Source organism: Marmota monax, unplaced genomic scaffold (assembly GCF_021218885.2).
Source record: "Marmota monax isolate L192 unplaced genomic scaffold, Marmota_monax_Labrador192_F-V1.1 WCK01_AAM20220418_F8-fsc00345, whole genome shotgun sequence".
Lineage (NCBI taxonomy): Eukaryota > Metazoa > Chordata > Mammalia > Rodentia > Sciuridae > Marmota > Marmota monax.
This window is the reverse complement of record NW_026694478.1, coordinates 35,826-107,914: the sequence shown is the minus strand read 5'-3', so window position 1 is coordinate 107,914 and position 72,089 is coordinate 35,826. Positions and strand designations below refer to the sequence as shown.

The 72,089-nt window shown below is 37.5% G+C and overlaps 2 protein-coding genes and 1 pseudogene across 3 annotated transcripts; 2 read left to right on the top strand and 1 right to left on the bottom strand.

Moving 5' to 3' along the window:
• The first annotated feature begins 12,933 nt into the window (after positions 1–12,933).
• Pdlim3 (PDZ and LIM domain 3) lies at positions 12,934–41,511 on the top strand. Of its 2 annotated transcripts, XM_046419024.2 has the most exons (8): positions 12,934–13,172; positions 22,415–22,566; positions 23,798–23,882; positions 31,207–31,274; positions 35,054–35,317; positions 36,867–36,991; positions 39,480–39,591; positions 40,788–41,511. In XM_046419024.2, exons 1-8 carry the CDS (start codon positions 13,080–13,082, stop codon positions 40,975–40,977), a joined length of 1,089 nt encoding a protein of 362 aa, XP_046274980.1. In that variant the 5' UTR covers positions 12,934–13,079; the 3' UTR covers positions 40,978–41,511. The 2 variants fall into 2 exon arrangements, with proteins under 2 accessions (XP_046274980.1, XP_046274979.1); XM_046419023.1 differs by lacking the exons at positions 31,207–31,274; positions 35,054–35,317 and adding an exon at positions 30,654–30,841 and having other exon boundaries at positions 12,936–13,172.
• A 1,871-nt stretch (positions 41,512–43,382) lies between these two features.
• Positions 43,383–44,774, bottom strand: LOC124075548 (aldo-keto reductase family 1 member B10-like; annotated as a pseudogene).
• Positions 44,775–57,998: 13,224 nt separating this feature from the next.
• Positions 57,999–71,390, top strand: Ccdc110 (coiled-coil domain containing 110). Its single transcript, XM_046419035.1, is given in 8 exon segments — positions 57,999–58,098; positions 58,447–58,698; positions 66,306–66,361; positions 66,649–66,714; positions 67,989–68,099; positions 68,892–70,322; positions 70,324–71,020; positions 71,341–71,390. Coding segments are annotated over 8 exon segments (2,763 nt in total).
• Positions 71,391–72,089: the final 699 nt, after the last annotated feature.

Genomic DNA, 72,089 nt, shown 5'->3' with positions numbered 1-72,089 from the left:
AATGCTCATTTCCTGCCCAATGTCACCAGAAAACTGGGGAAATCAGGGCAGAAGTACTGATTTCTTTCCACTCCATAATGTGCCTCCCTTTTAAGATCTCAGACCCTTATTCTAGAATAATATTTTTCCATATAATTTAAATGTGGACTATTTAAAGTAGTCAATAGTTATTGTTACCAATTTTTCATCTTTAAAGAACTAAAAAAAGAAAACTAAACTCCACAAATATGACTAGATATGGAACCCAGTTCTCTCTCAGTTTAACTGACATGTCTAGTACAGAACACACACATTTTATTTGTTAAGAGACCAGCCTTGGATCCCAGTGGTGAACAGGTGGAAATGCTCAAGGAGAAGGCCAAGGCGTCTGTAAGAGATTAAATGCTAGCATGAGCCCTTCACTTCAAACCTTCTGAGTAACTAAACCAAGGCCAGGCACTCAGCCATCCAAACCAAGAGCTCCCTATACAATTCCCCCGGGTTTCTGTCCACTCTGTTCTCGTTTGAAATGTTTTTATAGTGATGATAAACTGACTCCAAATAGGAAAGTCCCCAAACACATGGTCTCTGTTACGGAAGAGTAGGTTCAGATGTGTTTCTATTATAAATATGCACCCTGGCTCTTCTGATTACCCTCCAGTGTTGGCAAAAACAAGCAAAGGTGCTTCGAGAGAGGCCAGTGAACTGAGGCCAGTGAACCCGAGCAAGTAAAATACCACTCAGTGGGAGATCAAGGTATTTCTGATTTGGGGAGACACATTTAGGCAGGAATTTCCAGGATCCCCACAACAGCATTAACAAGCTGTTCTGAGCAGAATCAACTTCAGCTTTCACAGGAGTATTCTCCACTGGTTTTTTGTGACTCTATCATTGTCTCCGGGAGAAGGAAACCTCATTTTGAATAGAGCTGTTGCCTTTTCCCAAGTTCACTGCACTCACCAGTTGATAGGGGTTAACTGTTAGAAGCGCTCCAGGGCAAAGGTGCATTCTCACAAGGCAACAGGAAGAAGTCAAAGAATCAGGAAATGGGAGGAAGAAGTATTAGGTTGGAATCCAGCTCTGGAACTTGCCAAGAATCCTTCATCTTCTCACAGTCCCGGTATCGTAGGATAATTTCTATCTTGCAGAATTGTTTTAAGAATTAGAAGCAAGAGCCAGGCGTGGTGGCTGTCACCTGTAATCCCAGCAGCTGGGGAGGCTGAGACAGGAGGATGGAAAGTTCAAAGTCAGCCTTAGCAAAAGCTAGGTGCTAAGCAGTATAGTGAAACCCTGTCTCTAAATAAAATACAAATTAGGGCTGGAGATGTGGATCAGTGGTTGAGTGCCCCTGAGTTCAATCACTAGTACAAAAAAAAAAAAAAAAAACAGAAGCAAGAATGCTCGCTGCCTGGCACTTTATGGAAACTCTTCTAATCAAATCCACTTTCACAGAACCAGAAACATAATTATCCCATAAAGAAAGAAGCATCTTTCTCAACCTTCCAGTGACAGAAAGCCACACGTCCTCATTCAGCTTGAAATCCAACCAGAAGACAACCCAGCAAGGATGTAAATGGCCCAGTTAAGCTGCTTCAATGGGCAAAAATGTTAAAATCTTCTCTGTCCTGAGCCCCCCCACCCCACACACACACATAGATATGCATGCACCCTCTTTCTTCACAACTCTACTATTAGCAAAAACACTATAAAATGGCAGCCACTACAGTAACAGGATCTGGTGCCCCAGAGGGGCTCCTATTTGCTGCTCATACCACAATGCCTCTGTTCATGTTTCCCAGGATACTAATGAGTCCCTTGATTGTTATTAGTTAATTCAGAGCAAACAATGGGAAAACTCAGCGACATTTCAGAAGGGAATACCAAATGAACTTGAGCTGAACCATCGCATCGTCCCAAGGAGTGTGAAGACGTGGGAATGAAACAATATGAGCTCCTGCCAACAGTAAGGGCAGACACAAAGCATGGAATTCAGTGTGGCTAATTCCCCAGAAGAGATTTCACCAGGGCCCAAATCCTCCAAAGCATGAAAATCACATGGGCGCTTACCAAAGAGGAAGTCAGACACAATGCACGGAAAGGGCTTGGGAGCACTGGCTGGCTGCCCGGGCCCTTGGATAAGTTGGTTTGCCTGGCCAGACCAGCAAGTACAGGCAAATACAGCAAAGCAAGGTGAAGGTGAGGAAGATGAAACTGTAAACAGTGGGGATCAGGGTACTCATCACGGAAGGTGCTTCTTGGTAGGACTATTGTTGAAGGAAGAATGGAGAAGGAAGAATCAACTTCCCAGTCCAACAAATCTCAGAAACAAAACCTGTTTCTACCTAATAACAGACCATCAGCTCAGTGGCTATGTGGTATATTCAAGAGTAATATAGTCCCGCTCCTGAAATGCAGTCTAATGTCTGATTGGAAATGTAAAAAAGAGCCCTCATGAAAAAGTCATCTTTGTAAACATATGTCTCTCAAAATTTGGATCAATGTTTTGTGCCTTTGTTTTACCCCACAGCAGCTCTCACATTACCCACTATTTTGTTAGGTAAGAGGATAATTAAATTAAAATCATGTTACATTGCCCAGATTTAAGAATTGAGAGCTGGGGATATAGCTCAGGAGTAGAGTATTTGCCTAGCATGTGTGAGTTTCTGGGTTCACTGTCCAACACTGCAAAGAGAGAGAAAGCGGGGGGGGGGGGGGGGGGGGGGGGGGGGGCGGGGCGGGGGAGAGAAGCAGGAAGAAAGTTTGATATAGACACCGACTGTAAATAGAATCTTCTCAGAAAATAACGTTTTAGTGAACTTTTTTCACTATTGGGACTAAAAGACCTAACCAGAACAACTGCAGAGGAGAAAATGTTTATTTGAGGGCTCACAGTCTCAGAGGTCTCAGTCCATAGAAGGCCAGCTCCATTCCTCAGGGATCCAGATGAGATAAAACATCATGGCAGGACAGTGTGGCAGAGGGAAGCAGCTTACATGGCTCCTAGCATCAGACAGACTCCACTTGCCAGATACAAACATGTACCCCAAAGCCACGCCCTCAATGCCCCACCTCCTCCAGCCACACCCCAGCCTTCAGTTACCAGTCAATCCTATCAGATGATCAATTCATTGATTGGGTTAACGGTCTCATAACCCAATCGTTTCTTTTCTGAACCTTCTTGCATTGTCTCACACGTGAGCTTTTAAGGGACACCTCACATCCAAATCATAACAATGTGATAGAAAAAAGAAGAAGAAGAAGAGCCAGAAAGAAGGGTCAGGATAGGAGAAAGTACAAGGTATAAGAAATCACAATCCTATGTGTTGACTTTAATTATTGTTTCTTAATGTGTGGTCCACAGACCACCCACAATGGATTTTGGCCCCAGCAGTTTAATTCAAACTTTTTGTGAATGGGGCCTTCAAGTTTGCATTTCTAATAACTTCCTAAATTCTTTTAATGCACGTAAAATTTGAGCTGGCTAAGGGAAAGTCAAAGTTAAACAAATACATATTCTTCCCTTAAAAATATGAAGAAAGACAGTATTTATCCAAAAGAATTAAAGTTAGCATACTATAGAAATACATGCATACCCAAGTTGATAGCAGTGCAATTCAAAATAGCCAAACTAGGGAACCAGCCTAGATATCTATCAACAGATTAATGGACACGTGCCTGGATAAAGCAAATGTGATATATATACACAGTGGAGTTTTATTTAGCTATAAAAAAACAAAATTATAATATTTGCAGGGGAATGGATAGAACTGGAGAGCAGCATGACAAGTGAAATAAGCCAGACCGAGGAAGTCAAGGGTCATACGATTTCTTTTTTATATGGAATATAGAAAAAATGGGGTGTGGAAGATCTCATGAAACAGAAGGGAGATCAGTTAGGGCCCAGGAAGCAAGTCAGAGGGAGGAAGCAGGGGAGGACAAGGGGAGGTACTAGAAAATGAAATTGATCAATTATGCTCTGGGCATGTACAAATATGCCACAAAAATCCACTATTCTGTATAATTACTATGCACCAATAAATATTTTTAAAATAAAAATTGTAATCATTGTTCATTTTTAAAAGATAAGAGGAAAGAAAAGGAGGTAAGGAGAGAAAGAACAGAAAGGAGAGAAGGAAAAAAAAAGAAATTACTTGAGTACTGTATGAAAAACAGCTTTGGAAAAGGCATCAGTGACCAGCTACCAGTCTCTCATGACTGTCCCACAGTGCAGAGACCAACTCTGAATAGCACCCATGGCATGTGCCTTAGGATGAAAGAGCCTCTGGGACTTTCATCAACAGAGCTTTGCTGTGTCCTAAGGACAACGAAGTACTGGTGTAGGTTCCTGATCCAGAGAATGACCAGATTTCAACCTTGAAAGTATTCTGTGAGGTAGAAAGTATGGTGGAGTTTTTTAGCAGGGGAGCTGTGTCAGAGGGACACTTGGCCCTGTGAAGAGGTGAAGTCCCTAAGTCCCCCCAAAATAGGCAGGTTAGAATTTAAAATGACCTAGAAGTAGGTCATCTATCATTGTACTGCTAACACCTCTTCATTTATGGGAACTCCAACTGTACTCAAAAGAAAAGGGGTCAGTCTTCTTTGAAACCTATACATTCACCTGTCTTTTGGACCAGTTCTCAACCTTGCTTCATCCATTTCCCTCTTCTGTTTCCTTAGCATCTTCTTCATCCTGACTTCAGCAAACATCAATAAGTCCCTCCCATCTTAAAATATATATATATGTTTTCGTGAGAGGCATCTCCTCTTCAGTTGACCATCCTAGGTCTTCCCTTCCCTGTCATGAACAATGCCTTGAAAGGACTTTCTATCTTCACCTCTCCTCCTCCTATTCTTCAAACCATGGCAGTCTACCTCCATCCTTGCCATTCTGTTGACATGGCTCTAAAACCTCCAGTAACTTTGTAATTACAAAATCTAACAGGCATAACTTTAACCTCATCTCCCTGTAATATTGGCCTTCTCTCCTGCAATTTCTCTCTCCTTCCAGGTCTTCCATGTCACCACTTTCATGGTTTTCTTTAAACTGTTTTTTTTAACTTTTTATTCTAATTTGTCATATATGACAGCAGAATGCATTAAAATTCATATTACACATATAAAGCACAACTTTTCATATCTCTGATTGTACATAAAGTATATTCACACCATTCGTGTCTTCATACATGTTCTTAGGGTAATGATGTCCATCTCATACCATCCTCATTCCTACTCCTATGTCCCCTCCCTTTCCTTAAACTTTTTATAAGAGAAAGATCATCCTCTTTTTCTCCCCCTTCAATGCTATTGTTTCTGCTGTTCCTCGGGGTTTAATCACTGAGCATCTGTTCTTCTTGCCTTGTACACCCAATTTCCTTGAGAAATTTATTTCAGTATCTGTTACTATGACTGGGAGGTTACAAATTAGACTAATAATTAGCCTCATATTTAGAAGCTTAAAACAACCATTTCATTAAGCTCACAGATGCTATGGGCCAAGAATCTGGGAAAGATACAATGGAGATGACTCATCTGTACCCTACGATGTCAGGTGTCTGAACTGAAAGGACCCAGAGGATGGGGGTGACTTACAGGCTGGGTATTGTGTTATAGATTGAACGTTTGTGCCATCAGAAATTAATATGTTAAAACACTAACCCCAAAGTGATGGTATTCCAAAGTAGGACTTTTAGGAGGTAATTAAGTTTACATGAGGTCATGAGGGTAGAGCCCCCCTAGGAGATTAGTGTCCTTAGGAGAAGAAGATATTGGAGTTTTCTCCTAAAGATGCAGCAATAAGGAGGCCATATGTAAACCAGGAAGAGAACCCTCACCAAACACTGAAGCTACCTACAACTTGTTCTTGAATCCCTCAGGCTTCAATAGTGTAATACATGTCTTTTGTTAAAACTATCTCATTAGTGGTATTTTGTCACTGCAGCCCAAATGGACTAAGACAGACTGGAAAGAGGACTCTTTACTCATCTCCAGTGTCTATTCTGGAGTTATTAATTGTAGTTCCAGCCATAACCTCTCCAAGCACCCTGGGCTTCCCTACATCATGGCATCCAAGAGCTTTTACATGGCAACCTGGGTCTTCAGGCACAGAAGTTAACAATCAACAATGTACTATCTCCACCCTCTTTTCTGACCTCACCTCAGAAATCAGTGTCACTTTCACCTCACTTCATAGGTAACATAGGAGTCACAGGTCTATGCGAGTTCAAGGGAACAGGACATACACTCTACCTCTTGAAATGGAAAATATCAATGAATTTGTAAACATTTTTTAAATGCCTAACATCCATAACCACCAATATATATATAACATCAAAATATTTATCTCAAACCCAAATTTCTATCTATACATATCCAGTTGCTTATTATTCGACTACCACTAATAATAATACAGCAAATGATTCGAGGCACGAGGCATGCCAGACACAGTTCTAAGTATCTGATATTTATCAACTTGTGAAAACTTGATAATAACTCCAGAAGGTCAATATTATTCTCATCACCATTATATATATAGTTGGACATAATACCTTTATTTTATTTATTCATTTTTATGTGGTGTTGAGGATCAAACCCAGCACCTCGCATGTGCTAGGCGAGCACTCTACCATTGAGCCACAACCAACAGCCCCCTTATCACCATTTTTTAATATTTTAACTTATTTCAATTGATACATTATAATTGTACATATTTTGTGGGAGTAGAGTATTATATGTCAATATATGTATACAATGTGTAATGATCAATTTAGGGTAATTAATATATCTGTCCTCTCAAACACTGATCATTTTGGGGGGGAACATTCAAACTCCTTTCATCTAGCTATTTTCAAATATACAATAAATTATTAATTGTAGTCATCTTACTATGACATAGAACTCTAGGACTTATTCCCCATCAAACTGTATTTTTAAAAATATTTTTCCTAGTTGGAGATGGACACACAATACCTTCATTCATTTGTATGTGGTGCTGAGGATCGAACCCAGTGCCCTACATATGCCAGGCAAAGTGTGATACTGCTAAGCCACAACCCCAGCCCCAAACTGTATTTTTGTACACACTCATCAACATCTCTCTAGCCCCCAATGCCTCCCCAACCTCTGGTAACCACTGTTCAATTCTTTACTTCCATGAGATCAACCTATTTAGTTTCCACACATGAGTGAGAACTTGCAGTATTTTTCTTTCTTCGCCTGTCGTCACCATTTTAACAGAGATGTTGGACAAGTTACATTAAGTTCGTCCAGAAAGTACAATGGAGCTCTGTATATAGCCCAGACTGTCTGGCTCCAAATCTTGGTTTTTGAACAAGGGCAATATGTTGCACAGATATTCTACAGGCATTTCAAAACTAGTACAACCAAAACAGTGTTCTAATCCACCATCCCCTGATTAAAATGAAAATATCTTGCAGTACTTCCTTCTTATATATTCTCTTCTTTGTTAATAATTCTACCACTCAAATAAAGCCCAACACAGAAGGTGTAGAGTTATTCAGTTCTCAGTTATTCAGTTATTCAGTTCCCCCTGTGAGTTTTGTCCCCAGATTGCATCAATGAACCTTTTAAGGATTTCTGTACCTGCCCACTCTTCCCTTTTCCTATTGCCCCAATCAACATCTTCCCCTGGATTGTTGAGTTAACTGGATTCCCTGCTTCTTATCTCCTTCAATTGAGATCCAGCTTCCCACTTCCCAGGATGATGCTTGCAAATGCAAATTTGATTTTTACACCTCTCCCTTAAAACTCTTCAAGGCTCCTGAAAAAATAAACTCAAAATGTTATTGTAGCATACAAAATCCCCTCGGATATAGCCCGTAACTACCCTGACTCTGGTCTCCTGTCTCTACCCAATGTTAAGTTCTATCCATACCAAATGACTTGCTACTTCCTAATTTGCTGTCTGTTTCTTGCCTCCCCATACACACTCTACATACTACTTTCTACCTTGAATATTCTCCTTCCTAATCCTGTCCCAATCCAGCCAGGAAAACTCCTGCTTACCCTCAGAGATCCAGCTATAACATTCCTTCTTCCCAAAAATTTCCCTTGACACCTTTCCCAAGGAGAGTTACAGCATTCTTATTCAACACTGTACAAAACACTGTCCCATTGTTCCCTTTTAAAGGGGAAAAGAAGGAGGGGGGAGGTATGGCACATGCCTATAATCCTAGTGATTTTGGAGGCTAAGGCAGGAGGATAGCAAGTTCAAGGCCAGTTTCAGTAATTTAGTGAGATCCTAAGCAACTTAGTGAAACCTTAATCAAAATAAAAAGGGGGCTGGGGTTGTGGCTCAGCAGTAGAGTGCTTGCCTAGTGTCTAGCACGTGTGAGGCCCTGGGTTCATCCTCAGCACCACATAAAAATGAGTAAACAAAGATATTGTGTTCAACTACAACTAAAAAATACATATTTTTAAAAAATTAAAATAAAAATTATAAAGGTCTAGGGATGTGACCCATTAGTTCAGCGTCCTTTAAATCCCCAGTACAGAAATAAAGAAAGGAGGGAGGGAGGGAGAGAGAGGGAGAGAGGAAGGGAGGGAGGGAGAGAGGAAGAAAGGGTGAGGGGGGAGAGGGGAAGGGGGAGGGAGAGAGGGAGTGAGAGAGAGAGAAAGAAAGAACCAACCAGTGGGTATGGTTGTGCATGCCTATTATCCCAGTGACTAGAGAGGCTGAGGCAGGAGGATCCCAAGTTCAAGACCAGTCTCAGTAACTTAGTGAGGCCCTAAGCAACTTAGTGAGAGCCAGAATCAAAATAAAAAGATTTTTTAAAAAGGCTGAGACCAGGCATGGTGGTGTACACCTGTAACCCCAGTGGCTCAGGAGGCTGAAGCAGGAGGATCAGGAATTCTAAGCCAGCCTGAGCAAAAGCAAGGCACTAAGCAACTCAGTGAGACCCTGTCTCTAAATAAAATACAAAATAGGGCTGGGGATGTGGCTCAGTGGTCGAGTGCCCCTGAGTCCAATCCCGAGTATCGGAAAATAAAAAATAAAAGAAAAAGAAAATAAATTAAGGAGTCATGGAAAAAGAACTTCTTCTTATAACAACACCCAAACCAAAAGCAGGAATTTCTAGGAATAACAGGGAATTGGCCAGTGCTTCTTCCTTAGAACACTCTTGCACAGCTACTCTCATTTCTTCCTTGACCGTCACCTCTGAACATTTTCCTCCTGACCTCAGCAAATGTTGGATATAGAAAAACTGCCCATTTCAGGTCCTTGATTCCTTAAAACTCATTATGAAGTGATGTTGTGTAGGTGTTACCTATGTCTAAACAATGCCAAAACGGCTAGTTAAAAAAAGCAAAAATAATACTAAAAAAACAACTGGTTCTATAAACCCGTTTATGAGATAATGTATATGTTAGGAGACATCAGTGAGCTGTGTGTGGACTGTTGAGCATCGCAGCCTCCTGAGGGAATAGGTCTGGCATTGGGAACTCCCCACCTCTCACAGGGATTTACCACCTGATGCAGGTGAACTTCCCCCTCAAGCTCTGCTAAAGACCCCCTACAGCACCTGAGATGGGTGTGACCTGCCAAGATGCCAATCAACCTTCTGACTGCAAGACAACATGAAGCAAGACTCCGCCCTTGAAAACTTGTCCCTGCCTTTGATTGTACCCCCTTAAACAAACCACTGGAGCCATTTTTCCTTTGGTTCCAGCACCCATATGGACTAGGTCTATTAGGGGCTTCATTTTCTGTAAATATATTTTGAGTATTTTTGCTTTGTTATTTACTAATTATTTGCGATTGTAAGTTTTAGGGTGGCTTGGGTTATCCTGGGCAGGAAGAAGGACCCCTTAACGAGACGCTGGCCATCATCCCCACTTCGATAGGTATAAACAACTAATTGTGACAATTACACATCAAATAACTTGTCTAGTTTTTTTGGGTTTTGTTTCCTGAACTGACTGTGTGTGTGTGTGTGTGTGTGTTTGTGTGCATGCACACAGCCCGTAACAGACAAAGGAAATGTGTTCTGCAGTAATATAGCCAACCCAAATAGGCAGAATCAACAGATTATATTATGATTATTTCCCCCAAAGATACAACATAGGTGGGTCACTGGAAAATTTTTGGAACTAGAAAAACACAACTATGCCCTGTGGATTTTATGTTACCTACTACAGTGGGCAAAGTAGTACCCATCCTGGTTTTGTGATTTACCCTTTCCCACGCTGGCCCACTTTGCTTATAGCTTCCTGAATCTCCTTTCTCTTTTCTCCATCTGTCTTAAAACTGCATCCAAACAGATTGCTCTATTGAAAGTAACCCTCAGCTCTGCTCTCCTGAACTGATATGGTTCTATCTTTTCGGGCATTAAGTCCAAAACCCTCATTTTTGGGTTTCCAAAGCCTTTCATACTTCTCTTCCCTCATCCTTCCCCACTCCTTGAAAATCAGAACATATTGACATGTAACAGAAATACTTGATTCCATACTGAGACCCAACTCAGACCTCAGGAAGTCCTGGGTTTTCAATTTTGGTTTTACCATTTTTCAGCTTTTGCAAGTTACTCAGCTTCTAAGAATTATTTCACCTGGAAAAAAAAAATGAACCTAAAAATAGCAGTCTGGTAGACAGGCACAGATGAACTAAGATCACATGGTATATAAATCAATCACTATAGCACCTGGGCCACAGAGGTGCTCAATGAACAATCAGTCCCTTCCTTTTCCTCTAATTTCATCCAGTTTGGGGATCTTCCCAGTTTCTTATTCACACTCCCTAGGAACCCTCACTTTGGCTGCAGTGTCCACACAGGGCAGCCCCAACTCTTGGTTATTGTTCCATTCACCTCCTTGTGTCAAAAACACATGTCTGGAGACTGAATTTGAGGGAGGTGACAAGTGCTCTGCTCAAAATTATTTATATTCATATTTTAAGTATATTGATTAATCATCCATATATACTTCTAGATGGTTCATTAGATTGGGTATATGTTTGACCAACATTTTAGATTTAGATTCCTGCATTTTAAAAAAATAAATCTTGAATATATCTATAAATGTGTTAATGTATATTACAGACACTCATAAATACATATGAGTGCATACATATATTGTTTAATTGTAGAAGTTCTTTGTATTTATTGAGCACTTTTATTGTGTCAAGCACTGTGCAGAGGTAGCTCGTTTAATTCTCACAGTAATCCTACTATCTTGTACAATTATGACACCAATTTTTCAGATGAGAATTTTAATTAACTTGGGCAAAGTCAAATAACTAGGAAGTAAATATTAACGCACTCAAAACTACTAAATAACAGATTGTGTTGAGGTGCTTGTGGGGTTTTTTAAATTTTAAACTTATTTATTTATTCTAATTTGCACATGACAGCAGAATGCAATTCAATTCATAGTACACATATAGAACACAATTTTTCATGTCTCTCGTACACAAAGTAGAGTCACACCATTCATGTCTTCATACATGTACTTAGGATAATGATGTCCATCTCATTCTGCCATCTTTCCTACCCGTTGCCCCCTCCCTTCCCTTCCCTCCCCTTTGCCCTATCTAAAGTTCCTCCATTCCTCCCATCCCCACCCCCCACTATGAATCAACATCCATATATCAGAGAAAATATTCATCCTTTGTTTTTTTGAGATTGACTTACTTCACTTATATATTTTCCAACTCCATCCATTTACCTGCAAATGCCGTGATTTTATTCTCTTTTAATGCTGAGTAATATTCCATATACCAGTATTATATGGAATATTACACATATTCCATTGTGTAATATTCCACTGAGTAATATTTCATATACCACAGTTGCTTTATTCATTCATTTATTGGAGGGCATCTAGGTTGGTTCCACAGTTTAGCTATTGTGAATTGTGCTGCTATAAACACAGATGTGGCTGTGTCACTGTAAATATGCTGTTTTTAAGTCCTTTGGATATAAACCGAGGAGTGGGATAGCTGGATCAAATGGTGGCTCCATTCCAAGTTTTCCAAGGAATTTCCATACTGATTTCCATATTGGTTGCACCAATTTGCATTCCCACCAGCAATGTATGAGTGTGCCTTTTCCCCCACATCCTCACCAACACTTATTGTTTGTATTCTTAATAGCTACCATTCTGACTGGAGTGAGGGAAAATCTTGGTTTTGATTTGCATTTCTCTAATTGCTAGAGATGTTGAACATTTGTTCATACATTTGTTCATTGATTGTATATCACCTTCTGAGAAGTGTCTATTCAGTTCCTTGGCCCATTTATTGATTGGGTTATTTGGTTTTTTGGTGTTATGATTTTTGAGTTCTTTATATACCTTAGAGATTAATGCTCTATCTGATGTGTGTGGTAAAAATTTGCTCCCATTCTGTAGGCTCTCTCTTCACCTCACTGATTATTTCTTTTGCTGAGAAGAAGCTTTTCAGTTTGAATCCATCCCATTTATTGATTCTTGATTTTATTTCTTGCTCTATAGGAGTCTTGTTAAGGAAGTCCGGGCCTAACCCGACATGATGGAGATTTGGGCCTACTTTTTCATCTATTCGGGGCAGGGTCTCTGTTCTAATTCCTAGGTCCTTGATTAGAATCCATGACCAGTACAGAAGAAGAAATGACAGAGAAGGAGCTCAGGTGGTGCTTGTGTTTTGATTCAAAGTATAGGGGCTATAGTTGGACGGCTTTTCATCTCCAGTAAAGTGCACTGCTGAGCTCGGAGTAGACATAAACAGGAGGACAGGTGTTACTTTAAGAGGGTGATGGAAGCTGTAACCTGAAGCCTTCTCCAGCGCTTGCTTGCTCTCAGCCAGAGGAGTCTGGGAGGCTGCACCCAGCCAGCGCGCATCTGTAAACTCCTGCGGGTCAGGCGCGTCTTGCTTCCAAAGTTGGAGCTCTCCTTGATGGGAGGGGGCGGGGAGGAGGGGAGACCGATGACGTCACTCGGGAGCGGGGATAAAGCTCCCCGGTTGCACTCCGGGCTAGTAAACGGCCCCAGGGAGCAGAGTGGCTTGTGCCGCTGCGGAACTCCTGCGGTGTGCCCTGCCGCCCCTCTTTGCCCCCCATTCCCAGGCATCCAAAGCGCTTCTTCTGCGGAAGGTCGCGCCCAGAGGCACCATGCCCCAGAACGTGGTCCTCCCAGGCCCTGCGCCCTGGGGCTTCAGACTTTCGGGGGGCATAGACTTCAATCAGCCTTTGATCATCACCAGGGTAGGTGTTTTCCAGTGTTGCTTTTGTTACCATTCGGGGACTCGCGACCCTGGTTGCGCAGCGGGTGCCTCAAAGTGAAGAGTGGCCTGGGAACCTGGGGTGGGGCGGGCGGGACGGTGCACTGGTGGGTCTTGGGCTTCTGGCTCCAAGTTCGAAAGGCAACAGCAACTGGCAAGTTGAGGTTTGAAGGATGCAGAACCGTTTTGAGACTTAACAAAGTCAGCTTGAAAGTTCTCCGCATCCTCTGGGTCCCCAGCAACAGACAGAACGACAGGTATCAGAGAAGGTGAGGCTGCGGGGACTGGGGCACCTTCTCCTCTGTGCACCCACCTCCCTTCTGTAACAAATAGATGGGGTGCAGGGAATGCGAAAAGAAGCATTAAAAAACACCCGCGGTTTTTTCTTGGAAATAGATGCGCATCTGAGCGATTTTCTTATTTGAATGACAACTTCAGCAGGGCGCTGTTCGCAGGGCACAACCTCTGCTGGCCAAGCTGGAACCGCTCATATCAGCCCAGACAGGGAAAATATTACTAATGTGTGTTCCTGGGTTCCCAGGCATTTTGAAAAAATGTTTTTCCATGGCTTTGGAATCATCATCCTTTAACAAACTACAAAGAAAGTGTGTCACTTTTTAATTTACCTAGTGGAAAGTTACCAGACTGATAACTCTAAAAATAATACTTTAATATCCAAGTCAAACTTTTCCTTATTTAACGTTTTGTAAAGCACTATCTAATTAGGAAAAATGAGAAAGTAAAAATGAAACCACAGAGTTTCTCCCCATCAGTGAATTTCTAGAATTAATTCTAAAGCATTATTTGCTTTAGTTGATCTTTTTCTAACACAAGTATTTTTCTTAATAGAAAACAATTATTTCAGTTACAACCTATAAAGCATTTTAAACCTAACTTAAAGGAATAAGCTTTCTGAACATTAAACTTTCATTTTCCAACTGTTAAGTTTTTCTCTTTTTTAACTGCTTGTAGTTCATTTTACAAATATATATGTATAATCTGATCACTCATAGATTTTGAATAAGGCAATATCTTTTAAATTCTGTCCTATTTATATTTCTATGAGATTTGAGAACAAATATTCTTTTAAAAAATATCTCAAAATGTGTATCATAAAGGCCGTATAATGGATCATTTGCAAGCTTGGATTTACATTTTTCAAAAACATATAAACACATCTGACAAGTGGTTTTTATGAGACATGAAAATTTAACATAGCCCCAAAAATGTTCCTAAGTAAATTAAGCAGAAAATGCTCCTGTGATCTGAGCCAAGCAATTCCTTTTATAGACTTACCAAAGAAAACAGTTTCCATTATCTCTATTAAGAAACATTTTTAGTTTATGGAGTATAGCTTTCATTTGTTTATATTAAATTAAGCAAGCTTTTGAGTTCTAACAAAGAATAAATCATATTTAGGCTAAATCCTAAAGAAATAATTTTGTCACTTCGGGAAACTAATAAAAGAAATATTTTTGTTATTACTATACAAAATGTCAGTATAATTAATCATGTTTGAATTTTGAATTGTTGGCATTATACGCAAAGTTTATTTTAAAGTATTACACCTGCAGTTGGACTAACAAAGCTATTGGTAAATTATCTGATACAATGCTAATTATGGATTCTTTGAAATGCCAGTTCTATCTTGAATTTCTAACTCAATTAATTTGTGTCACTCATTTTGACACTTGATTCAATAATAGTGCATTCCCAGATATGAGTATTTCATTTGAGTTTACCTTTTCAATGATTTTAATTCCAGGAGAGCTGGTTAAACTGAACTGTTTTTTATCCCAAGTGTCCCTGAAGCCATGTACAGCATAGATTGTTGTTGAATGAATGAATTCATATTCACTTGGACTTTAATGCCTTAGTGAACAGACCTAGTTAATATTTCCACCAAGATGATAATAATACTGAAAATCATTTGGAACAAAACTAAAAGGTGTTACTCAGAAATAATTTGTGTTGGGGATGTAGCTGGGGATGTAGCTCAATGGTAGAGCACTTGCCTAGCATGAGTAAGGCCCTGAGTTTAATCCTTAGCTCCACAACAAGCAAACACATTAAAAACACCAATAATTTCTTTAAAAAATGTGTTGTTTTTAGGTGGAATTTTCTATTTTAAAATTTTCATTTAATTTTTTGAAGTAGCAAGTGTGTGTGTTATTGTACTCTTGCTTGCCATGCATTATTCTAAGCCCTTTGTATTCACTAACTTACTTAAATCTCACCATAATCGTCTGAGAGTAGTAGTAGTAGCAAAACCAACTTTTGCAGAATAAAAGAAGGAGGATTCACAAGGCTCATTAGCCTGCCAACAATCACAAATAGCAGGACGGGATTTGATGCCAGATCAACTTGCCTCCAAAGCCTGCCTTCTGAAGCCCATACTTGTGAAAAATTCCATTTATTTTTCAGATAGTTCTGTTCTGAGCTGTCCGATATGTCACAGGTTCTATCAATACTATGTCTTCAAGGTCTAATAATTTCCATTTTTCCGCCGTTGTTATTCAAGATTTCATAACTTTCATAACTGTCCCCATCAAGACATTGATCTCTCCAATCCACCCTGCATTTTCTTACCACCCATCTTTTTTAAAAATTTGTTCCAATTAGTTATACATGACAGCAGAATGCATTTCAATTCATTCTAGACAAATGGAGCACAACTTTTCATTTCTCTTGTTGTACACGATGTAGTGTAACACTGTTAATGCAATCATACATATACATAGGGTAATGATGTCCATCTCCTTCCACCATCTTTCCTACCCCATGCTCCCTTCCCTCCCCTCACTCCCCTCTGCGCAATCCAAAGTTCCTTATTCTTCCCCTGCTTGCCCCCAGTAATTAGAGAAATGCAAATCAAAACTACTCTAAGATTTCATCTCACTCCAGTCAGAATGGCAATTTTATCAGAATATAAGCAACAATTAGTGTTAACAAGGATTGCTGGTGGGACTACAAACTGATGCAACCTCTTTGGAAAGCAGCATGGAGATTCCTTAGAAAACTTGGAATGTTACCATCTTTGAAAAATGCAGGGTTGCTCCTCTCTCTCCCATTCTTAAAAATCCTTCAATGGCATCACCAACTCGTGGAGAATGAAGTTTGTAACTTTAGCATAGCATTCATAGCTTTTCACTGTTTATTCCAACTCAGCTTTCGAATTTCATTTCTCCCCTCTCCCCTGCTTTCCTCCTCTCACTCCATACCTAAGCAGTGGTACCACTACACTGGGGCTGCTTAAATTTCCCTAACATGCCTTTGCTTCAAATGTACCACACTCTTCCCTAGAATTGTTTTCCCCGCTGTCATTTGTGCCTGTGGAAACCCATTCAAACACTACTCCCCCCACCTCCTTCTTCTAGGAGTAGTGTGGCCGTCTGTTTGATTACATGGCTTTGGGCCTATTACATCTCCTTGCTGTGGAGCTTTGTATCATGGGTATTTGTGTATATCGTCCTACTAGATAAGGTACTTCCTGGGGGCAGGAACTTACTACTTCGGGGACCATACAGTGCCTAGCACAATGGTTTGTACGTCATGTATGTTACAGAATTAAATATAGACACAATATGAACAATTGACTAAAATGCTCACTTTTTACATAACTTTTTTGGCATGAAATAGGTGCAGATTGTGTTCTCAAAAATATTCCCCAGTAAAGATAAATGAGAATTATTTAAATTATTATTTAGATAACTTATTAAGTATACAAAGAGTTGAAACAGAAATATCTATAATGTCACAAAAAGTTCCATGAATGAGATGTATTTCATCAAGTCAGTTAAATGCTTTTTGTCCTCCTACAAGCCCCGCCCCTCCCTTCCTGCCTTACTCTATACAAATGCAGACTGCAGGTGTTCCCAGGCTAATGTTGGAGCTACTTTACAATGATATAAAAGTGGTACACATTCAGTACAAACCATACTTGGAAGTTTGAATTTTGACGTTTTTCCTGGGCTGGTGATATGAAGTATGCTACCCTCTTTCGATGGTGGGCTGCAGCAGTGAGCTGTCAGCCACAGGACCCTGAGAGCCAACAACCAACACTCTACAGTAGACCGTGTTATTATAAACTATGATGTTCGGTAGGTTAGATGTATTGAATGCATTTTGACTCAGGATTTTTTTCAGTTTTATAAAGTAGAGGAGCAACTGTGTAACCATGCTCCTAGACAATGGAACTGCAACCAGTTTGTGAGAGAGGGACAAATATCATTCTCTCCCTCATTTAAAATTGAAGTTCACAAAATTAAGAAAAAGGGTCTCTTCTTCAAAACTGTTTCCAAATTATTCCATGGGGTGAATCTTCCTATCATTGAACACACACATATGCGCGTACACAGACAAATAGTTTCTAGGCAATAAGTGTGCTATACTTTGTGCAAGATAAAATTTATGTTTTGAATATTCAGTTTAAGGGGGGAGAGATTATTTCAAATTCCATATATAATTATCCGAAGTATTTCATAGAATGATATAAAAGTGGTACAAAATGTTTAAGGTTCACATCTCTAAGTGAACTTCTTTTGATATTCTTGCAAGAAGGTTCTAAGGAGGCTCTCTTGGACATTTTTGAACCATCCAGAAAGTGGATCTGCTCTGATAGACAAGTTACAGGTTATTTGCTCTCACCAAATTCCAATACGGATTGCAGTACAAATTAGTGTTGTGTATGTGACATCAAATGATTACATACGTCTGATGCCAGTCTGTCTTTTCTCTTTAGATTCCTCTTTCCTACCCCTTCACTCTTCCCTTCTTCCTATTCATAGCACACGAAAGTTCCAAATCAAGACTGAGATCATTGTAACTAGGAACATTGTGTGGACTTGAGTAACAACAAAAGTGTCAGTGCATTCATTTGTGTAGGCTCTAACATATATCTTTAATCCAAATGTGAACTTTTAAAAAGGTAAGTGTTGGCTGAATGCAATCCTTTTTCAGGCTAAAGCAAATGTAGTAGAAAGGTTGATGTGAATAAAAAAAAAAAAACCTATGTAATTTTGTGCTAGCAAAGACTGCATCTACATGAAAGTGTTTTCATGTGCTTAAAACATTCACACATCCACAAATATCTACTGTGTGTAGAATGGCTTGTGTGTGAATGATATTGTGGGATGCAGTTATAATTTAGACAGATTTCTACCCCCACCCCCAGAAATAGATACATTAAGAAGAGAAGATACTACCAAGATATGACCTGCCCAGGATTCTACGGGAATTGTGGCGAAAGAGATAGGAGGAGGCAGAGGAAGTGATTCCTGCAGCAGAGGCACATTGAGGTAGTGTAAGAGTTTGAGCTATAAAGTGAGACAGACCCAGGGGCAAATTGAAATTTTCACTAGATGATCCTATGCCAGTTTCTTGTGCTTTCTAAACATCAGTTCTCTCCTCTTAAAATAGAGATGGCTACTTTGTAAGATTGTCTTAAGAATTACATGAGATCATAGAATTACATGACATAACATTACATGAGATCAATAATGTTATTATAACAATAAAATAACAGTTCCCAAGCCTGGCTGCATTGGAATCACCCATATAACATTTGAAAATATCCATGCCAAGGTGCATGCAGAGATTCTGCTATAACTGACACAAGGTACAGCTCTAGAGACATGAATTGTATATGGCTACCAGAGGGCTTTATGCCAAGAGAGGCATGGGAAGTGTATTTGATAAGCCAAATCTCATGATTTTGACCCATGCCCCTAGTGCAGTCTTTCTGTATATACTTGTCTTCCTCAATAATTTTAGTAATTTTTACTTATTTTTGTGTATGAAAAATGATGTTCAGCTGTGCTGTCCAGCCTGGCCCTGAATTCCTGGGCTCAAGCAATCCTCCTACCTCCCGCCTCGCCCTTCTGAAGAGTTGGGACTACAAGCAAGCACCACTGTACCTGACTGCATTTTTATTCTTAACATCAGAATCAAATCAGAGGCATGTCTTGAACTTCCCTTGTGTCTCCCACAGTAAATAAGACATTATACATGCTTTGTGTTTTAAATTATCTTTTTCCCAGATGGACCCAAGTAATAGGTTAATATGAATAGTAGAAATCATCTGAGGCATTTGCTAACGCAAATTCCCTGGCTCCTTTCCTAGAGATTCTGATTCCTGATTCCAGACATCTGGAGTAGGAGGGCGTCTTTATGTTCAACAAGGACCCTAGGTGATTTGTGCAATCAAACAAGTTTGAAAATAGTGCTGCGTGATTGATTTCAGTGCTATGTCCAATTATCTCTCTAATATTTTCAATATTTAAGACCATAATGAATCTGAATAATAATCCTTTAAAAAAAACTCTGCCTCATTTCAGCTGTCTTCCCCCAACTCAGGAAAACATAGTAATCATCAACTGTGAGCAATAATATAAAGTAATAATATAACAAAAATATTACAGTAAAGTAATAATATAAAGTAATTCTGGGAAGTAATAGATTCTTAATTTAAGCAAATGATTTAACTTACTAAAACCAGGCTGGGCATGGTGGCACATGCCTGTAATCCCAGCGGCTCGGAAGGCTGACGCAGGAGGATCACAAGTTCAAAGCCAGCCTCAGCAAAAGTGAGGTACTAAGCAATTCAGTGAGACCCTGTCTCTAAATAAAATACAAAATAGGGTTGGGGATATGGCTCAGTGGTCAAGTGCCCCTGAGTTCAATCCCCTGGTACCCCCCCACCCCAAAATTAAAAAATTAAATTAAATAAATAAATAAATAAATAAACTTACTAAAACCAGCATAATTTAGCAGTCATTTTCTGATTGCCAGTTCTGATGAACTTGAAGAATAACAAGGAGTAGATGCATCATATTAAGAATAACAAGAAGTAGAGGCATCATATTTCTTCTTATTCCCCATCCCTCTCTCTAAATCCATTCATCTTCCTATTTCTCTCTCCATTAAGGCGTAAGGACAGCAATTTCCAAGTTGAATACAAAGTCAGAAGTGGGTTCTGGCTATCAAACACCTTTCCTTTAGCTTCTAGAACACATGGTAAGATGACTGTGAAGCTGCTCTCACCAACCAGAAAGGCACAGGTTACTTAGACACCTCTCCTCAGAAAACAGTCTTCTTAATCCAGTCTTTCTTAGAGAGTTATTGGGATAGTCAAAGATATGAGGGGTGGGAAGCTTTGCAAATGTAATATCTTGCATAATTATGAAATAGTAGTCTTAATGTTAGTACTAACACTGTTAGTAAATGTCAGTAATCTTCAATCTCTAAGTTACTCAGATGTTCAATACCTATTCAATAGGTAAGTTCAGTATCTATTACTTAGATTTTCAATATCTACATTCCAATAAGCCTGTATAAAATGTGTGTAGACACGTATACACAAAACTCTGCTTCCTACTTATCCTAATCAAAACTGTATTGAATGTTATATAAATTAAATCCATTTACATGACTTAGTAAAATTAAGAGAGGCTTTAAAAGCAAACACAATAAGCTATGCTTTCTCATGTTTTAACTCAAAGAAATGCATCCTGGTTTTAGAAGTTTAAAAATAGAAAATACCGATTTTGACTTACCGTATCTAGAGAAAAATGAAAAGTTTAAGATTATTTTTTTCCCTACGAATCACATCAAGAATGGAAATTTTTGCTTGTCTAATAGTTCTAGGTCTGGGAGAATTTCTAAGTGGAAAACAGTGATAAAATACCTTCCAGAGCTAAGTGTAATAATCCCAATTGTCTTCACCCAGCTTCTACCATTCTACCAACTGTTGCTATTGAAAAAGTATCATGATCACCACAGTGAGACTATCACAGAGGTAAAGCAAGTACAATAAATATTTCAGTGATAAGACTGAAGATCTAGGACACATGAGAATTCATTATTTTTTCAATTTTATTTGTTTAGATGAATTGAAATCTCCCTTAGAGATACAAAGTTAAATAGAATATATAGCTAGAATAAGCAAATTGAGGGGAAATGAATTAGTGAGTGATCCTTAAAGAGAGCATTAGGGACTATCTAGTTTATTCCTGGAGCAGTTTGAAATATGAGTCAAGCCTTATGTATTATTCTGCTCTAAATACTAGGAACTTCCAAGCATGACAATGACAGGTTGACACTAGTAACCATAATATTTGAGTACGGAATATTAGCTCTTTTTGTTATGTGAGCTCTCACTTAAATAGCTTTTTTGTTCATTCTTCCATTTATCATTTATTAATACTAAACACTATGAAACATTAGAAATCAAGGTGCTTCTTGACTTAGAATGGAATTACAACACAATAAATCCATCATAAGTTAAAACTGCATTTAGTACACCCAACCTACTGAATGTCACAGCTTGCCAACACAGTGCATTGCAGAGCATTGGTTGTTTACCCACTTGGTGGCAAGGGTGACTGAGAGCTACGGCCTCCCTGCTACCACTCAGCCTAATGGTATCAAGGAAAGATCAGAATTCAAAATCTGAAGTGTGGTTCCTACTGAATGTGTATCAACTTTGTACCATGGTAAATTTGAAGAACCACAAGTTGAACCGTCGTAAGTCAGGGACCATCTGTACACATGATATACATGTAACCAAGAGTTTACAGTCCAGTTGAGAAGACAAATGATATAAAAGTAAATAAACGAACATAATTTTCAGGAAGGAAATGAACAGAGTGTAAAGGTAAAAGATAATGGGGAGAGGGACTAGAGAAGCTATTCCAAATGGATCAGGAGGTTGATGAAAATATAACATTTGAGCCTAGACCTGAAGGATAAGGAACATCCAGATGAACAGAGGGAGAAACATTTCAGGAAGAATAACTGTGCATATAAAACCCCAAAGAGAGGGGAAAGGAGAGGGAATGGGAATGGGAATGGGAAAGACAATAGAATGAATAGAACATAATGTTCTGATGTTCATCTATGAATACAACCACGAGTGTAACTCCACATCATGTTCTACCACAAGAATGAGATCCTAATTAGAATAAGTTATACTCCATGTATGTATAATAGGTCAAAATGTGTTCTACTGTCATGTATATCTAAAAAGAACAAATCAAAAAATAAATAAATGAACCCCAAGGAGGTACAGAGTTGGCCTGCTTGAGGAACTACAAGGAAATTAGAAGTTGTTTTAAATTAGATTTAAGATTTCCTGCCTAGTTAAACATTAAAAACGAGGTTAAAATACAAATGTCAGGCACAAAATTCAAGATGTTGGTTTTTAAATTGTGCCATGATTTCTTCCAGATTACTCCAGGAAGCAAGGCAGCAGCTGCCAACCTCTGTCCTGGAGATGTCATCCTGGCTATCGATGGCTTTGGTACGGAGTCCATGACTCATGCTGATGCGCAGGACAGGATCAAAGCAGCCGCACACCAGCTGTGTCTCAAAATTGACAGGTGCCCCTTAATTAATGGTGTTAAAATTCGATCTTTTTTGCAGGAGAACGTGAACCACAGCTACAAATGGTTTCATCGTCCTAGAGAGAAGGACTGTCATAGCACCTAGAATTTTGACTGTTTTGTTTGTGTGTGTGTGTGTGTGTGTGTGTGTGTGTATCAGCCACATTAGTCTATTCTTCATTGAAGTCCATCAATCCAGTAGTTGTTGATAAGTCATTTTTAAAAGTTAGAATCCTCTAGAGTGTCCAAATAATGAAGAGGCCAAATGAATTTTTTTCTTCCTTTACTAACCCAGTCAATTGACTATAATAATAGCCATAGACCTTGTAAACTCTGGACAGAATGACTAGTAGTCCTGCTGTCCTCAATATGGTAGACAATGGAATGGAAAGTACAGAGGCCCCTAAGAGAATCTCTTCACTTGCCAAAATGTGTTAAAAATCAGCAGTTAATATCCTATAAGTCATTGTCATTTTTTTGGACAAAATTCAGGCCAGAAGAATATTACAAGGTATGAGAATTCATGTGCATATAAGTGTGTTAGATGTGAGATCCTTCTGACCAAAAAAAGAAAGAAAGAAAAAGAAAATGAACCCAAACTCTTGTCATCAGACCCCTGATCTGAAACAGAACCATAAAAATAATGGCCAGTTATAGTGATTTTTTTGATATACATTTATCATATCATTACTGATTCACAATTATTTTTCTTGGTACAGAGGCTCAATGAATTGGCCAATCCACCAATTTCATGTGTGAAATAGATTCTTTTCCCATTTATGCATAATCTGTGCTGCTGCCAAGCACATATTCCCCTAGGAGTCATAAGGTCCCAGAGATGCCTGAGAAGGGCTAGTCAAAGCTCTGTTCCTGATGACAGTAGAAAATCTACCCAGTCCATCCTTCACTGCTTCCTGTGGTGGCCTGAGTAGGATAAGAGGGAAGAAGGGGTGACCTGGCCTTTGCCTCTTGGGATCTGCATTCTTCAAGGGCAGTGCCATTTCCCACAGGCACTGGGAGGCCAACTCTTTCCAGTGTACAATGCAATCTAGGCACTCTTGGTCTATTCTAGATTCCCCCAAAGGACACAGAAACATAAGACTAATTGGTATGGAAAAATACAGAATAATAAGTTTAAAAAAAATTTCTTTGGCTTAAATTAGTCCCTAGTACTCTCAAAAAAAATAATAGGAAATTAAAGTATACTAAAACTTTGTTCTATTTCCAGGGCAGAAACTCGCTTATGGTCTCCACAGGTATCTGAAGATGGGAAAGCTCATCCTTTCAAAATCAACTTAGAGTCAGAACCACAGGTATGGATGTTAGAGTAAATGGTATTTGCATTATATTTCCTTTCATTAATGGGATGCTTCCAAGAGGAAGAAATGAGAAATGTAAAAATTGGAACAAGACCTGATGAAATGGTTGTCTGTCTTTACTTTCTGAGATTAATTTATGTGATACATGTTTTCTTACAACAAGAAAAAAGAGAAATATGCCTAACAAACATCTTGCTAAAAGGCAAGTATGTTCTCATCAGGAAGCATTTGGCTAAATTTACCTAGAGTCCACTTGTTTTTTTCATTTCTTATCATGGACTCCTGCCAAAAGGCTATGAGGTAATCTAAGAAGTTTAAGTTGTTAAAACAAAGCAAAATAAAAATAGGCTCTGCCACTTGAAACAGGTGTCTCTAATCTAATCGTTGTTGGGAATTTGAGTTCTTCAAGGTCTTTGCCCAGATCTTATTTGACACCCTTCTTTAATTCCCAATTCTGATATTCTGTAATCAGATTTATCTTACAAAAGAAAAAAAGTTTTGTATTATGTTATCATGGAGATCTTCTGCTTATGCAGCTGAATTGCAAAAGATAGAGAACTTTCCCTTGAGGCAACTCTTATATCATGAGCTAAATGAATCAAATAATCTGATGCTTGTCTGTGTCTACTTTCCAAAAGTAAAAAAAAAAAAAAAAAAACTGAAATTAAGTCAAACCTTAATTGTGATATCTGAAAAAGAGGCTCCAAAAAGAAAAAAGGCTGCTGTTAAAATACAAATTCCCACCCCCACCAAAATAAATACCCTATGTAATCTTTAGAGTTATAAGATTCTTGTCCTGACTTTTGACAGGAAGGAAGGTAGAGTTTGAGCCTAAAACCACAGGAGCAAAAGGAAGAGTAAGGAGACCCCAAAGGGAAAGAGCAAGACACTGAATATTCTTGAAGACAGGAACCCTGTGTCTATTCTCTTCTCTTTGGCTCTTCCAGGCCGTAGACCACAACAGCCACTCAATAAGTGGCTAACAAAGGAAAGAAAAGAATACAGGACCTAATGATAAACTGCGCCTTTTCTAACACTGGCCAGGGCCAGTCCTGGGAACAAATTCCCAGAGCTGATCTGCCACCACCTCCAGCTGTTGCATTGTATAAGAGATCTTGAAAGTTCAGTGGGATATTGAGGTCAGGTAAGACTCACTCTTCAGGGTAGGTGAGCAAAGGATAAAATCAACCAGATAGGTAATACAGGTTTAATAATAACCCTTATTTGAAATCCTTGAGACCAGAAGATTTTTACATTTCAATTTTTTTTATTTTGGAATATTTGCTTATACATTTTGAGATATTTTGTGGCCCAAGTCTAAAAATGAAATTCATTTTGTTTTACATACATTTATACACATAACCTAAAGATCATTTTATGCAATATTTTTTAGTGTGCCTGTGTTTTGATGGCAACCCATCTCATAAGGACAGCTGTGGAATTTTCCACTTTCTCAAAAAGTCACCTATTTGGAGCATTTCAAAGTCAGGATTTTTGGATTAGGGATGCTCAACCTGTAAATATAGTGATAAAGGATCTGAAAGCTGATGGTGATTTACCCTGGCTAGGTAGGTTGGTGAGAAGAAACACTTCCAGGGGGAGAAAAAGTCAAAGAGGTAGAAAAAAGAGATTGGAAGAAGAAAAAATGAAGTTCTCCAAGCAAAGCTATCACCTATATATAGCCCTTTGGATTACTGCCCAAACCCACCTGTTCTTCCCACCTTCATCTATTCTTCACTTAGAAGCAACACAAGAGAAAAAAAGTGACTCTTTGGTGCTTTATTTAAAGAAGACCAATCCAAATTCTTGCTAGCTCCAGGACAAATTAGATGGAATTCTTCATTCCTTTGTCCATATACAGCATCATCCAAAACTGCACTTCACCATTTTGCAAATTATCTTTCCAGTCAAATTTTCTTCTAATTTTTTAAAACCCTTTTTCATCAATATGAGATATAAGGAATGGAACTGACTAGACAGATTTGATCCAAGTTCCAAATCCCCACGGTCACTGCTCCCACCCTGACACAAAGATAATTTACCAAGTAGTATTCGATTAAGCACAAAATGCACTTAGACAATCAGAGCCTGCTTTACTAGTATCTATCCAGATTTGAAGGTTAAAGGTAATTCCTGAGTTGTAGCTCTGGAAAGCCCCTCTTTTGCAAATCTGTGAGCATTAATTTATGACTATGATTAGTCTAAGAATTAGATTTTATGGCTTAATACTAATTTTTAAATAATCTGTCCTCTAGTCAGTCGTGTATTAGCCCATGTGGCCCATTTTGGAGTTAGAAAATATGAACATTTATGAAACTACAACTGGAAAAAAAGGAAATGAGATTAAAAAAAGAAAAGGTAAAGATAAGAGCTATAACCGCCAGTCAGATGGAGCCTTTAAAAATTCCATTAGTTTGAGTCATGACTAACTCTTACTGGCATCCTCTCCATGAGGCCAGTGTTTGAAGGGCTCAGAGATAAGAGCAATTTCAGGGTCTCCTAATGGACCAAATGGTTTCTACTCCTCATGAGACTCTAATGCCAGATTTCCATATGACCAGTTCACGTAACTTGTGCTTCAGGACAAACATTCTCTACACAAAATAGGTAAATTTCAGTGTATTGCCTACTATCTGAAAATCCTATGGCATAAACTAGTGGGGAAAATGTGGTTATGAAGATCAAACAGTGAATTTAACTTGCATACTGAGATCAGAGAAACACTAAGCTATGATTATTTTTTAAAATAATATGAAGCTATGTAAAAAGATCCTTTTTTAAAATCTTAATGAGAACTCTGCAAATAGAGCAGCCTTCTGGACAACAGAGGTGTGCCAGTTTGAGAAAAAAAATTCATCATGCTTTAAAATGTCATTGTAGATAGTGAAATTCCAATTAACAATACAATATTCAAGCTCTTGTTTCTCAACCCAAATCAAACTTTTATCATAGGTATTGTGACCTGTGCTTTACAATAAAATATTCTTTTTCATTTTAAAAGTGATATCTCTTCATTGCAGAAACATTATATTTATCAATCCATACCCAGTCACAAATAATTAAATGTTTATATATTTTTTTCTGTTGTTCTTTTCTATACACAGGTTTAAGCTTAGGAGACTTTTTCTTACAGAGTAATAATTGACATAAGAATTTTTAATCTTTCCTTTTTCATTTTCCATACTACCACTAAATAATCAAATTTTGTTTTCATAAACTTAAACTTGAATTTTAGGCTTATAAAGGACCTTAGAAATTGTTTAGATCAAATCCCAAGACTTGAATTAATTCTTTCCATAAGGTCCTGAACAGTCTAGGAGCAGATATACATGTTTTTCTATACAAAGCATTACTGTAGTCTAAGAGTATGTCAATAGTCCTTCAAAGGTGACATTCTCAAATAAATCATTACCCTTATTTTTTAATATTGGTTGATCAACTCAAAAACATCATGTGCCTATCATAGTAGAAAGATGTTTTTCAGGAAAAAAAAGATGGTTCTTCTCTAAATGAGAAGAAAGCTCTCTCCATTTTTATACAAAGGATTTCATCTATGCCATTGAAGATCTGATAATCAAGATGCACTTACATATACACAATGGAATATTATTCATCATTAAAAGAGAATAAAATCATGACATTTGCACATAAATGGATGGAGTTGGAGAATATAATGCTAATCAAAGTTAGCCAATCCCAAAAAACCAAATGCCAAATGTTGAATCTGATACAAGGAGGCTGACTCATAATGGGGTTGGCCGTGGGGGGCACGGAAGGATTAGACAAACTCTAGATAGGGCAAACATGTGGGAGGAGAACGGAGGGGCATGGATGTAGAAAAGAAGGTGGAATGAGATGGACATCATTACCCTAAGTACCTGTATGAATTCACAAATGGTGTAACTATACTTTGTATGCAACCAGAGATATGAAAATTGGGCTCTGTATGTGTAGTATGAATTGTAATGAATTCTGCTGTCATATATAACAAATTAGAATTTTTAAGAAGATGCAAATTACATGCACAGTCACTGTATATTTTCATAGAGTTCACTTTAATCTGCAATGTTTAGATAACTGCAATGAGAACAGGAAACATTTGAAAAAGTCACTAGAGAAAATAAGGGTGACTTTATTTTTCATTTGAGGAGTGAGGATGAGGGAGGGGTAATTGGGCATAGATTTCAAATATGATGAAATGCAATTATTTCCTCATTGTGGCTTGGTCAGATATACACTAGCTTCCTATAGTTTGTTTCTCTCATTTCCCTCCATTTTTAAATGTAAGTTACAGGGAAATGTATTGCTCTGATGGAGGTGAGCATATCCTGAGACTTTAATGGTGGGTCATTTCTCCAAGGTAGAAACTGAAGGTGAGTTGTCCTTGAGTGCTGACATTGCTGAGGTCATTTCAAGGACTCAGAAGACCCTTTATCAAGAGCTGCAGTCTCCCAGTGTCAGCAAAGCTCTGTCACATTTCTTAGCCTTATCTGGTGGCTCTAGCATTTCACTAATTGAAAATATCATCCCTTAATATAAGCTGCTATGGTTTAAAAATAAGAGTTTTTTAATTGTCAATTAATTTTGGATGATTACTTTTTGAATTCCTAGGAGATAAGAATTACTTGATGGTTTTGTCTGGATAGAATAAACACAAGAGCTGGACTATATTAACTGCTATATAAATTTTGTACAGCTATTTGTCTGTTACTCATTATTTTCCAAGAAAAGCAAAAAGGAATTAAAATGGGACAGCAAACTTCTAATTGGATTTGTCTTTTGATTCTGTTTGATGGTCAACAATGATGTAAGACTTGGATAGAAAGTTTCCTTTTAGTGCCATACTTAAATTTCTGTTTACCTTTGGTATATACACTTCATTGTGCTTTTGGGAATGACTCTGAAAACCAATAAACTAATGCTTTGCAAAGCCTAAATAAAAGTGTTTGAAGTCTGTGTTAGAAATATTTCCCCTTATGAACTGAATGGAAAATAGAGTAATTTTTTAACAAAACTTGCATTTGTGACCTTTGCAATGTATATAACCAAAATGGAAAATGGTGAAGAAAAGGCTTGGTGATATTTAACTTATGTGTTGCTATTGATAAGACTACAGATTATTAAGATGCAAATAATTTCAGGAAGATTACATTATTTACAGTATAATTACCATCCATGTTTATTCCTTTTAAGGCTAAGAAAAATCAAGGGCAAAGATTTTTCCCATAAAGCCATTTTATTATGTTAATTAATTATAAATTTAATTCTATTCACCAAGATTTTTAAGGCATCTCATGCTTTGTTTAAAAAAAAAAAAACTAAGTTCTTCAAAGCTTGAGCCATTTAGTCCTGCCTAATTTACACTGTAATTAGCCTGAAAGATTTATAATTCACTAAAACTAAATTTCCCTCTATCTTTTTTCACATCAGAAAGAGTTACAAAGACCTGGATCATGACTATTACCATTACTTACAATTATTTCCAGTTCACTATTTTCATGCCATAATAATGGTTAATCATAAAACACAGCCAATCTGACTTCATTATTAATTTAGCTAAAACAATCAGATTGTACCTCTGTGTAAATTTTTAGCTACACACATTTTCACACATTCTGCAATTCAAAGCTGGAACATTTCTAAAGTTAAACTTGGTTGTTTCAGTCCTTCTGCTACAACAGCAACAATAATGTTGCCTTGGCCAATTCCTCTGCAGTGAGCCACTGTTGTGGAGGAAAAATTTAAATGAAATTTATCAGTAAATTCAATGTCACTATTGAAGAATTGGCTAAATTGCATTCAATTCAACCCTTCTTTTCAATTTCAGAAGATAAAATAAGAGGTTTTTACTGGCTTTACAAATTTATACAACCATTCAAAACTAGAAAACATTATTCCTACATTAACAAATACTAATACAGGATTTCAGATCTCTGAGGCGTGCTTCAAACTCAGAGTTTAGGATTCTGATGTGTGGTCCTTTTCCCTAAGTAAAGAAGTAAAAATCCTTTTATGACTCATATACACTGCTTATCTCTAACTTACTGACTTTCCAGAACTAGAATAAATAGGAAGAGTTCTTTAAATACACAACATGAAATCACTATAATAAAAGGGGGGATCTATAAATGTTGTTCCTACTTTCACAATTATTTTAATCATTATCATTTCTTCAAAATTTAAGATTATAGCCTAATCCAAATTAAGAATTTTTTGTTGTTGTAGATACCTTTTAAAAATAGCATTTTTACCTAGATTAGTTAAAAACAATTCAGTGTATTTACTCATAAACCATCATTCTATAGATTATGTCTTAAGACATTGGGGAAGATTTCCCAAGACACTATCAGAAGAGAAAGCATATGTAAGTTCTTCTTGAGAAAATGTTAAGCGTAATAATTTTTTCCGATCCAAAAATCTCATTTCTGACACAAATTTTCAATATTCAAATGAGTCATTACAATTTCTTAAAAGCATAGATGAAGTCAGTAGGGAGCAGACAAGAGATACAATATTTGAATTATCTCGTGATATTTTAAACAAGGTCAATTCCTTTGCAGGGTAACATTTGGTAGGTGAATATAGCACAAGCAAATTTCAGGGAAAATGACAGAAAGATGCACCCCTAACTCCTCCTTTAACCTTTCTGTCAATTTCATGGCAGGTAAGGATGCCTTTATTAACAATAGCGATGCTGTTAGTTTTGCTTACTAACGGCTTGTTGTGCACTCTGTGGCCTTGTGTATTTTGTCTGCCATTGTACAGGAATTCAAACCCATTGGTACCGCACACAACAGAAGGGCCCAGCCTTTTGTTGCAGCAGCAAACATTGATGACAAAAGACAGGTAGTGAGCGCTTCCTATAACTCACCAATTGGGCTCTATTCAACTAGCAATATCCAAGATGCGCTTCATGGACAGCTGCGGGGTCTCATTCCTAGTTCACCTCAACAGTAAGTACTGGTCTCTCAGTTCTGGCCACAATGTTCTTGACCTTGATAATATGGTTTCTTTTCTTTTCAAAAGTCCAGCTCTTGCTGTTTTTCTTTTACTTTCCTGAAGGCACTGTTGGATTTTTATTTTAAAGACAAGCATCTAGAACACGGTTCTAATTGTTTTGGAACCCAACCAGGCAGTTCCTGAACATTTAGTGAATAGATGGTTAAAAGAAGAAATCGTCCGGTTATATCACCACCCTTCTTAGTCATGTCAATATTTGGTGGTAAATAATCCTGTCTGTACAGTTGTTGTTCAATTGCTTTTATTTTTAAAAAGTCATCTTCCACTGAGGGATTTTTGTAACCCTTTGTTTTTACAGGATGTGAACTACTTTGAACACAAGCACAATATTCGGCCCAAACCTTTCATAATCCCAGGCCGAAGCAGGTCATAAATTCTGAGATTGTGAAGTTTGAACTGCATGCTCCTTTAATTCATTCTTACTAATTACCAAGAAAGTAACTTGTAAGATGTTTGCAGTGGCTCTTCTCATCGCATAGCTCATTTCAAAAGCAAAAAGAAAGGAACTCACTTAGCAGAGAGCAGAGGCCAAATAACCTCCATTTCTGTGAGTAAATATTGACAAGATTATAGAGCTGTGAAATTTCATGTGATCCCCATGTGTATTTATAACTAGTCCCCTGCTGCTCTGGGGATCCCATCCAGGACACGGTGACCTTTGAGTCACTCAGACATAGTCTATCCCAGGTCAGGAAAGCCCAGCCAGCAGGGACAAAAATGGAATCGTGCCCTGGGTCAGGAGTAAGGAAGCCGACAGGGAACACAGGGAAAGCTGAGGTCCCTCCACAGGCTTGACAGGTGCTGGTCATCCCACCTGAGTATCTGCTTCTCACTCCACCTTCAAATCACTAAGTCCAGCCCTTACATAAAGATAAACTGGCATTCTTGTGGATCCTTGCAAAGAATCTTCTCATCCTTGCAAAGGAAGAGGAGCCCTCTGACAAGGAACTTTTCCACTTGCATGAAAAAAAGTATAAAGTAAAAGTTGAGAGGGAGGGAGATGCATTAGATACCCTCATGGAGAGCACTGTACAAATTAGAACAATAATAAGCCAGGTCAAAATTCTTATCCAAACAATCAGAAAAAGCTATCATCTCTAGATGATCCTTTTCAAATACCTTCTCTGGAAATTGAACTTCAACCTAAGGGGAAAGAACTAATAATGCCCTGTTTCACCACATGGTAATAAGGACAAGCCAGTGTGAGTCTGTCATTTGAAGGTCTCCTTTAATATAGCTAAATTTAGAAGATGGGAGGAGAGGTACAGGAATAAGGATTTGCTTAAAAACAGATGCCAGTGAACAAATTATAAAAATGCCTCCTCGATCCAGCACGCCTGTAATCCCAGCAGCTCTGGAGGCTGAGGCAGGAGGATGGTGAGTTCAAAGCCAGCCTCAGCAAAAGTGAAGCACTAAGCAATTCAGTGACACCCTTGTCTCTAAATATTTATAAAATAGGGCTGGAGATGGGGCTCAGTGGTTAAGGGCCCCTGTGTTCAATCCTTGATAGCTTTTTCTGATTGTTTGGATAAGAATTTTGACCTGGCTTATTATTGTTCTGATTTGTACAGTGCTCTCCCCCTCCAAAAAAATAAGAGGCCTCCTCATCTTTCTTTTCTTCTTGTGCCATATCACTATTTTCTCTAGCTTCTGAACTTTCTGCTTCCTTTGAAAGAAGAATCTTTAGAGAGGAAATTTTAGGAGGCTACAAACCAAGCCATTACTGCACTATTAATGAACAGTTTATTTAATCTGAAGTAAATTGGACATGCTAAATTTGTAATAGCTCTGATTCTTTTAATTATTCCATCATAATTGAAGTATTTTAAAACACCCGTGTTTTATGTGCAAATATGTAAAATTTAAAGCCAAAGATGTAACTAAAAATATATGCAATGTATTTTATAGATCCAAATGTTAAAATACAATCCCTGCAAGTGGTTTTTGGACAAATTGCATCCAGAAGCATGCCCCCCAAAGTCTGTACACACCCCAGAGAAATTCACGCTCTGTCACAATGACCTGAGTGTAAAGCTATTGAATGTGTCATCAACCTTGAAGGTGGTTTTTCCTCCTCAGGAAAACTCACTGATACAAACCTACTCCTTTAGCAAGGTCATGATGACCATGATAATAGCCACAGTGACTGGAGTCCATGAAAACTATTTTATTTTAAGCATCATTTTAAGAGATCTTTAAAAATTGTCCCAGAAATTTACAAAGGTTATTTTGGTTGGCTTAGGGTCTATATTTTCCATCCCTCTAATAGACATGAACCACTAATAGAATGATTAAAAAAAATAGGAAATAGAAGACACAATCCTTGCTTAACTAAAATTATATAAACAACCATGCCAATATCTCAAAACCCCAATAAATAAAAGAGTGCTAATTACAAAGTAAGGCATACCTATAATTTCCATTTGATAATATTTTATCCAGTATCCAGCACAATGTCTGACTTACAGCCAGGCCAGAATAGTTCTAAATGCTTGCTGAACACCTTCAGTATTTTGAACCCCATATCTCTCAAGATTTCACTCAGTATTTTAAATCCTAAAGTACCATTTCATAAGCTTAGGTCAAATCAATGTAATCTTAACTAAACTCACTACAACTGAAATTTTACTTCTTTTACCAGCTGAAGTTAATTTTAGGATCCAGGGTAGTGTTGAGCCTACAAAATGGGTGAACAATGCCACTGGATATGATCTCACCAAGGTGCAAATTGAGTTTTAAACAGGTTCTCAACAGCCAGAAACTGAAAGAGAAAGACCCATTTACCTGCCTGGTTTGGGCTATGTAGTTCAATTAAAATTGTATAACACAATCTGAAAAGAAATTTAATCCATTTGGTGATATAAGTTGTTAAGACTAATCAGGCTGCAACAAAATCACTATCCAGTATCTTTCTGGGTTTTGCTATCTACATGAGATTGAAGCCCTAGAGAGTATATTCAGAAATGGGATTACACTTAAAACCTAAGAGAATATTGAATTTGCAGTAAATTAATCATATAAATCCATCATCCATCTTAAGTTTATAGTTAGCTACACTAACTGACAGGCATGAGAGAAGTTTACATGAATACTAACATTTCTTTTTTGCTTTGTCTTAAATGATTGAGCTTTTCTAAATCTCTTAATATATTTTATTTTCTCCTAAAATGCATCTAATGCTGCACTTAAAATTGCATGTAGAAAAATGTTGTGACCAACCTCCTATTCAGTTTCGTAAGGAATATGAAATATCCCTAGTTCTTAAATTTGCATGACTGGCCTTTCTGATATATTAGTAATAAGCCCCTATAACTTGTCTTCAAAAGTTAATGAGAAATATGCCTGGAAATATATGCATGCTTCCAAAATTTTACATGAAATAGCTGTGTATCAAAGAAATATATCTTAGTCCAAGGGGAGCACCTAAATAATCTGTGACTATCTTATTTGTCCTCTAATAATTAATGGCAAGGTGAAAAGCATTTATTGGCTATTTCTAGATCCTGTATTAAGCTATGGGACAGTGTTTTAAAATAAAGGAATAAAACAGAAAATATCAAAAGAGTAATAAAATATTTACAAAATATTTTTAACACAACTTTATCTTATAACCTACAAGGTGCCAATTGCTATTCAACTGAAGGGCCTCTGTATTACTGAAAGATATTTCTTATTCTGAATATTTATTCTACATCTTTGGATCTTCCTGCTACATATTCAGCTACTATATGTGGAGGATCGTTCATTAATGTTTTAATTTTAATTAGTGTACTTCAGAAATGCAAAACAATGTCTAGCCAATGTCTAGTCTATAATGTTGTGAGGTGTAAAGTTATTTGGCTTATTTTTTTTAAAGGGAGGATAGCTTCATCTATTCTATTTACTTTATATACAACTCTTTCTGCACGTAGCTTAACTCACAAATTGCCTGGTAGAGCCAACAAATGCGGTATCACCTGCGTCTTTGAATTTCATTAAACTTTTCCAATCATGAATCGTCCTTTTTAAAAACAAATTCTAGCTAGCGTCTTAGTTGGATGTAATTCACCTCTCACTTTTTGCCTTCCGTTCCTCACAACCTATCTGTCCTGTTCTCTGTGTCTGGTGCCTTGTGTTGTCTCTGTGTTGCGTGGTCCTTAACACAGTGGATGCAGCACTCCCTCCGGTATTGACGGTGGCAGTGGACGTAGCACCCCGTCTTCTGTCAGTACTCTTAGTACCATTTGCCCAGGTGACTTGAAAGTTGCTGCTAAGATGGCCCCTAACATTCCTTTGGAAATGGAACTTCCTGGGGTGAAGATTGTACATGCTCAGTTTAATACACCTATGCAGTTGTACTCAGATGACAATATTATGGAAACACTTCAGGGTCAGGTTTCAACAGCTCTAGGGGAAACACCCTCGATGAGGTAATGCCAGTCTTTTTGAACCATGAGCATATTAACTAAACACACGGGCAATGTCAACTTTAGTGGTATCTTTTAATAGTATCTTAATGGAAAGAAAACTATGTGGAAAGCTTTAAAGAAAAAATAATGAGGATTTATTGCAAATATCTAGTCCTGGTGGTCAAGAAGATTGGAGGAATTATCAAAGGCGATAATGTGACAGCAATAAAATAATATTATATAAGAACCAAAGTTTATGTCTTCTGAAAGCTCTAATGATCTTCACAAACGTCTGATTTAGTACTTCTCAAACTGATTTATAATTTACACTATGTCTGTCTTTTGAGGGGTCAAAAATTAGGAAGGGGAGGGAGGGTCATAGAACTTTCATGAGATGATATCTCTTTTAATGGCAGTGTGTGAAGAGGTAACTATTTTTCATTTAAAATATTTGACTCGCATAGAGTTTTATAAGTGAATACCTCAGGTTATGAAAGTAAATATTTAATTCCCATTGAGCTTTACTTTGACTTTTTTCTTATGTATTATAAATATGTTTCAAGTACTTTTGCCATCACACTTTTTCAATTAAAATAATTTATTATGGGATAAAATCTTATTACATCCTTCAATATTGCAGAATCACTTTTTATAAATCATTGTGATGCTTAAGAATGCTATGTAACAATATCTTAAAGATATTTCATGATAAATTCATTGAGTTAATAATATATCTCAGTCATTTTGCAAAAAAATTAATATGTATGATTATTTTCAAATATAATACAGGCAATTAAAATATGTGCATATTACTATCTTTTCTAGATAATGCAGTTAAATGACATAAAGAGATAAAGTTTTTAGCATCTGATAAATAGTAGTATGGTGATATTTTTAATTGTTCATTATATATATTTGTAGAAAACAAATTAAAATGAAGCTGCTATAATTCTGAATGGATTTTAATGTAGCTATTTTAAAAAGGTAGGATAACCAATTTAACAGATGTATAGATGAAGATTTCTACATTATGTGTTTTAAACAATGACAAATTGAATTGCATTGACTTACAGGTTAAATGACACTTTTGTCATTTCCACAAAACAAATTAACCTTAAAAACAAAATTAAGCAATTTACCCTTAGTGAAATATAAAAGTGAATCTGAGCATCATTACAAATTTTATGACTGAGAATAATCGAACTGGGTTCACTCCTGCACTATCATGTGTATTTCTTTTTTCTGAAAAATTAATTTTATTCACTTCTATAATTGTATATATCTATCAGACACAAGTCTTGTTTCTTAAAATATCATTTCCTAACAATCACCTTTTGATTTCCCTCCAAAGTGTTTTGCCAAATGGGGAAGTACTGATGTGATTCCCAGGTCTGTTGCTCAATGACGTTTTTAAGGCAACATTTTAAATGTATTTACATTATATTTTTAATTAGAATATTTACTTGAAAGTCAATCTCGGTTCAGTAGTTGTTGTACACATAGTGATGACTGCATATTGAAGTCTGTTGCTGCTCCTGATGATGCTTCACCAGCCATACTTGTGTTTCAGTGAACCCACAGCCTCGGTACCCCCCCAGTCAGATGTGTACCGGATGCTCCATGACAATCGGGAGGAACCTACACAGCCTCGCCAGTCAGGCTCCTTCAAGGTGCTCCAGGAATTAGTGAATGATGGTGAGCAGCCACTAACATCTGCTAAAACATTATTGATAGAGGCCATTGGAAGGGTGGGACAGGAGGAGTACAACAAACATAACTGGATAAAAGTCTAAAAGATGTTTGGGGGGTTTGTTGTTGTTTTTGGTACCAGGGATTGAACTCAGGGGCCCTCAACCACTGAGCCACATCCCCAGCCCTATTTTGCATTTTATTTAGAGACAGGGTCTCACTGAATTGCTTAGCACCTCACTTTTGCTGAGGCTGGCTTTGAACTCTCAATCCTCCTGCCTCAGCCTCCCAAGCTGCTGGGATTACAGGCAGGTGCCACCTTGCCAGGCCTAAAAGGTGGTTTTAGTCAGTAATCAAATTAATCATTGCTCAGAAGGATTTGGGTGGTCCCTTGTTTAGGAAAGGAGTCTTCAGGTAATATCCAAGTAGCCACAAAATGAAACCAGTCATATAAAGTCACCAAAGAAAAATTCTATCCATGGTAGTCAAGGGTAACCCAGATCATGAATCATAAAATCCAGTTTTAAGTAGACATCATAAAATTCCTCAGCCGCCCAAATTTAGGACATCATCAACATCAAAGTTAAAAAAAAAAAATGAAACATTGTAATGAATCTTTAAAATGTTCTGAATTCTGTGCAGAGTACTTTACACACATTACCATGTAATCTTCACTATAACTTATGGAGGTAGGAGCTATTATTTGCCCTATTTAATCAATAAGAAACTGAGATATAAGGAATGCAGGCTTATCCAAGGTGACACTGCCAGTAAATAGCAGAGCTGGGCCTCTAGCCCATTGCTGCTGTCTACCGATCTTACAGTCTTACCCATGCTTTTCCACCCCCAAAGATATATACTTGTCCTTTAAAAAGTTACACAAAAATGCAAGAGTCCCATTAAGATGGGTACTGTCAAAAAAAAAAAAATGGAGGGCTGGGGATAGAGCTCAGTTGGTAAAGTACTTGCCTCACATGCACAAGGCCCTGGGTTCAATCCCCAGTACCACAAAAAAAAAAAAAAAAAGAAAGAAAGAAACAAGGGTTAGTAAGGAAGCTGGCACATACCTGTAATCTCAGTAAATTAGGAAGCTGATGTAGGAAGATTTTAAGTTTGAGGCCAGCTTCAGCAACTTAGAGAGACCCTGTCTCAAAAAAAAAAAAAAAAATGCCTGGGGATATAGATGAGTAGTTAAATGCCCCTGGGTTCAATCCCCAGTACAAAAAAAAAAAAAAGTTGGCAGGTATATGGAGATTATGAGAACTTTTGTGCTTGTGCATTGTAGAGAGAAATGTTAAATGGTGCAGCCACTGTGGAAAACAGAATGGTAGCTCTTCAAATCCTTAAATGTAGAATTAACAGTCGTGCATGCCTGTAATCCCAGTGACTTGGACTGAGGCAGGATGATCTTAAGTTCAAAGCCAGCCTCAGCAACTTAGTAAGGACCTAAGGGATTCAGTGAGACCCTATCATAAAAATAAAAAATAAAAAAGGGCTGGGGATGTGGCTCCGTGGTTAAGTTCCCTGGGTTTAATCCTTGGTATGAGAGAGAGAGAGAGAGAGAGAGAGAGAGAGAGAGAGAGAGAAGGAGGGAGGGAGAGAGAAAGAGAGAAAGAAAAAGAGGGAGGAGGAGGAGAGAGGAAGGAAGGAAGGAAGGAAGGAAGGAAGGAAGGAAGGAAGATGGTAGGGGGGAGGGAGGAAGGAAAAGAAAAAACATGGAATTAACCAGTGAAGCAGCTGGAGATATATATCCCAAAGCAGAAACTCAAGCAGATACATGTACACCAGTGTTCACATTATTTGCAAGAGCCTTGGATAAACAAAATGTGGCATATACATAATATATTATTCAGCTTTAAAAAGAAATGAAATTCTGATACATGCTGGAACATGGATGAACCTTTAAAACATTATGCTAAGTGAAAGAAACCAGACATGAAAGGATAAATATTGTATGATTCTACTCATATGAGACAGCCAGAATAGACAAATTCATAGTGACATAAGGTAGAATAGAGGTTACCAGGGACAAGGAATGGAGAATTATTGTTTAATGAATACAGAGTAGATGATTAAAAAAAAGTTTTAGAAATGGATATTTAGGATGGTCACACAACACTGTGAATGTACTTAGTGCCACTGAATTGCACACTTAACAGTGATTAAAATGCTAAAGTTCATGTTATGTATGTGTTCCACAATAAAAATAAATAAATAAATAAATGAAAGCTGCCCTCTGCTCATTTGAGCATTTTGTAAGAGCTTCCTCCAAAAACAAAAACAAAACAAAAAAAAATTTAACTAGTTCTCTTTTTTGAAAGTTCCTATTTCAGAACCAAGTCTCTTCTTTGTCAACTGGTCCTGCTCTTTGGAAATGATAGCACAGATAGAACTTAAGAATTCCTTAGGTTAAAGTGCACACTTTAAAATAGAAGCAAAGTACAAACTGGAGCCAACTGTTCCTTGCCATAAATGGAAACACTTTGTTTTTCAGATGACCGTCCTGCTGGAACTCGAAGTGTGAGAGCTCCTGTTACCAAAGTCCACGGTGGTGCTGGCAGTGCTCAGAGGATGCCACTCTGTGACAAATGTGGGAGTGGCATTGTGTACGTATTATTTTTAACCCAAAATTTCACTATAAATCTTGGTGGCCGTTTTCCATTTCTTATACTTTGAGACTTTATGTAGAAGAGGCAACTATGAAAAACTTAAATCTCTACCCATCAACTTGAAATATAATGCCCACAAACTTTAGCACATTTTGACCAGCATTCCTTAGCTATTCCCCCAAACTGGCATATAATGTGAATCAGCAATAGCAATTTTACTTTCATAAATAACTCTTGTGAAAAAAATGCCCAAATGTGTTTTTAAATATAATTTCCAAGAATTGTAATTTAAAAGCCCTCCCTTCTTTAATATATAACCTTTTAATACTTCCTTTTCTCTGTAAACAGAGAGAAACAAATATAGGGATCATCAGGTTGTTAATTAAAACACATTATCTTTACCCATTTGCTTAAGTTACACAAATGTTAACATATGATTTTTCTAAATAGTCAGGCTCCATTTCAACAGACTTCATGTTTAAATAGCCATGCTTGCTAACTGGCATTTTCAAGTGAACCAGATTATTAGAATCTCTGTGCTACATGTGTCTCATGTAGCCACTTGTCTCACCTCTTTTTGCTATTCCCCTATCATAAGCTCAGGCACCCAAGCAGTAACATCTGTCAAGTGATTTAGGCTACATAGGAAGAGGGCAGTGGGGAATGAGCCTGATTGGAACCAGGGGAGGAATGTGAAACAGGAAAGAGTAGAGCAGGTCGCTTGGGAGCAGAGAGAATCTTAAAGAAAAAAAAAAAAAGTCATGATGTCACCAAAAGCAATTATTGCACTAAGTTGGAGTAAACTGTTTCCACCACAGTAAAGGCAAATCCATCCACTCCCTGAGAATCTTTGCAGAGTTTGTCTTATCTATATCAGGTCTCTTTTCAAAGAGGAAAGAACTCGGTATAGGATCCTATGGGTTGTTGGGTTGGTTGGTTTTTTGTCTGCAAACTACTTGTTTGATGATATGAAAAAATATTCGTACATCAACCCCAGAGAGGAGCACGGGATGATTCAGTCTGGTTGTCTCCCACCTTCCTGTCACATAACTGTCACCGCCCTGGGCGGATCTACAACTGGAGACAACTGTTGTTTCCAGAATGTGAAGCAGATAACACCTGCCTTCTGTGTTGTGTTCTCCCCCTTTGTGTCACGTACTCTGTTTTTCACTTGAACTTGTTCCTCCCAACAGTGGTGCGGTTGTGAAGGCCCGGGATAAGTACCGGCATCCTGAGTGCTTCGTGTGCGCAGACTGTAACCTCAACCTCAAACAGAAGGGCTACTTCTTCGTGGAGGGGGAGCTCTACTGTGAAACTCACGCAAGAGCCCGCACGAGGCCTCCGGAGGGATACGACATGGTTACTCTGTATCCCAAAGCTTAAGTCCCCTGCAGCCGGAGCAGGCTCACATGCACGCACCCACGCACATTCGCACGCAAGGAATGGCTTTGGGTAGGACCATGGCAACTGTCAACTCCGAACCTAAAGCCAAAGCTTTTAGATGTTTATTGGAGGGGGAAAAAAAGGGAAGACAGATGCCTGCTCTATGACAAAAACATACGTTTAGCTATGTTTTGCAACTCTTTTTATCTTTGGGGGATAGCAATAATAACATTTAGAGCAATATTTTTTTTGTATGTCGTGCTTCAGAATTTGCATTTATAACATGATCATTCAAAGCATAAACATCAAGATATTTGGGGGAGTCGAGTTGTCTTTCCTAGACAAGTTGATTTTGGAAATTGTGCTAAATACCAAACAATAGTCTTGTATTCTAACATAATTTGCAGCTGTCTGTATCTGTTTTAATTATTAGCATGCATGTCCAAATTCCCAGGATTTCTCTGGTTTCATATTCAAACATCTATATCACTGAATGCAACAAACATAATAAATATGTAAAATGTTTTTAAAATACCTAATGATGTGGCACTCCATGAATTTAGTTAAAATCAATATTTCAATGAAAGGGCCAAATCATATCTTGACATGTACAAAAACACCCAAATATTTTAATATTTGTTGGTTTATATAACTCACTCTTTCTTAAGAGCCCAACTTTTCTGCTGATGGGAGGAGCATTTAAATTTTCTAGTTAAAGTTAATTCTGATTAAGTTTACTTGGCTTTGATACAGTCTCTTTCAATTGAAATGTCCCTTTCAGATAAACACTCAGGCAAATGGAATTTTCAAAGTCCATCAAGGCTGTTTGTATGCACTCAATGATTTACCACTGCCTCCTCCTCCTTCCTAAGATAGCATCTCTAGGAGTAGACAATTTAAGAGACATCTTAAAAAAGGTAGAGACAACCAATTTCCTGTGTCCTGCTTATATCCATTGCTGAAATCCATGGTTTCACTTGGGGTCTGTTTCTCAACATGGGACCAAGCAATAACCCCATCTCCACCACCATCTCCAGAACTCTTAGCTCAGCCTCCCAAGGAGTCAAGCATCCTTTGCATATCAAACATGAACTCCATCTGGCCTCTGGCCCAGGCAGTCTGCCATGTAGGCTCTTGGAGTTACCTTGCCTCTCAGCCTCGTGGCCCTCGTGGCAATGCCCTTGACTTGCATCTCTCACCTCCTTCCCATGTTCCTCATCAGGGACACATGGGAACTTCTGAAACTGTCTCCTCAAAGTTCAAACCATGGGGAAGCAGCAGGTGGAGAGATGGGAATTCTCTCGGGCCCTCTCTCTCCCCACCTCAGCACACAGGCTTCTCTACCCTACTGCAGCTGCCTGTTAACCTAGAGCAAGTGTTCTCCTCCTGGGGTGTCCCAGATAGGACACCAGTTTTATTGCTATGGGATTCTCCCAAACTTATTAACTAATTACTTCTGACTCTGACCTCCCAGGCATCCAAGACTTATTTTATCAGAGATCTGACTCAGTGAGAAGAGCCGGAATACCTGCCTGGCCCCTGTACACATTTGAGATGCAACTCCTATGCCCAAATATTTATTTACAGAACTATTTAAAAAATAAGAAATGATTGAGATAAAAATATGAATGTATCCAAAATACATTTTTAAAGGAGTAAAAGTTTATCTTGGAGCTTATGGTTTCAGAGGTCCCAGTCCACAAACAGCCAGATCCATTGCTGTGGGTCAGAGGTAAAGAAGAACATCATGGCAGAGAGGAATGGCTGAGGAAAGCAGCTCAGAACTTCACGCAAGGAAGCAGAGAGCCAAAATACATTTTTATGCAAAGGTTATTTTTAAATATTTTGTCCTGGGAAACTTAAATATTTGGAAACTAGAGAGTGAATGAATTATCATTGGCTTAGAAAACCTGAGAAAGTTTAAAGCTAATGTAGCAATGAGAAACTGAAAACCAACCCCTTTACTCTCTAGAATCTTCAGAATTAACAGGACAAGGCACTTTGGGACTAGACAATAAAGGTGTAACTACCATAAGAAGGACTGAGTGGAAGCTGTTTAAAAATCTCTTAATCCCGGAAGTAAGTTCCTTTGTCCCCCTACATGCTCAAACATACTCCCCAGCATTTCCCAGTAAGTCTGTATTGTCCAGAAAAAGTGAGGCAGAACATCTTTGAACTGGAATATGGACACACAGCCAATGGTAGGTGTTGCATACTGAAAAAAAGAACAAATTAAGTAAGAATAAATGACTCAGGAAAAAAAGCGTACATTAGGCATTATGTTGTATATGAATGTACACTGTATACTAGACATTAGTTGGTATTTTCCTTAAAATTATATTTTACATATATGTAGTAGATTACACGATGAACTGCTTAAGTTATTGTTTAATAAGTAGCTTTTTATTATTTTTAATTTTTTAAATTTTACATCCTCAGTGTTAGCAGAGATCCTGTTGTTTAACAAACATTTGTTCAGACAAATAGGTGGAAGAAACAGTCACTTGCTCATCTGAGTCATACACTTGCCTGTGATAAGTCTTCTCCTAGTTCAATATATGGATCTAAACAAAACCTTGCCTTTGGGAGAGGGAGAAGGGGAAGGAAAGGAAGGTTCTGGGAAGGAGACTGAGCAACTAATGTTGCGTGCATGTACAATTAGGGCATAACGAATCCCATTATGTACAATTATAATGTACCAATAAAAAAATTTTGTTAAACCTTGCCTAGATTCTGACAAGGTCAGGCACAGTATGACTTCATATAAACTTGGCTAAGATAGGCCTCAGGGAGAGGGAGTTCCACTTCAGTGAAGAGAAAGAATCCACCAGGTGTTTCATCAGGAGATTCAGCTTCAGTACTCGGCATTGAAGGGGTATTCTGCCAAACGGGCCTGGTCAGCCAGAAAACAGGCCCTCCGGTTTTTGCTGAAGCTGAGTATGGTTGCCAACTCCTTATGGCTCCATTTGAAGTCAAAGACCTGAAAGTTCTCGACAATGTGTTCTGGTGTCATAGACCTGGGGATCATTTCTCGGAATCTGGAACCAGATCAAAACCTTAGCAGAGGATTTTTTTTGTGTTTTGCGACAATCTCCTTAATCTTGGGGTCCTCCCGTAGTGAAAGGTCTTCTGATTTGGCCCAAGGTCTACCTGGAGAGCCCAAGGGGCTGTAGGCTATGACAGTGATTCCCTTAGGGTGGCAGTACTGGATCATTTTCTCCTGGGTGAGGTATGGGTGAAACTCAACCTCTTTAGTCACTGGTTTCCATTTGAGTCCGGGTTTCTTCAAGATCCTTTCCATTTGGAAGTGATTGAAGCTGGAGACACCAAGTGCTTTCACTAACTCCTCATCCTCCACTCCTTCATGACCTCCCAGACATCCAAGACTGTTATTTTACCAATGAGGTTGTTGGTTTTATCATCTTTGTGGAAAAAAGTCCTTCCTAGACAGAAATCCCTGGGGCCGATAAATAAGATAGACATCCAGATAGTTTAGTTTCTGATCCTTGAGGGTCTTCCAACAGGCTTCCTTCACAAGATTTCTCTCAAAGAAGATGCACTACAACTTGCTCACAATAAAAAGGTCCTCCTGCTTCACCGTCTTCTCCTGGATATCTTCTCCTACCTCATTCTCATTCTGATTGGAGTAGGCACGGTCTATGTGGTGATATCCTGCACCAATGGCCACCTTCACAACTTCTTTGCCTTTGCCTAGGGGAGACTTCCAGGTGCCCAGACCCAAAATGGGCATCTTGGCTTTGGTGCTGAGCTCCACAAAGGTAGCCATGGTTGGAAATGGTTCTGAAAGAGCAGATAGATATCTAGTGTCTTCAAGAGGTTTTTATAATAAAAATAAAATAGTATAGTTCTAATCTGAAATTTAGAAGAGATATGTTTTGGGGTTTTTTTGTTTATTTTTTATTTTATTTGTTTGGTTTTTGCACCAGGGATTGAAGCCAGGGGCACTTAACCACTAAGCCACATCCCCAGACCTTTTTAAAATTTATTTGTTTTTTGTTTTGTTTGTTTGTTTGTTATTGAGATAGGGTCCTGCTAAGTTGCTTAGAGCCTCACTTAGTTGCTGAAGCTGGAATTGAACTCGAAATCTTTCTGCCTTACCCTCCCAAATCTCTGAAATTACAGGTATGCACCACCACACCCCAGAGAAGAGATATGTTTTAAATGGGATAATTTAAACTATGTGACTAAGGCCAATTAAGCATGCCCTTACATTTCACATTCAGTATTTTGAATAAAAAAATGTTCTTTTAAGAATTCAAGCTAGAAATTTAAACATGGAAAAAATTAACTACAGAGTAAAGAAATAGAAATACATGTTATATAAAAATTGTTCTAAAATATACAAGACACAGAACAAGAATGAAAATAACAACATTGAAATGATAAGAGATTCAAACTTTTGGCCAAGCATGGTGATGCACATCTGTAATCCCAGTGGCTAAGGAGGCTGAGGCAGGAGGACCATGATATCTCCAGAAGATATCCAGGAGAAGATGGTGAAGCAGGAGGACCTTTTTATTGTGAGCAATAAAAGCCAGCCTCAATAAAAGTGAGGTGCTAAGCAACTCAGTAAGACCCTGTCTCTAAAAAAATAAAAACACAAAATAGGGCTGGGGATGTGGCTCAGTGGTTGAGTGCCCTTGAGTTCAATCCCCAGGGTGGGTGGGGAGAGAGATTCAAACTTTGTAAAAAATCAAACAAATATAAAAGCAAGATTTCTTCCTTACACCATTTGTCCTTTAATAATGAATTCATAATAGGAATTATACATAGAAATTCATGCCATGAGCAAAGAATGACAACCAGTTTATACTTTAGCTCACATAATAGCATATTTTCTTAGAAAACAGATTTAGTCACTATTCACAAATTTATAAGCTTTTGAAAGCTAACTATAATCAATTAAGCTATCCATAATTAAGAATAGGGCTTCTATGAACTTTGGACTGGTGATTAACTAAATTACTGTTTTTCAGAGTGAACTTAGGAGAGAGTTGCCACACTCTACTGAAAAGGTGATTGATTGAATGAAAACAATTCTAGTTATCATATTTTTGCAACCTGGTAGGCAGGATAGAATAAAGCTTAATGGTTAATGTGACCCACTAAGATAAAGTTTCCTAATTGCCCAATAAGTGTACACTCCAAGATTAGCAGAATGGAGCTTTGGGTTTCTTAACTACTTTATTCACAAACATCTGTCAAATTGTCCTTGGAACAGATCTGATTTCAGTCCTAAGAAAAACTGCTACTTTTAATGATTACTCTTTATTATCATGTCACCATGGCCTAAAGTTCTTTTCTTTTTTTACACTATGACATCTGTATTTAAACATAAAAAAGAAGATTGAAGAAAGAATGAGGCATAACAAGTCAATAAGCCATTTGCTTTAAGTATATGACATGTAATGATTATGCTCTCAGGTCTCCGGCCATCGTGGGGAGCACTCAATAAATATTTATTGAGTACCCACTGAGAAAGAAAGGTTAAGATGACATAACAAAATAGTCTTTTAATACTTTTGCCCATATTTATAAATTAACTTTTTAAAGCTGATTAGAATGTTGCATGTGATTAATTTTAGAACTAAATACCTATAATATGTGGTTGCTTTATCATAATGACTTCCATATTTTGAAGAAACATTATCAACTCTCTATTTGATTGTTTGATTATCAAACCTAAAATCAGATATTAACATTAGCTTTTCAAATACCTGAGAACTTTGTCTAAGTAGGTGGATAATTAAAAAAAAAAAGTTTTCTTCTCTCTAGAAATAAGGGATATAGCACATCTTGATTTATGAATTATCAGCATAATTACATATCCATAATTCAAAAAATAAATGTCTAAGACCTAACTACCATTCCCATCATAAGTATCCTGTAAAAACTGACTTTAAGTCTATATAAAATACAAAATGTTTTGTTAGGGATGAAAATTACTCTATTCATTCATTTCTTTCATTATTCATCTGGTTAAAACGTATACATGGGCTGGGCGCCATGGCACATGACTATAATCCCAGCGGCTTGGAAAACTGAGGCAGGAAGATTGCAAGTTCAAAGCCATCCTCCGCCAAAGTGAGGCGCTAAGCAATTCAGACCCTGTCTCTAAATAAAATACAAAATAGGGGCTGGGGATGTGGATCAGGGGTCAAGTGGCCCTGAGTTCAATCCCTGGTATCCAAAAAAAAAAAAAATAGTATGCATATTATCTATTTCAGCACCAAGAGCAAAAATTTGTTATAAGTTTGAGATCTACTTCTCACAAAGCCAAATTCCCATTCCACCTCCTTTCACAAAGGACACAAGTCAAAAAGCCCAAGTGTTTATGCATTACCCATCATAAGTATAGGAAAAACAGTAGAATGAATCAGATGAAACTTTCCTATGTTCTTATGTGAATACATGGCCAGTGTAACTCCACATCACGTACAACCACAAAAATGGAAAGTTATACTCCATATATGTGTGATATGTCAAAATACATTCTACTGTCGTGTATAACTAAAAAGAACAGATTAAAAAATAATAAATAAATAATATATAATAAATAAATAATTTGGTATGCACATAGCTGGCTCATTAAAGCACTTAGGCTATGGTCCCAATGTCACACATGAGCACCTGCATATTACCAATTGGTGCCATTTCCTGCGATGCTGCTTGGCCTACCGTTTCTTGCATCTAGGATTCCAGTTGCTGCATCTGAGTTTCCAAAGTTCCCAAACACCATCCTTCTAGACGATGACTTCATTCTGCAAACCTTTCATTCCTCCTCAAGGATACATTTGTCCTTGACCCCAGTTTCTCTGATTAGCGCTTAATCTGCCAGCTACTCTAACAGATTAATTCACGCTAACAAGTACTCATAATTTTCTGCTAACCTTATTTATGTCAGATATTCATATTTTGTTCTCAACTATTCTTTAATCTAAAGGATGGTCTCAAGTGGCAGAAACCTTAGCATATTGTTTAGAGAAAAATACTATGGTGGCAAACACTTAAATGCCTCTCAAATGACTTCTTTTATTAGGAACAGGGAAAAAAATGATCACTGGTTCAATACTCAATTCATCCTTTTGACTTTAACTTTCAGAATTGAGATACTCTTCAGGTCAATTCAATTTTTAACATGTTTTATTAAAGGATAAAACACATACTGAAAGGTATCCACACCACCAGTGTACACACAACACAATGAGTTTATTCACAATGAGTGAAGAAATAGGTGACCTGTGATCATCCATGGGTGAAGAAATGAGATATGGCTAGCTTTCTAAGCCTACTCCAGCCCTCTGTCATTTACTAATATACCCTAGTCTCTAAAGTTTTCTGCTATGCCAGCTCCTAATACCATATATTGATTTTTAGAACACCAAAGTTTGACCTTCATATAAATAAAATCATATAGCAAATACTCTTTTGTAACTTTGTTCCATGTGTTGACCTTTTCATTACTCTTCATTTCTTTCTGCATTTCCATGTTTGAATCTTTAAGAACTCCCTTTATTTATTCTTTTATTAAATATGTTATATATGACAGCAGAATGTATTACAATTCATACTACACATATAGAACACAATTTTTCATATCTCTGGTTGTACACAAAGTAGAGTCACACCATAAGTGTCTTCATATATGTACTTAGGGTAATGATGTCCATCTCATTCCATCTTTCCTACCCCATACGTTCTCCCTTCCCCTCCCTCCCCTTTGCCCTACCTAGAGTTTATCTAATCTTCCCATGCCCACCCCCAACCACATTATGAATCAGAGAAAACATCCGGTGTTTGTTTTTTTGGGATAGGCTAACTTCACGTAGCATTATATTCTACAACTCTATTCATTACCTTCAAATGCTATGATTTTATTCTCTTTTAATGCTGAATACTATTCCATTGTGTATGTATACCACATTTTCTTTATCCATTCATCTACTGAAGGGCATCTAGGTTGGTTCCACAGTTCCTTTATTTATTCTTTAGGGAAGATATGTAAGAGGCAAATTTGCTCCATATTAGTTTTTCTGAAACTTTTTTATTTCAGTGTCATTTGTAAAGGCTCTTTCAATCCATGAAGAATTCTAGGTAACAGTTATTTTCTTATTTTGGTATCCTTTTATTATGGTTTTATACACACACATACACACACACATATATATAACATAACATTCACTATTTTTAGGTATATAATTCAGTGATATTAAGAGCATTTGTGGTGTTGTACAACAATTATAAATATCCATTTCAGAACTTTTTCATCATCCCCACACAGAAACTCTGGACCCATTAAATAATAACTCCCCTTTCCATCTCAATCCTTGGTAACCTCTCATTGCATTTTCTTACTCTGAATATGCCTATTCCAGATAGTATCATATAATATTTGTCCTTTGGTTTTATCCACTTAGTAAGATGCTTTCAAGATTCATCCATGTTGTAGCATGTAAAGAATTATATTCCTTTTTAAAACTGAATATTCCATTGTATCAATATACCACATTTGCTTATCCAATCATCTATCAATGGATGTATAGCTTGTTTCCACCTTTTAGTTATTGTTAAAAATGCTGCTATAAACATTGGTATGTATATGAAAGTTATTTTATTTCAGTACCTTTACTTTTAAAGATTGTAATTCATGGTTTCTAAATTATCACTAAATATTATAAATCCAAATACAAAGGCAAAATATGGCAGCATCAACTCCCATAAGTTATGACCCTGTACCTACAAAGAGAACTAATCTCCCTCTGATGACTACATATAATTAATTGAGTATATATGTATATTTTTAATTGAATGCTTTATAAAACTTGACATAATTTATTGCTCACATTCATACCTTATTTCTAAGCCTTACAACAACTTTGCAAATAAATATTTTACAGATGAGGAAAAGTTTCAGAGAATTTAATTTTTATGCAGAACCAAACAAGTAGAATAAAAAACAGCATTTAAATTCACCAACCTACCTAGTAACAAGTAATAAATACAGTTTGGGAATCCTTAAATCTATGAATTCTAAACATCATTAAAATTCCCCCTCTATATTGGGTCATTTATATCACTTTACTTTAAAGTCTATGTTCGTTCTTTTATAATTAAAAATAAATTCTTCCCGGAGAACTAGAAAAAGTAGTGTGGAATAATAAAAAATGACAAACAGTGATGTTACTATGTAAAGATGTCATGTTTGTCTGGAAAGAGCTCTGGGTAAGGATGTGGATTCCTGCTGCAGCCCTGCCATCATTCAGAAAGATGGAATGGATGACCTCTAAGACCTCTGCCAGCTCATACATTCAGCAATCTGTACTTGAAATGTCTTCTTCAGTGTCAACTGGGTTGGGCATTCCATTTAGCAAGGGTGTGCTGTCAATGGGGCCAGATTCTTGGTTCAATTTAGAAGTTTCCTTCTGTTCCATGGTCACAAATGACACCTCTGACTCATGCCATGGCTCACAATAGAAGTGAAGCAAAAAACAGATGTGTTATTTAAAATGCATTAGCTCCGTTGGAAGTACACAGTAGTGGTATCCTTACAGGGCTAGGGAAATGTGCTATTACTATTGATATGTGGCAAACTGACCTGAGGCAGGGCAGCTGGCCAATGTCTAAAAACCAGAAAGGAGTTTAGCTCCAAGGAAAAGAGAACTCAGTTCTGTGAGCTGAATTAAAGACTCCTCAATTTAGAAGACTACTGCTTCTAAATGTGCTGAGACTGATAAACCCCTACACCCACTCTGGAAACTTCACAGAGCAAACACTGATGACCTGAGTATCTGGTTACAGAGAAATGAGCTCACTATTGCTTCTGCCTCTATCATCTCTAGCAAATGGCCAAAACGTCACACATTTTAAAAGACTGTTGTTAATTCTCCTCTTCTTAGTCCAAACCATACCTATTACTCTATTCCTCAAGATCTGTCCTATTCATTTTTTCTACTCAATCTCTCTATCAGTGAATCTTATTCTTACCCTACAAATCAAGTACTCTACTACACTGAGATTTCATTCACTCCAGTCAGAATGGCAACTCTTAAGAAAACAAGTAACAACAAGTGTTGGCGAGGATGTGGGGAAAAGGTACACTCATACATTGCTGGTGGGACTGCAAATTGGTGCAACCACTCAGAAGCACTATGAAGATTTCTCAGATAACTTGGAATGGAACCACCATTTGACCCAGTTATCCCACTCCTTGGCATATACACAAAGGACTTAAAATCAGCATACAGCCACATCAATGTCTACAGCAGCTCAATGCACAATAGCTGAGCTATGGAAGCAACACAGGTGCCCTTCAACAGATAAATGGATAAAGAAAATATGATGTATATAATGGAGTATTACTCAGCCATAAAGATGGATGACTTTATGACATTTGCCGGTAAATGGATGGAACTGGAGACTAACATGCTAAGTGAAATAAGCCAATCCCAAAAAAGCCAAAGGCCAAATGTTCTCTCTGATATGCAGATGCTAACTCACAATAAGCAGAGTGGAGGCAAGGGAAGAATAGAAGTTCTTTGGATTAGACAAAGGAGAATATAGGGAAGGGAGGGTGGATGGGAATAGGAAAGACAATAGAATGAATTGGACATAAATTTCCTATTCTCATAGATGAGTATATGACCAGAGTAACACCACATCATGTACAACCACAAGAATGGGAAGTTATACTCCATGTTTGTACAACATGTCAAAATACATTCTACTGTTATGTATAACTATAAAGAACAAATTAAAACAACAAAAAAAAACCTCTCTCTTTTCCTAACACCTATTTATTCTTAAGATACCTTGATATTTCTCTGTCTCTATCCCTTTAGTATATGAAACTTCCTAGAGTCAGACTAACTTCACTCTCTCAATAACCCCATTGTACTTCTAAATAAGTCCTCTTAGGATCACAAGTTCAAGGTCAGCCTCAACAAGTTATCAAGATCTTATTTCAAAATTTAAAATAAAAAAGGGCTGAGGGCATAGCTCAGTGGATGTTTTACCATCCAAACATCCCTGGATTCAATCACCGGTACTGCAAAAACAAATATAATAAATTTTTAAGAATATTAAGTAATTCCTCTTAAAAGCAGCAAGCAGCTTCCTAAGAGCCGAAGCTGGTGATTATCCTTGGTTATGGAGTTTATTCTCTTATATAGATAGAATCAAGTTAAAATTCACACATGGGGCTGGGGCTGTAGCTCAGTGGCAGAGCGCTTGCCTCACATGCGTGAGGCACTGGGTTCGATCCTCAGCACCAATAAAAATAAACAAAATAAAGGTATTCTATCCATTTACAACTACAAAAACATTTCTTAAAAAAAATTCACACTAAAGGCAAGTTAATGAAGACTGAGTATAGAGGTGTTTTCATTTGAATCAAGCCTTTGAGCTGTGGAAGAAAGGCCCATAAGTCACCCAAGACTAGCGTATTGGTCTTCTCTGGGCTCAAAAAACAACTGCCCAAATTTGTTATATCTTAAGGGTGGCTTAGTCACTTGTTATATTACTAAAGATGTCATCTATGATTAATGATAGCCTTGTGATCTCAGGTTTAAAAAAAAAAGATCTTATGAAGCTAGAAACCCCAGAAAAGTATTTTAGCCTGGTAATAAGTTTCTAAGAATAGATTTGACTAGCTTGTTTTCTTCAATGCTCTTGAATTTGTTCCAGATTCTTAAATCTGCAGCTGTCAGTTAACAGGTGAGGGCTCTAAGAGGAGAATTCAAAGATTGTGAAATACTGTGATTCACAATTTTTTAAGTTGTAGTAAAGATTTTAATTCCATTCTTTAAGCAATGAACTTCACAATCAAAAAAGGTCACAGATTTTTTTTTTCAGAGCAGTTGGTAGTCTGATCAACATAGGAGACCAGAGAAAGTTTATCTCCTAGTTATTGCTCTACTTTCTATGTGACATGAGATCAAATGAAATAGAAACAGTATCACCATGTGGAGAAGATAGTACAGGTGAAATGTGATACTATATCAAGAAACAGAAGTCCTTAGCTCTAGTTTATACTAGTTTAAACATGTTTATGCTTTCTCTATATGTTTACAAAATTTACATGAAATACTAACTTACTTCAGAGAATTCTAACACATTATGGGAAAAAAAAATTAAGACATGCTGATTTGGGCAAAATCAAAGTTTCAGCATCAGGAAGTCTAATATTGGCCAGTTTTTAAAAAGTTTTCGAGAAGTTCCTTATAACCATCCTATATTAAAACAACTTTTGTTCATAAAATTGCACAATCCATCAACACCATGAAGTGTCAGCAAGAATATTTCAACAAAAGCAATTATTGAAGGAATAATTACACATAGAGGGAGGAAACCTAAGGTCCCCCAGAGTATTTTGAAACAGGAAACATTGTTGACCTATTTTCAAATGAGACACAAATCCTTCAGTGTCATCTGAGCAGGAGATCTTCACAAACAGTGACCCAGAGATCTGAGCAAGCAGACTGCATAATATGACAGGTTTCTCTGGATATCACTAACCCTTTCTTGCCTGTGCATGGAGAATCTGAGTGCTGTAGAAGACTGAGTACTCAAGAGCTGTCAAATAACTTGGAAGAATCTGAAGAACCAGTTTTTACTGGTTCACCCAGGATAATGGAATTTTCCCCATTTTGAAAGTCCAAAGGAAATCTGATTGTACTATTCTCTTTTACCTAGTTCTCTACTACTATTCTCTTTCACTAGTTCTAATTTGTCTTCTAGATAAGCAAATAATCACTTTATCCGAGTTTCACAACATAGCAATGAGTAACTTTAGGGTCAAGATGATAGATTTTGGAGAGTTTCCATAGGAAAAAAAACAGACATTTTAAAAATACATTCAAAAATATAGATAATACAAGAAATTATATTCTTTGCAATTAATATAGCATCAGACAGACTTACATTTTTTAAAATGGCTATTGACCCCTGTTATTCATAAAAATCAATTTCAGATGAATAGCAAATGTAAATATGAAAATTAAAACAACAAAGCTTCCGGAAACAAAAATGAAAAAATCATTTCAGGATCTTGCAAAAAGCAAAGTTTGGGTGTCTAATCCCAAGGAGGAAAAGAAGATACCCCTGAAGAGAGGAGCACTGAGGTCAGAGGTTAGATCCCTAATAGGGTGAGCAAGTGATCCTGCATGGAACTGGCTGGGGCATGATGACATCAGCACCCAAGGAGGATGGGGGGATCTTCACAAACAGGAGACCCAGCCAAGAAGTGAGGACAGTGTCAAAGTAGAAGAGAAGCTCAATGGAGTGCTGAGCCCAGGTACAGCAGCAGGAGGAGAGGGCACAACACACAGGAAGTAGGACTTTGCTCAGAGAAGTGACTCCATAATGGATAATGGATGTTGTGATTCTCATTGTTGGTAAAGGAAATTATAAATTTGGAAAGAAAAACCTAGAAAGAGTACTGTGGTGTTGGACTGGAATTGGAGGTGTCATGAACTTATGATCCCCGTTATATAGAGATCCAGAGAGTAAATGTGTTTGTGTGCAAATGTATGAATGCATGTTTGCACTTCTGTACAAATACAGAGCTTCCCAAGATGGCCTGTGAGCAGTTACACTGCAACAGCAAATGCACCCTCAGCACCATATCCATTCTCCTCTTAAACTGAGGAGAAATGGCTGACCACAGGGCCAGGGCAAGGAGAATATAACTGAGCCTGGGATGTCTGGTTGTGTCAAGAAAATTTAAAAAAAAAAAAAAAAAACTTCGGCAATGAAGGAAACATGCCAAAAGTACATAGAAGTCTACTACACAAAAACAGTCCTTGGCCAAATTAGGGAAATTTGAACAATATAAATAATGTTAGTAGCAGAAGATAATACAATAGAACCTACTGAATAACAGGAAACACTAATCCATACAAAATATATAAATAAATGAACAAAGTAAAAGCTGGTGATAAGGGGAATCTTTACGTAGTGTAAAGTATTTCTCTACAAAATACTTATTAATTACAAAGGGAAACAAAAGTAACTTTACCAGAGAATTTTAGCAGGTACCACCTTAGTAAAGCCAATTAATGAACATCATCACTGAGACAAATCACAAATTAGACAACACATTCTCCTGTTATCTCTTTAAAAGACATCCTTTTTTCTGATATTTGACCTAGGATAGTTGAATCTCTTTAAATAAGAAAGAACCACAGGAAAATAAAATTTCAACAATGGTATGGAATCTCAATCTAGTCTGTGGGCCTTCCTTAACTACTGTCTGTACCCGCTGAAGTAGGAGCCTTCACATGGATTGTACTCATTCTCACAACAACTGGTCTCCTATGCTATGGATAGGTAAACTGAGGCTCAAAGAGGCCAAGTTATTAAGTCACTGTTACCCACTGAATTCAGAATAGAGGGAATTTCAAGTATAAGTTGTGACCGGTGGCAAGAGCTTTAAGTGGTCATGAATAATCAGATGAGACTTTCTCCACTTTTCACAAATGCTGTAAAATGCCCCCCAAAGAGCTGGACCCACCACTCATTCCCATTTTTTAGAAACATGTTAATTCTCTGTACCAATTCCAGATTCTCTTTTCAAATAACAGGGTTACCAAATTCTGTGGTTCATGTGAGGCCCTTAACAAGGGGTGTTTTCTGAAGTGTGCCATTCTTGTGGTAGGCATTTTCATTATTTAAAACATTTTTCTGAATTTATTATAACTTTGATGAATGTTTAATATACTAATTACAATAATTTTCTGACAAATTAATTGGGTGTTGTTCTAATTGAAAATAACATGATTTCATTTCCAAAAGAGAAATGAGTTTGATCACCAAGAGGCCTGTTGACCTAACACCTAAAAAAAATTGTCCGGCTTACTAACAAGTCCCTTTTATGATGAACTAATTGAGAAGTATCTTAAACTTAAATAAGTCTCTATTGAAATAAGTGCACTAATTTTGCAAGAACTATCATCATCTGTTTTTTTCCTGTTTTTTTTTTTTTTTCTACCTGGTATGACTGAGCCTTCTTATTTAAATCCACACATACTTTCTATGTAATAATCAACATTCACTTGTCATCTGTTTTAGTCGGTTTTTTCTCTGCTGAGACCAAAAGACCAGACTAGAACAATTAGGGGAAAAAAGTTTATTTTAGGGCTCATAGATCTCAGGGCTCAGGTGAGGCAGAACATCATGGCAGAAGAGTGTGGTAGAGGATAGCAGCTCAGGACAAAGCAACCTGAGGAAGTAGAGAACTCCACTCACCAAGAACAAAATATATACCCCAAAGGCATGCCCCCAGGGACTCTCCTCTTCCAGCCACAGCCCACCTACCTACAGTTACCACCCAGTTAATCCCTATCAGGGTATTAAAGCACTGATTAGATTAAGACTCTCATAACTCAACCATTTCATCTGTCAACTTTCTTGCATAGTCTCACACATGAGCTTTTGGAGGATACCTAATATCCAAACCATAACACCTTCATAATCCACAAATATTACATAAGTTGGAGTTATTACAGAATATTAAGTTATGCTATTTATTATATTACTAGAAGTTAATACATAGTATTGCATAAAATATAATAATTCATTATAGAAATTTCATTAGCATACAATTTAAATTTTTTTAATGTAATGGCTTTCTTTTCTTTATTTAGCTTTTTATTGGTGCTTTATAGGTGTACATTAGGATGGGATTTCTTGTTACGCATTCATACATGCATGCCATATAATCTGGCCAATATCACTCCCCAACACTTCCCCCACCTCCCCTTCTTCCACTCCCTGCTCCCTCTCCTCTACTGATCTCCCTTTGATTTTCATGATGTTCCTAACCCACAACTTTTATTTTTTCTTTTTTCCTCCCTAGCTTCCACTTAGGAGAGAAAACATGCAACCCTTGACCTTTTGAGTTTGGCTCATTTTACTTAACATAAAGGTTCCAGTTCCATCCATTTTCCTACAACTGACATAATTTCTTTTTTTTTTTTTTGCTTTCTTAAGTAAGATTTTTATTTTAGAATACATCATTTTAAATTTTCTTTTAGAATAAATGTAGATTTATAGAAAAGCATGAAGATTGTACAGAGCTCTCAGCTTCCCCTATTATGAACATCTTATTGTTGTTGTTTTGGTACTAGAGATTGAACCCAGGGGCAATCTAAGCCACATGCAGGTGCTTTTTACTTTTTTTTTTTAATCAAAGTGTGAAATATGATATATCAAGAACTATGTAATGTTTTGAACAACCAACAATAAAAAAAAAGAAAAATCCCTAACACACACACAAAAAAAAATAAAATAATTTCATTTTTATTTATGGCTGAATAAAACTCCATTGTGCATATATGCCACATTTTCTTTATCCATTCATCCATGATGGACACCTAGATTAGTTCCATAGATTGGTTATTGTGAATTGTGCTGCTATAAACATGGGAATGTAAAGACTTTAATCTACATTCTCTTTTCAAAATAATGCAATTTATTTAGAGTAGTGATTTAACAGACACATTAAAGTTCTCAAAATTATAATGTATTAAAATTGTCTACAATACCATAAATTATCAAATCTAAGAGTAATATTTTCTTCTAAGAAACAAGAAATTAGAGCAAATGAACATTGAAACTATCATAAAATTTCATTTCTATTGAAGCAAGCCATATGTTAATTATATAACAAATTATTATATCATAGTGACTTTAAATTCTTTATGACTGTGATTTAAAATTTGAATTTTCAGTGACTATATTCTATGTGTAATGGTTGATATTGCAAAATAAATATTATATACTAATTTAAATGCTGCTCAAATCCCTAAATGCTGAGACCACACTGATGGGTGGGTTGAAATAAGAGGAATAAAACGATAAGACAATGAAATGGCGTGGCAGAAGCAAAAAAAAAAGGTGAACAGCTGTCCCCAAATGTCCCCCTTTCGTCATACAGCTTTGGTCCAACAGGTGCTATCTTAAGTCAGCATATGATCAAAACCAAGTGCTGTTCAGCAGGAAGGATGCGGGAGAAAACTCCCAAGTGGGATTGTACCCTGGATTTGGGAAAGAGGAGCAAAGGGGAGGTCCTTCCCACCTCGCAGATGTCCTGGGCACTGCTGGGTGGGAAAGTGTCTGAAGGGCCAGAGCAAAACCCACTTGCGCTCAAGGCAAAGGGGTGGGGGTGGGGCGCCGCCTCCCGGTCACCCAGTTACTAGGCAACGGGATGCCCCAGCGTGAAGCCACTGAGGGGAATGCGTGGGGCTAGGCAGTTGGTGGAGAGATCTTGAGCAGCAGAAATGAGCCCCGGTAAGAACGGGGCCAGGGGGCTGCTCCTCTAGGGGGACCCTGGGAAGTGGAGGGTAAAGTAGAGCGCAGCTGGGTCGCTTCACCCCTAAGCCGCAGGGATTTCCCGGGTCGTTTGGAGCGCGGATCTTCTTAACTAGCCGCTCATCCCCTGCTCTGCCCCAGAAAAGCACCCACTTCCCTCCCCGCTGCCGCTGCGTGGCGGCAGCGCGCCATCCGGTGGCCGCAGGGGGCATGGACCACCTGGCTGGGGCTCCTGGTCGGCTCCACTCCTCCCAAAGGAACCAAAGACCTTGCTGGGTTCTGTTACAGAAAAGCACACTGAGGAAGAGGACGCGGTCGACTCCGTTCTCCTTTCAGCGTCCAAAATCCTAAATGCCTCCGAGGGGTTAAAGGAAATTGGTGGCAGTGAAACAGGTAAAATCTTCCAGGCCAAGTTGCGCCTATGGCAATGATGCTACATCTGTACTGCATACAGACAACCCGCACATTGCTTAAGTCCACTGGCCCGACGGATGCACTTAGTAACTATTATGATACTAACGATAGCCACATACCACTCTAACCACGTAAATGTATCCATTCATTCGATCCTCACAACAGTCCTATGAAACAGGTACTATTCATTATCCCCACTTTACAAAGAGGTTAACTAACTCCCCAAGGTCACACAGGTAGCAACGGATAGGGTCAGAATTCAGCAGGTTGTCTCTAGAATACAGGTCTTAACCAACACTCTACTATACTTCATCTTTAGATGGCAAGTATTGAGGTTTTTGGACAGACACTAAAAAGATACTTCTTTTCTAAGAAAACTACTTTTCACAGTAAATATTTGTGGACTACAGATTATTGTACAGGGAGGATGTTTGAAAAAAACCAAGTGGCTACAGTTTTCAAACTTTGCATGAACCGGGAATAAGGTTGTGTAAATATCCAGGTAAGGAACCGGAGGACACTGAAGCTGGAGTCTCATTTCCTTGAGAGAAGCCCTCAGTGATTATGCGCCTGTGGCTAGTGTTCAGGGGGACATGCCAGGGAAGGAGCAGATTACTTGAGCAGAGACAGTACCTAGACAGACTAACAAAGTGAGGACCCAGTTGCTGATAACCCATGTGCATCATATAGATATCCAGAAGCAGAAAAGTGTTCAAATAGAAGCTTGAAATGGGAACGAGATTTCTGCAATTTCACAAATCCAGAGCCTTCACAAATGCCTCGGCAAGGTCCCTGAAAGAAGAGGCCAGAACAGCCGCACCTCAGTAGACGAAAGACAACTGGATACTCAGTCACCACCAAAATGAGAAACATCAAGTGGAGGCCAGCAGGACCAGTCTCCTCTCTGCTCTTTGGCCCACCCTCCTCCATCCATGAGACTCTGGCTTCCTTGGAGAACTGTGAGGGGTAAAAGGGACAGGAGAGAAAGAGTCCTCCTCCCAAAAAAACTTAAACATTAAACTGGCCCAGTATTTTACCTCCAAGAGAGTACTTAAGATTGAAGAGATGGGGATACTTCAATTTGGCAAGACTATGTGCTGTCTAGGGCGCTGGAGAAAGATGCCAATATTTATAGAAAATGAAGTTACTTATAAAATAACACAAATACTTGTTTACAAGTTACAGTCTCTCTTGTGAGAGCATAGTGTTTACAAGTGCAGGATATAGCACAGGACAGGTACTCAGTAAATGCTAGATATATCAAATCAGGTACTGCCAAGGATGGCTGGATTTGCTACAACTGAAGGCACATTAGGAGGTGTGACTTTGGACCCTCTTTCTGTATTGTCTACACTTCACTGTCACCAAGTGATCCATTCTGATTACTAACCAACAAAATATTTACTTGATTTGCCTAAATAGTGCTAATTATTCATGCAAATAAGAACAATGAGTTCACATAATTAGCCTTTGATTCATTGAAATGAGTATATAAAGAGATACTCTGGAACTTCAGGATGACCAACATTTGTTTTTTTTTTTGGACCTCTGTCCTACCCAAGTCTTCATTCATTTTGTTTGTCTGCCAAACAATATTTCTGAGCACTGCTGTGTATCCAGGGCTGTTCTATCTATTGGGATCCAAGAGTAAACACCATATGTAAGACCCCTGCCCATATGAAGCTTACCTCCTAGTCGGGGGAACAGACAGACACAGGATATTGTGTGCAAGATGGCAGTAAATCTTATGGAGAAAAGTAAGGCAGAGAAGGAGGTGTGGAGCATGTGCAATGTCAGAGGTGGGTGGGGAATGTGCAATTTTAAGTAGGGCAGGTGATAGGAGAAAACACCTCTCAGCAGGTCACATCTGATGGAGGTCTAGAGGAGGTGAAGAAGCAATCACTGCAGAGTTTTAGGGAAAGAGCCAGCAACTGCCATATCCTGAGTCCAGAGAATGTCAAGACCATGTGTTGTCCAGGGCGCTGGAGAAAGATTGAGCTTTATTGAGCATTGACGACATATCGTGTACTGGATATAAAGGCTCTACCAATAAACTTGCCTAGAGTTATCCCCTCACCTTGTTTGTGGCAAAGCCAGGACTCAAATCCAGGCAACCCAACTCCATCGTTCATCTCTCTCACAGTTGTACAGAATGTGCCACAACTCATGGGCCTCCTACAACAAGTACTTGAATCATCGTAGCAAACCTAGTATTTGAACCTGAGAGTTACAAATCTTTGAAGCTGAGAGTCATTGCCATGTTTCATTTTTAAAACTCGTTTGCTTCCCTTACTTGGTTGGCCAGAGGTATGGCCCTAATACCTCCCACAAACACTCAATATGACATAACTTTCTGCAGCTTTTTAATAAATCCCTTAATGTTCACATTATATCTCAAGTCACTCCACTGATCTTTTCTTTTCTTTTTTTTTACTTTTCACTTAAATATGAGATAGCTAGAGAATTTAAGTTGAATATAATATGAATTTTTCTTGCATAGTCCATAGACCATAAGCTTCTTGAGGGATGGGACCTATCTTCCACCTCATCTAAATGCCTCCTAATACCATATGTTCAATAGGAATTTAAGAGGAACATGTGATTATGTGCTATGATAATGTATATCTGGTTCTTTGATAGTGTCTGTGTTGCTCTTTATTTCTGAATTTTAAATTGCCTTTCCTTTGGGAATAAGTAGCAGCCAAAGACTCATAAGAAAAACAAAGAGTATTTTAATAGCTTTAAAAATAGGTGAATCCAACTTTCAGCCTACTCTCTGCCTGTAGTGATCATCTGGACATTGCTAGAGAAAAACACTCATTTTTGAGTCATAACTTGAATCTAAAAGGAGCGTTCAGTGCTATTTGGCAAACTTACTTTATTGCCCCCAACAAATTCTTTTTCAAACCTCTCTCTTCCAAGATAGTCATTGCACTCCTCTTGTTCTCAAATCCCCAATTCCTCTTTCCACCACCTCACAACTCATAACACAGTCCTTTGCTATGTGAGGAAAGTAGAAGCAGTAAGACCAAAACTCGCTCACCCTCCACCTTCACTTTGCTTACCTACCTCCGTCATTACCCATATGCTCCACCTTCCCCCAGCTTCAATGAAAGAATTGTACCTACTTAATCAAAGACTGATTCATCAGGATCCCATCTCTTCTGGAATTCTAAAGTACTTAGCTGAATTAAGTTGCTGAATAATGAACCACTAAAACAAGAAACAACACCACACACACACACACACAAAAGCTGAATCATGAAGTTATAAAAATCCTTCTAGACTTCCAGTGAGAGATTTTAGAGTGAAGAAAGATGACAGATCTTCCTTCCTTAGTGCCAAATGAAATGAACTAAAAAGTGCTAGAAAACGAGCAAAAATTTCACTAGCAGCACCTGAAGAAGGAAGGGGGCACTCCCTTAGGTCACAAGATCAGAAAGTGGAGGCCAAAATTAAAAACAGAAGGTCCAGGCAAGCCAAACCATTTCCTGGCTCCTGATTCTGCCCAATTTGTAGAAGCAATAAAGCAAGTCAAAATCCTGAGAATACTCTTGAACATCCCCAACCCATTTGTGAATGAAAAAAAGAGAAAACACCTGTACCTTTCTGTAGGTTAGGATTCATATGTGTAGAGTGTAGCAACTTCTGGAAACAGATGGGTACACACTTGGAGATTGGTTAACAAACAGGAATTTACTGTAAGAAATGCAGAGGTTCTGGGTGGTTCTGCCACTAGCCCATGGAATGGCTTTGTGGGGATTTTAAAGAGGCCCATCCTCTTCTGAGTGGATGCACACCCAACCCAAGTGCTGGTTAGTTGAGTAGAAAGAGCATAGGATGATTTGAGCCCCACACAGCCTTTTGGCCAGGAACCCTTGTCCAGTAAACAATCCTACATGGCAACCCCAGGTCCAGGGCTCTGAATTGAGAGAATTGAGAGAATGAGCCAAGTCAGGAGAGTATTTCCTCAAGGAAGGTGCATCCTACCACTAAATTTCTAACCAAAGTCTCAGGGAATACCACCAAAAGTATCACCAAAGAGACCAAATCCTCCAACAAAGCCTGTCAATACTGTTCCGAAAGATTTTTCCTTTTGCAGACAGCTACACTCAATTTTTACCCTGGCCCTGAATCTATAGCTCAGAGGGATAGACTAATGGGGGCTCATGGAAGGATGTAAAAAAAATAAAAATAAAATAAAAATCTAAAATACTACTCAAAAAGCAGAAATTCTGAACAGAATTGTCAAGGTCAAGTTAAACATGAGCCATATGACAAGAAGCAGCATGGTAACTATGTAATTGTACCGTGGCCAAAAAATGAAGAGATGGAAGATAGAAAATATAGAGAGAAGCAATGTATAAACCCCATTGTGTTTTCTTAAGAATCTTTTCTTTACTATATCACTTCACTGAGGTGAAGTTTCTTTTGAAGTTTCTTTTGAGTCTATAGGTTTCTTTTGAACCCTTATTTCTTCCTTGGTTTTAGCAAAAGGAATCCTATATTTAGCTTTGAACTTGTAAGTCTTCTAATAGAAGAGGGCAGGTATTGCTGCAGGAAGGAGATGTAATTTTGAACAGCAACACCATTAAGAATAAAGAGGAAGGCTAAAATTATTTCCAAGAATAATATCCTATCTTTGGTATTTAAATAGTTTTATGAGTATTATGGTTACAGAACAGAATGTAAACATCATGAAACTTCACTATGAAAATAACACAAACAGCAAATATCATGAAAAGTGGAGGTAGATGTGGAAGGAATTATAATGCTAGCTTTCTCATTTTTCTTGGGAGGAAGTAAATCAACACTGATTCACAATAGAAATATATGTTTTAAAAACATGATGATTCTGACCTCTTATTCTTCTTCATGATATATTTTCTCTTTCTTTCTTTGAAACATTTTTCTTAACTGACACATAGTAACTATTTGTTTATGAGGTACAGTGTGGCATTTCAATGTATATATATATATGTGTGTGTATATATATATGTGTGTGTGTGTGTATATATATAATGTGTAATGATTACCTCAGGGTGATTGGCATATCCATCACTTCAGTAGCATGTGTAATATGACCCCAGAGCCCAATGAAGGATAAGTCCCAAAATTTACAATGTTAGTTTTGGGTGGTGGAATTCCAGATAATATCTTCTTTTTGATTTGCATGACCTATTTGAATTCATTAGAAGAAGATATCTGAGTGAATAAAAAACTTTGAGATGCCTTCCTGCCTCCATCCCAGCCTTACTTCAGTTTGTTTGTTTGTTTGTTTGTTTGTTTCTTTTTTTTTTGCCATTTTATTCCCAGTTAGATGCAAAGCTAAGCAACATCCTGGTAAACACACTGGCCCTCTCTGTCTTTGACTGAGGTGGCATTCTGCAATTGGTCATACACATCTCCAGGCTCCCAACCAGTTTTGCCCTATCAGTGATGAAGGCCAAGTGACAAAGGAGTTGGCAACCAGTTTCTACAATACCTAGCAGACTACCAATCCAAAAGAGGCCTCTTAATTAGGCACAGTGGTACATGCCCATAATCCCAGAGGCTCAGGAGGCTTAGGCAAGAGGATCACAGGTTTGAAGCCAGCCTCAGCAACTTAGCAAGATTGTAAGCAACCTAGTGGGACCCTGTCTCAAAATAAAAAGGGCCAGGGATATAAATCAGTGGTTAATGACTCTGGGTACAAATCCATGATACAAAAAAAAAAGAAGAAGAAGAAGAAGAAAAAAAACTCTTTCAAAGCCCTTATGTAAGGGCAGAACTTGTTGGGCTAGAATTAGCCTAGAAGACCATTCAATCTTAACTCTCATTTCATTCAGTTTTTTTTTTCACTTCTTTAATTTAAAAAAGAATTAACGCAAGTTGCCTAACATATGAACAAAGAGGGATATATGTAAGGAAATTTGCACATATCACATAGTCTCTCCCCTGTTGCATATCTATAACCTATCTTCCAGGAAATGTTGGGTATGTGATAACTATTCTCTATCGTCAAGAGAAGCTTGAGCACTTTTGTCCACTCTGTGTTGGTATTGGAAGCACCAAGGAAAAGAGAACTCAAACACTGGATACAACTACATTTGAGTCACAAAGCAAAGACAGGTGCAAGATAATTTTCTGCAGTAGCTACTGAACTCAAATGGCCAGTAGGTCACCATTGGTAACCAATGTAGGACAACTGGTCTGCACACACCCCTCCTGTGCTGTAGCAGAATGCCCCACTTCAGGGAGATGGTAGTGTATTGGTCAGGGTTGGTCAGTTTTCATAAAATGCACACACTTGAGTCTCACCCAAGGCCCATGTGGATAGTGGAATTTGGGTTTCCTCTATGTGTTGTGGGCTGGCTGCAAAATACAGTTAAGAAAAGAAGGTGGTGAAAAAAACCACATGACACTGAAAGTAATTTTGAAAAGCAAGGGCAGGATGGCTCTTTGACCTTAAGGGTTGGGCTACCACACTGGAAAGAGAGAGTGCTTTATTATATGGGGCAAACTTCAAAGGTTTTTCTATAGAATGTTCTTCTGCCAAATAAGCTAGGCAGTGGGCTGTCCAGCTCCAAATGGGTTACGCCCAACTCTGGAGCTACAAGATGGGTCTCCCTAGCCAAGGGAAGGCAGAGGTCAGTGCATTGAGCAATCCATTAACTGGGAGGAGCCACAAAATAGCTTGCAATGCCAAACCCGTGAAGATGTTCAAATAGCTCAGGGGAGGCCCTCCACACTTGAGCAGAACAAAGAAATACACATTGAGGCTAAAATGGGGAAATGTGTCAGGAGCTGTGGTGTATGCCTGTAATCCCATTGACTCCAAAGGTTAAGGCAGAAGGATCACAAGTTCAAGGCCAGGCTTAAGCACTTTAGGGAGACTCTCAGCAACGGATCAAAGCTGTCTCAAAATAAAAAAATTAAAAAGAACGGGGTATGTAACTCAGTGGTAAAGCATCCCTAGTTTCAATTCCCAAATAAATAAGTAAAATGGGGGAAAAATATTTCCACACAAGGTGATAAGTTTAACATAAACTGTGAGCACTCTGTTCATAAGGAAGTTCTTACGTGGCTGAGAGGGGACCAAAGGACTATGCACATTGAATTGCCTTTCCTAACAGAAGGAACATGTGGATCTTTCTAGTGCTTTGCTTAATAACAAGGCTCACAGTATGTTGTTAATCCAACCTGTTCTGCATTAAAAGGGGGAAAAAGTCACATTACAATTTTATTAAACTGAGAACTAATACAGTAACCTGCCAAGTCTCCCATGATATGAGGATTATTAGTTTGTTTTTTCACAAAAGAAATGTAGTCTGTATCTCAGAATCAAGGATATTTGAGCTTTTAAGATTTTTCAAGTTAGGTGCCGCAAAGTACTGGTTTATTATAAAAGTAAAACCATAATACTCAAGTGGGTATTTTAAGTCAAATGAAAATTACTTCTTAAATTTGTGATTACCATAATGTCAATGTTAAATATTCTCATTATCTCATTGTCTTCCTATCCAAGAAAGTTATTTGCTATTTTTATTTATTGAGAAATAAAATTTAAAAATTAAACCACATTTTTTTTCAAATTTACTTCTCAGAATATGGCTGCATATCAGAATCTGAAAACCAAATCCAACCACAGTCAGCACTGAAAGTGAGTCTATTTCATTTTATTAGCTCCAAAATCCTATGCAAAGGCTGATCTTGTCCGGAATAAATATTTCCCAAATGCTTGTTGGTTCTTCCACTTTGTCTTCACAAAAATCTTTATGAAAGAGCTCTGTAGAGTCAGCAAAATGACTAAGAATTTGAATCACCTGACTCTCATATGATGCTTTCTGATAATGGTAACATTAGGGGATATAAAAATCAGAACAATCCAAGATTATGTTTAGCAGCCTAAAAATATTCAATTTAATACTTTGTTTAATTTCATTATAGGTCCTTCAGCATCAGTTAGAATCATTTCAGGCTCTGCGAATACAGACTTTGCAGAATGTTAGCATGGTATGGTTCTTTTCATCTCTCTATAGGATACATTGTGACTTAACATTTATCTTCCCATCTCCTAACTACAACTACTTAGCCAGTGGATAAACTGATGTAGAATTTAACATATCAGAAGCCATGACATAGTTCAAGCTCAAAATTGTTTTGAGGAAACTATATTCTCTCTTTTATACTTATTATTTGGATATAAGGCAAAAAGAAAAAGCATTAGCTGAGTTCTAAAGTGCTATTTATACACAGTCAACAAATAGGGACCCTCACTGAAAGGTTTAAAATATAAGTCAAACTGGCTTAGTGGGGGAAACATACTCTATTACCTCAAGTAACCAAAAATCCTAGAAATAGCTCACTTCAAGATGGCTTCATGTATATGATCAAGATTCATGAGGTTGGGGTTGTGGCTCAGTGGTAGAGCACTTGCCTACCATGCATGAGGCACTGGGTTTGATTCTCAGAACCACATAAAAAGAATATATTGAATCTATCTACAGCTAAAAATATTTTTTAAAAAAATTCATGTTATCAGGAACAAGTCTCACTCCATATCTTGCTTTCCAGGAGTGAATTCTCAGACTTGATATGGTAACAAAGGGATGCTAGGAGCTCTGAGACTTTATTCTTCCAGATCAGAGTGGAAAAGAGAAGAAAGCCATGCTTGTTCTCTCCCTTAACGGCTTAAACACCCAGTGTTCTTGTGCTAAGAGGAACTGCAGGGAAATAGAAGAGAAGACAAACTCTTCTGCAGAGTGATAGAATGTTCTGTTCTGTTCTGATGACAGAGATCAAAGATCTCATATTTACTAAATAATGTAAAAAAATCAAACACCTAAAATTATTTTAATATAGTTCATAAAATGTTACTGGTTCACTAAGTTATCTTTCTGATTTTGTTATTAAGAAAGATAAAAATTAGAACAATCCAATTTAATTTAATTTTCTTAAAGCCTCCTTTAATGATACATATTTACAATAAAGTAAGCACACTTAATTTTATATTCTCTGTGATGGAAAGAATTTTTATGTATAGAAAATGAAAAAATATGGGCTGGGGCTGGGGCTCAGTGGTAGAGCGCTCGCCTAGTATGCACGAGGCACTGGGTTCCATCCTCAGCACCACATAAATATAAAATAAAGACATTGTATCCACCTAAAACTTAAAAATAAATATTTTTTAAATGTAAAAATATTTTTCAATTGTAATATCTATTATTCCTATACATTTATAAGTTTATGAATCTGAAATTCTAACATTCTCAATTTATCTTTTACAGGTACAGTCTGAAATCAGTGAGATACTGAACAAAAGTATTATTGAAGTAGAAACCCCACAATTTGGCTCAGAAAAAAATCTAGCATTCAGTACACACACTGAAAAGAATTCGGTATGTTATTTATACAGATCATTCCTACATTCAGGTGCTTCAAAATGTTACTACTACTAGTTTACCTTCAGCTTTACATTCTCCCCCTCTTCACAGGAAGAACTGACTGTCAGAGACGAAAATAAGGAAGTTTCTATCCTGAAGACCTTAAAAGACGTACGTTTACTTCTCTACTTCTGCAGTTTCCTATTCCTTTTGGAGTCTGTGAGGGATGTTTGAGTTAGTCCAGATACTGAAAGATTTCCAAGTAAATTCAAATACAAGGCAGTTTGTATAGCCTCTCCATACACTTAGGATTGACCCAGTCTGAACTCCCTAGAGCAACAGCTAATCAGGGTGACCCTCACTGTGTCCATACTGATTTGAAATCACATTTTTTTCAGGATAGTTATAACTCTAAAATGACCTAAAACTAGGAATGCAAGCAGGAGTGGAAATATTTGCTTTCCTGAAACTCTCCCTTGACCTATCTATGACCTTCTCCACCTATTTTTGATGTTCTGTTGATGGATGTTAAATTTCTATTTCTGAAATTGAGGGGTTAGTCCATGTATCTCATCCCCTCAGGAAATAAGTGCAAATTCTAAACAAATTGAGGAGATCAGAATCACAGGTTAAATGTTGTTAAATTTTCTGGAAAATAAACCATACCTGTTAGGCTTTTTTGCTGTATAAAAGTAGATACCATGTTTATTTTGGTTATATAAATAAATCATCCACAAATTATTATCTTAATTTCTTGATCATATGGCAAATGACAGTACATTTATAGTGTGCTTTTATTGTCAACAGCCTATAGAGAAGCCAGAAGAAATCTTGTCTATGGAAAAAATTCATCATTTTGAGGATTCCATGATTCGTCCTTCAATGGATGAAAAATTCAGTAGCAATAATGTTAACAGTCTCTCTCAAAGTATAAATATTCCATCCCAGATGCAGTTCAAGGACATATTAACTCTTGAGAACTTGAGAACTCCAACAGATAATTCAGCTTCAAACATCATAATTATGAACCCTTCAGAAAATTCTGACATATTGAAGAATTATAATAATCAGTACAGTTTTCTACCTAAAATATCTCAAAATGTGATATCTCAAGCAGATACAAGTATTCTGGATAAATCCAAAATGGACATGCCTTTTCTGAAGCATGGGTTTTGTGAAAATTTGGATGATATTTGCTACTCGATTAAGCAAATGAAGGAAGAGCTTCAAAAGTCACATGATAGGGAACTGGCACTTACAAGTGAACTTCAAACCTTAAAAACCAACCCAAATATTCAAAGAAATGGGAACTATGACCTGTTCCCCATTCACAAGGAAAAAATTGACTTCACTAAGGAGGAAAGCATAGAAAGTAACTTAAATGAAGATATAAAATCAAAGAGAATTTCAGAATTAGAGGCATTAGTAAGCAAGTTACTCCCACTCAGGGAAACAGTGTCAAAATTCCATGTGAATTTTTGTAGGAAATGTAAAAAATTATCTAAGAGTGAAATACACAGGGGAAAAAATAATGAGAAAAACAATAAAGACATTCCTATCAACGGCAAGACTATTACAGATTTAAAATTCCATTCCCGAGTTCCAAGACATACACTATCATTCCTTGACCAAACAAAACATGAAATAAAAGACAAAGAAGGGAAACCATTTATAGTAAAACACGGATCAGTAGTAGCTGAAAATGAGAAAACATCTAAAGTCAATTCTGTCACTGAGCAGTGTGTTGCAAAAATTCAGTACTTACAGAATTACCTAAAAGAATCTATGCAGATACAGAAAAAAGTATCAGAACTGGAAAACGAAAATCTAACCCTGAAGACCAAAATAAAGCCTCTAGTCTTTACCACACAATCTCTGATACAGAAAATTGAAAGCCACGAAAAGCAACTGAAGAATTTGGTTGAAGAAAAAAACACTATTCAGTCCAAGTTAATTAAAGCAGAAGACGACAGCAAAGAATGTCTTAAAGAATTTAAGAAAATAATTAGCAAATATAATGTTCTCCAAGGCCAAAACAAAGTGCTTGAGGAAAAAAATAGTCAGCTTGCTTTGGAGAAGCAACAAATGTTGGATGCATTTGATCAGCTAAAAAGTAAGGAACATAAAATTCAGAACGATATGGCCCTTGTCACTAGTGAAAATAATAGAATGAGTATAGAAATGGAAGCAATGAAAACAAATATTCTCTTGATACATGATGAAAAAGACATTCTGGAGAAAAAAAACATACCAGCTCCTCCAAGACAAAAGTTCACTTGAAAATGAGCTAAAAGAAAACCAGCTGGAGATCCTGCAGCTAAAAGAGAAGGAAAGACTGGCAAAAAATGAGCAAGAGTCGCTTCTTCAAATCTTAGAAACGATTAAAAATGAAAAACTGAACCTTGAAACAATATTACAAGATGCTACTACTGCTCGACAAATGATGGAAAGAAAAATTGAGACTCTTCAAACTTACCAAAATGCTTCAGAAGAGAGTTTTCTGAAAGAAATTAAAAATGCAAAATCAGAAGCAAATATTTATAAAAACAGCTTGTCAGAAATCAGCAAGGAATGCGAAATGTTATCAAAAATGGTAGTGGAAATTAAGACAGATAATCAAATTCTGAAAGAAGAACTAAAGAAACATAGTCAAGAAAATATGAATTTTGAAAACAGCCTCAGTCGACTTACTGAAGACAAAATGCTTTTAGAAAACTATGTAAGAAGTATAGAAAATGAAAGGAACACCTTGGAATTTGAGATGCGGAATCTTCAGCAAGAATATTTGAGTTTAAGTGATAAAATTTCTAGTCAGCATCATGACCTAACAAAAATGACTCACATTTCAAGATGAGAGAAATTCCATTTTGACAACTATAATACTTATGAAGACACTTCTAATCCTAGGAGTAGGCCTTTAGCTCATGATTTGAAAGGTATGTATGTTGTGGTAGATTAGTAGAGACGTGTCAAGAGTCTTGTAGCCTATTGGGCACTAACCAGAATACAGAAATAAGAAGGAAATTTAAGATGAATACCATTTAGGTTATGAATAACATTCATAACCAATTTACTATATAATGGAATTATTGGGGGATTTTGTGTTTTAAATGAAATTCATATTTTATTTATATTACTCATATACATTGAATATGCAAAAAGAATCTTTGGGCAGGGAGCAAGAGTTTTAAAATTATTATTCTGAAGTATTTAAGCATTCCCATTTAAAAAAAATAAATACTCTTTTTTTTCCCAGGAATTCCAAGTAAACTGTATCAAATGTTTCCATCCAAAATATGTAAATAAATTTCCAAAACTCAATGTTTCCAATACTTTTGTCCAAGTACTTTTTCCCACAGCATAGGATTATAATTACCTTTTAATTGATTAAACTAGTTTTTAAAATCAGAATTTGTCAAGAACTGTGAATAAACTGAGATTTTACCCAATTAGTAAGCAAATGTTAGCCTGCCACAATTTTATGGAATCTAGTAAAAGACATGAAACACCTGGATCAGAGATAAAGAAAAGGTTTGTTATAATGATAGCAGTAGATAGAGTATTGACATTTTTGCATCATTTCTCCAAGGCTTAATTCCTGAAGAGAACTACAAAGTGGGCTGCATTATAGGAGAGAAACCCTGAGTTTATGAAAGCCAAATATTTTATAGTGTGCAGTAAGCATGACTGCTCTTTGCTCTAGATGGAAACACTATTTTATTGAGAGTAAGATTCCTAACTTGTCTCCAAAGGAAATACAAGCTGTAGCTTCCAAAGCTATGAGCAGAACTGTCCTTTGCTCCAGAGGACAGCACTCATTATTCTTGTCTATAAGCTATACAATTCCTTGTTGAATTTTGTCAAATGTTTTTTTCTGCATGGTTTTCCCCCTTTAATTTATTAAAGGGTAAATTAAATTAATTTTGAAGTATTACATCAACCTTGCATTCCTGGATCAAGCCCCACTAGGTCACTTTATATTATTCTTTTAATGTATACTCCTGG

Coding starts and splice junctions, on each gene's coding strand:
- Pdlim3 (XM_046419024.2), top strand. CDS start 13,080: ATGCCCCAGAACGTGGTCCTCCCAGGCCCTGCGCCCTGGGGCTTCAGA. Junction 22,567..23,797: donor CTGTGTCTCAAAATTGACAG/GTGCCCCTTAAT, acceptor TTCTATTTCCAG/GGCAGAAACTCGCTTATGGT. Junction 35,318..36,866: donor GGGGAAACACCCTCGATGAG/GTAATGCCAGTC, acceptor CTTGTGTTTCAG/TGAACCCACAGCCTCGGTAC.